Here is a 65,987-nt window from a genome sequence, read left to right on the forward strand (position 1 = left end):
TCCAATTAGATATTTTGCAAATGTTTCCCTTTTCATCTCATCTTAATTCATTTCTGAATGAGTTTGAATTTCATTTGATGCATTTCTTATAATTGACCAGATGCTGTTTGGGCACAGAGTTTCCAAACAGCCCAGGCTGTCTCACAGGCAGCTCTGTCCGTCTCTTTCTCTCCCCACCCCTCTGCTGTTCTTGATTATTATTCCAGCTATATGGCTGGCCATATGTATTCTTTCTGCTTCCTAATTACTCTGAAAATTTTCCAGAGGAAAACTGAACTAGCATGCTCCTGTTTGATTGAATTTTATTGATAGAAGATCTGAGGATTCTGAAGGGGAAAAAAAAGAAATCCATTCACCCAAGGACCAGACTGGGCTGCTTTACTGGGTAGAGTGACTCAGAGCTACTCCTCTCTCTTGTCTCCTCTTCTTGTCTTCTCTTCTTGTTCCTCTCCTCTTGATTTTCACATGCTCAGCCTTGTAAAAACCAGACCATCACCAGGCTCTGGAAAGCAGCAGATCCCTGGGTTCCCATGTGATTTTGGATTTGCAGGAGAGTTTGTGGGTGATGCTGGTGAGGAACGTGCGGCCCCTGCTGCCAGGCAGGGTCAGGCGAGGCGAGGCAGGGCTGGCAGCAGCTGCAGTGTCCTTGGTGCAAAGTTTCACCTTCCTAATAAACACCAGTAGTTCCATGGCCCAGCGCTGAGTGACGCTGGCTGGATCCCACCCGGGGCTCCTGCTGTAGGTATTCCGAGGCTTTGATGAGAATTTGCTATTAACCTACAGTGAGGGCACCTCTTCTGCTTGATGTTAATGATGCCAACGTTGCAGGCACTTGCTTGGGACTGGAGAACTTTTAGCTGCTGACTGTGTCTATTCTTAGTTTCCTCTTCCAGCAGTAGAAAATAATGATCCATCAGCTCCAGTGGAGCAGTGCTGATTTACACCTGCTAAGCACCCTGCCTGAGGTGTTTTGTTTATCCCACCATTAAAAAGAAAAAATCACAGAATCATTCATGTTTCGATTATGAAAATGTGGTTTTCTGATGGAGCATCTGGGCAGCACATTTAGCAGAATTTCTCCTCTCCTGCACAGTACCAAGTACTGGCATTATTTTGTATCATGTGATGATTTTTAAAAATGTATTCCACTTTTGCCTTCTATTATCTTGGATCGTTAGCCAGCATCCTGTTATGCAATGTGATCAGTGAAGCTTGGTGCAGTACCTCACAACGTGATATCATTTCTCAAACAGAGCATGCAGTGGGGAAGAAATTAATTTCTCAAAGCTGTGGCATCATTACTGACACAGGGAAATCAGATGGCTTCCCTGGTTGTTTTAAAGGGTTTAAATGCTCAGGCTGAACACTGAACTGAGAACACTGGAGAGTTATTTAATAGATCCATTTCCAGGACAAGAGGGCTATTTTCTTTTAGGAAATGATTACATTAGTGAATGAAACTTTGCTGTGCTCTCCTAGTTTCCTTTTTGTTTGGAGCTGTCAGAGTAAACTCCAGTTTGTGGACATACCCCAGAGACAAGGGAACAGGGAACAGCAGACCTCCACCCACAGGATCTCCGATAACCTCCTGCAAAACAGTAATTTAATGAATGCCTCCAAGGCAGCTCCACTGTTCCTGGGCAGGGTGGAGGCTGGGGATCTGATTAGCCATGGATTCATCAGACAATTCAGTGTGCTGCATTCATGGCACAGGGTCCCAGAGCATCCTTCTGCAAACACAGGCAAGAGGTGCAGCCCCCCCAGCCTGCCTGTTCTGCAGGGCACTACACTCTGCAGTCCAACACAGTCTTTGTCCCAGGGAGGATGAAAACTGTTGTGTAATTTTCTCCTGAACAGATGATAAACTGACCTTCCCCGGATAAGCCACTGGAAACAGAAGAAAATTGCCACAGTTTTTTGTTCAAATGCCTGGACCCCTTTTGTACATCCACGGTTTAGAAGTATGAATCACTCATGCAGAGGCATTCGTGCAGATAAAATGCTGTGCAACACTTTGAAAAATTACCTCCAGAAATATGGTTCAAATGATGCAAATCCAAGGGATGTGATATGGTGTTGAGAACTCATTAAAATTTTCGCTTCAAGAAGTTTCCTTAAAAATTGTTGCCTGTGCTGGAACCAGGTGCGCAGTCTGAGCCTGGAAGCAAAATTAGTTTGTTTCTTCCTTGGGAATGGAGTAGCCAAAGTTCATTTCAGATACTGCCTTTCACTTTTTCATCCCTAAATTGTTATGCACAAATAAATAAAGTAAATAAGATGTTTGTCCTTGCCCACCAGCCCAAAAGGTGTGAGAGGACATCAATGTTTCTGCTCAAGCTGTGACCTGCTGTGCATGCCAGCAGCTGGTGGAATTGTCTCTCAGGGGTGAAGAGGACACCTCCCCATCTGCTTTGCATTTATTAGCCTTGACTGAAAATAACAGACACATATTTTGCAGCAGTGCAGCTGAAAAACTCATTTTTTTGCTAGGAGACATGTCAAGCAGGTATCCAGATAAGTGTCCTGATGTCATTACAGCCTCAAAACCTGAGCTCAGAGCAAAGGCACTGACCCAGCCCAGGGGAGGGGTCCCTCAAACTCTGCATACCAAACAGATAAGAGTAGCTCCCATGGAGGTGACCACAGCAAATCCCTAAATCTTCTTCGCCAAACCAGGATCACAACAGCCTGCTCTGTCTGCTCTGGGGGCAGCAGAGCCACAGAATTTCTGAGGATTGCTCACAGGAGGAGATGAAAACGACCCCTAAGGCTCCCCATGTCACTGCTGGCCTGGTCCTGGTGGGATGGTTTCCTCAGACATCCTGGGCTCCAGGTCACACACAGCCAGCAGAGTGACCAGCAGGCAGCAAAGCCCTGCTGCTGGCCATAGCTCCGGCTCTGACATCCTCCAGAGGCACAAGGCAGCTGCTCTACAACAACCCCACCCTCCAACTCTGTTAGTCCCTGAAACTTTCTCCAAGGACATCTGAGATCTAGTTTTTTCCCCTTATTTGCTCCCTGCTCCTTCAGGAATACAGCATTGGTGAGCACGTGCCTGCTCTGGGCAGCCCTGCACACTCTGAACGCCAGCTTCTGCAATGAGTTCTGCCTTTCTAATGCACTTCTTAGGGATGCAAATTTTTGTAAATGAGAAATGTTCTCTAACATTATGGATACGGTTTATTTTTGTGGAGATCAGAGAATCTGGCAATGTTACACAGTGATGGCATTATTCCTACTCTGAAAATTCAAAAACTCATTGAAATACTGTCAGTTGTGTATTTAGTTTTGCTGCTGCCAGTTGGTGAGAGGAAGAGCACAGATTACAGACAAATTCCAAATGTTTGTCTTTCCTCTGCACTTTTTCAAAGGGAAGAAACACATATTAAAAGGAAGCAGGAGATTTCCCTTTTTCCCTCTAATATTCAAGGCCAACCAGACCTTCAGCTCCTATAAGAAGAATTTGCAATGAAAGCAGCAATATTTGCTGATATTGCAGATATTCCAAAATTTTGCCTTTTTTTCCCCTCTGTTTCCCTGCTAATATTGGGGGAACTTTAAAAATGGTGCAGTTACGAGGTGTCTAAGCAATATGACATTGCTACTTTATGCTCCTTGTTGCCCAAGGCTGGGCTCGATGGACACATAACTCAGTGCTAAAAGGAGAGTGGTACTGTCTGGGTCTTTAACTCATTTTTCTATAAAACTGAGCCCATTTCTATTATGCTGTATAAAACCCCTGGCAGCAGAGAGTGGCAGGGAAGGCAGGTATTCAGCCAGGATGGGAAGTTTAAATTATGTGCCCAAGGCTACATAGCACATGAGTGCCAAATTGTAGGTGGAAACCAGCAGCCCATGGTCCCCCCCTTTCACTTTATGCTGTTGAAGTGTCGAAAGAGGCATTGCTTCCCCAGGCCAAGAAAGCTGGCATTTCCTTGCCTGCAGCCCCTGCTAGAAATACTAATTTAAGTTTCAGCTATGCAGTTTATGAAGAGAAATACTAAAGGGAATGTTTGCAAGAGGTTTCCTGAAACAGGCATGCAAAGCAACAAAGACTTTACACTGGCATATTTCATGTCTGCATGAAGGACCCAGGGAGTGCCCTAATGAAGGATGGTAATTAATTTCCATTCCTTTTACTTATTTTTGCCTGTTTACCCATAAATCTGTTCTTTGTTTAACATAAAAAATAGAAACACTTAGGATGACATCTTCAGATGAGAGATTGATGAGCTGATGGGGAGGAGGCTGAACATTCACTCCTTCATTCCCAAGGAGTAGCTCACAGAGAAACCTGCATCTCTTCTGCTTCTAATGAAAAGGGTTTGAAGCTTGTTCAGGACTTTGGAGTGCAATGTTGTGCCTTGTTTGTCCTTACAGCAAGCCTGTGAGAACCCTGTGGGTAGCTCAGTCTGGTCTCGCAGTAGCTAGGAGGATTTTGGAAGGAACAAATGTTCTGGCTTAGAGTTGAGATGCACAGGTATGAGGATACATTATTGTCATCAAACTGTGGAGAAGGTTTTTCATATTCACCCTGCTGGTAAATCTCCAGTAGTTTGATTTACATGGGAGCATCCAGACTTCCTCTGCAGCTCTTGTGTTGTGTGTGGTGGGTATTTAACACAGCAGAGAAAGGAATGATGAAACCTGGCTTGGAAACATGTGAGAAGTTTCAGGGAATTTCTCCCTCAGCGAGTAGCCTTTATTCATGTCTGCTGTCTATGAAGGAAAGCAGCCTCAGAAGGAAGGACAGTCCCTTTTCTACTAAAACCAGCTTGGCTGATAGAAAATCTGCAGAACCCAGTTCAGAATCCTACTGATATCATCAGTAAAACTTCCATTGGTGTCAGCAGTCTTAGACTTCTTCACCAGGGCTGGAGTTCAACAATCCCATTGAAAGTATTTCTTTATTTGATGTTGTGCTGCATTTTGTTCATAAGCAGACTACACAAGTGAAATGCTTGTCAAGTCCCTGAAAATCATGACAAAATTCCTGTGACATGAAGTGATGTGGACTTTTACATCACCCACACCCAAGGTTACCTTTTTTTTCTCTAAAGACTTCCTTCTCTTCCTATGGAACAATGTTGCTCTAGGAAAGAGTGAAAGCAGTTTGACAAGAGCCTTATTTCTGTGCTTGACATTTACAGATGGTCAAAGAAATAACCTCTGCCAGAAGGCTGCACTAGAACAACTTTGAATACCAGGGCCTGGGTATCCCATCTTCTGAGTTTGTGAGCTTATTAAGTTTTAAAAACCAATTCTGTAATTCCCTTTAATTCCAATAACCTTTGCATGGATTGTTGACACGTCTATTGAAACCGCCAGACGCAGTTAACGGGAGGTGCCACTCAGTTTTACATGTGCAGGTGCTGCTGTTGTGAGTGGCTTTGTGCAATTAATTCAGCTGTCACAGGGACTTTGGAAGCCTGTTGTGGATAAGATTGTATCTGTCTATTTTAGGGCTAATCAAGAATCCTCCCCAGCCAAAGGACCACTGAGCCATTAAATCCCAGCCCACTTCCAAGCACAGGGACTGCTCCCTTTCTTCCCTAACACTGGCCAGAGCAACCAGGTTGAGGGAAGGACAACAGCTGCTCCAAGGGCTGGAGGAATTTCCTTTCCTACTCAGTGCCTGTGGTAAAACTGCCCCAGGGCAGAAAAATGCAGCCTGCTTGGGGGTTATCCAAAGTTTACAACACATAATTATTGAGCTCTGGATTCATCTCACCCAACATGAAACCTCTGCAGATCCCACTTGAAGAGAGACAACCAGGTGTGCAAAAATGCCTCTGGGTGCACCTGCTTGGGCAGTCAGACTACTATAGGGCAGGCATCTACCCTGGGCCAAGTACCCAGAGCCTCTCTGCAGTAAATCTTTAGAGCCAGTTTGACTCGCCTGAAGTTTCTGCTGCTTTGTGTCCCTCTGTTTCAGAAGCAGATTGTGAGCCCAGACCCCGTTTAACTCTGCTAAACCTTCGTGATCCAACTGCCCGCACCCAAGTAATGTGGTAGTTTTAAGTGGAGATTATTGACCAAATACTTTTGCACCCTGATAAATTCCCAGACTGATAGATGAGAGTAACGAGTATCAATAAGCACTAAGGATCAGCCCAGTGCTTCCCACCGTGGGACAATACCGGATAAAAGCCAAGTTATTATTATCATCATCACTGCCTCTGGAGTTAAGCCTTGCTCCACTTTTGAAAGCCTTCGGTAATTAGGTGGGAAGATAAAAATATGTAATGGGAAAGAGATACTGTGGGTCTTAAGCAAACACCTAGCTGGAACAGGAAAGGTGGAACCAAAACTCTGTCACTGACCTTGAATTGCTCTCTGCTGTTCAATGTGGGGGTGACTCATCCTCTCCATGGGCTCCCTCAGGAACATCCTAGGGAGCTTAGGCTGCTCCCTTGCAGCCCATCAGGGGTCGAGGTTCCACTGAGACCCTTGGATGTGATGGCACTGGCTGTCACCAGGGCTGAAAGCTTGGAGGGCTGACCACCTTAAACTCCTCACTTTTATTAATCTCCTGTCATAATTTTCAAGGGAATTTCTTCTGCTGTAATACACTTATCCAATACCATTAACTCTCCAGACATGAACTGTTTCAGAGCAAAGAAGACTCAAGGGTCTCATGGCCATCATGAGAATGCTGTTCTAAAGTGAATTAATACTTTAACCCTTCTACAGCCCATCTTTTAAATATGTGTCACTTGGAATTTTGCACTGATGGAGGGCACTGCTATTTTAGCTCTGCAGTGCAGCATGAATGAGAAAAAACATTTCAGGGAACAAGTCATCATGAGTGGGGCAGCCCTGTAAGATGATGGACTCCTTATATATTTGAGAAATTAGGAAGTATTCTTGCTTTGTCTTAACAAACCATGCTCAGACCTGGGCTCCAAGTTTGCTTTCAGTCCCAGCCTACTCTGTGACCTTGGGTTACAAACTTCCCTGTGCCTCCACTTCTTCCATTGGAGGATCATGGTAGGGGTGATACAGATCTCCTTCATTATGTCCCCCATAAATGTCAAGCATCTTTACATGATTTTCTGAAACTCAGCTCTTCCTGGATTCTGACCTGGTTGTGACCCAGTTCTCAGTGGTCCCACACCAGTTCTGACCAGCAGGATCCAGTCCTCCTGGTACCTCCATCAAGATCCCCCCTCAAGGTGATGCTGAGCAGAACAGACAGGTGGGTGGAAGAGGCTGCTCCTAGGCTGCAGCCAGGGGTGGTTTGTGTATCTCTCTCCTCCTCTTAATAACTGAAGCATATTGTGAAAACAAGTAAGATTTCTCACCTAATGTCTGTACTTCATTAAAGCATTGTTTAGACAGACAGTTGATAAAAGAGGGGTGAGTCCTCCTGCCCTGCAACCTGAGATTCACCAGCATAACTTAAACAATTACTCTTATTCCTCAGTGAAACACTGGAATACCATGAACAATGAAACCCTGGAATAACATTTAGTCAGGCACAGCACGAGTAAGGCAGCAAAGCAGCAGAATCAGCATATTTTCCTTTGTTTCTCTTACAAACTCTCATGTCAACAGTCTCAGCAGATGTTCTTCGGAGGGCATTTATACTGTTGCACATTGCATTACACTGTTATTTATTCTTTCCTGGCTTTGTGAGAAGAAAGCAGAACAGCAAAGGCTGCTGGAATTAAGACATCCAAGAGAGCAATTCAGGGAGTGAATATTAAAGCAGGTGAGCTGTGCAACACATCATCTCCCTGAAGCTGTAGATTTTTGTGCTGTAGTAACAGTGCTGCTGCCTGCATGGAACTCATTCACTGACAATAGCGTGGCGCTGGGGGCAGGTTAATTTGAGGATGGTCTGCCTGTCTGTCTACACTGTGAAATTAAGAACAGGCTTTATGAACACTGATCACTGGCTGTGTTGGCACAGGCATGCCACTCACAGCCACAGTGAAAGCTTTCAGCTTGCATTCCCATCACTTATCCTATCAAGTGTGGCATCCACCTTCATCACTAATTATGTTTACATGTTTGGCCTCCAGCATTAGCTTTCACATGAGCACAGCAAAGTTTGGAGGCTCCTCCTCTTAAAATTTTTGTTCTATTTTCCATACCCAAACAATACAGACCATACTGGTTTTGTCAGCTGCTGGCCCAGTACTCCATCTGGCCCAGTACTTCCCACCTTGACCCTGTTTGGCTGACAAATTGGACAATTTCTTTCCCTCTCCCAGCAAGGATCCATTGGCTGCCACCACACAGCCAAGCACTGCTACTGCTGGTCACAAAAGCATGAGAAGCATGGAGGAAGCTCCCTGGATCCCATCTCCTACACCAGTTACTCCCCGTGCTGTGGGATGTTGGGAATCCCTGAGTTCACTCTGTATCTGTGATTTTGTACAAGTCACTTTTCTTCCTTCATGATCTCTCCTAATGGGGAAATCCAATCCCTTCTCATAAAGCAGAAGCTCATTACCCTAAATTATTTTGCACTACTCCTTTTCCCCCTGTGATGGACTCTCTGTACACAGGTACACAGTCAGCCCAAGGCCAGAAGGCTGCCATTATTTCAGTCCCAAATCAGCATCCCTGCAGGCTGGCACCCAACCTGACAGGACACATTAATGACCTGCAGCAATGACAACATCCACATGAGTGGGCTGTCAGTTTAAACAAAAATTTGCAAATCTTTACAGCTTTCCAACACCCTGCTGACCTCCAAGTGCCCCTTGCCTCTCCTCAGACCTGTAAATAACATAGATTTACCCACAGAGTGCCATTCTCCAGGTGAAATAAGATCTGGATGAGAGGCAGTTGGCTCCAAATCAACTGAGAGAAGAGCAACAGCCGTTGGTGAGCAGCTGGGACTGTGGCAAAATAATGGAAAAAACCCAGTTACCTCATCCTGTGCTCACAGCATCTCTGCTGTTCAAGAAGATAGATGGTCTTGGGGTCATAGAAGCCTCATCTGCTATGGTAACAGCCATTGCCAAAAACAAGTGCTGATTGCTGAGTGAATTTCCACAGGCTCCTCTTGTGCCAACTCCCTGAAAATAAACCACCTCATGTATTCATGGATGGGAGTGCTCAGGGAGTATGGAATTGGGGCTCTCTGTACTGGGGGGTGCATCCTTATCCTGCCACCCACACCTCAGATTCAAGGTTGTGGAATGAAAATAACCATGTTCCCCTACCTGGTAAATATTCTCCCTGCAAGAAGCAGAGGTTTAGCTCCTTCCCTCACTGACTGCAGATGGTCCAGATGCCCCAGAGAGATGGGGGAATGTGTACTGGAGCAGCTGCTGGCTCTGCCCTCCCAGGACAGGGAGGCAGGTTGAGATGTCAAGGGTACATCTCTGGTTGTTCCTGAGGCAGCCCAAAGGGTTTCCCTCTTTTTTTTTTGTCCACCCAGCAGCCATTTCTACATAGTAATGGCTTTTGGAAACATGAAAGGTGTTTTATAGCTTTGACACCATTCTCATCTCAGGTTTTTTCGCCAGGCAAAGCACATGAACTGCCCATGCAAAATACAAAATGGGGCTACTGTGACAAGTACAGTGTGAGCAGACCAAGGGGGTGCATATAAGACTTATAATAACCAAAGCAGGAAGCTTTAAATGCAAAGAGAAGCAAAAGGTTAATTCAGCAAATAATTCTCAACTGTGTTTCCTAAGGATGGCTTTAATGATCCCAGAAAGTTAAGGTAACATCAGAAAAAGGTATGAGCCCATGAAGACAGTATCAGAAGTTCTGCTCCCTTTTAGTGCCCTATGGCTGGGTTTAGGACAGTAAAGACAACCAGAAAGTGCAGCTGGCCCACTGTGTAACATCACAACTGCTGACTTGTACTGGCTGGGAAAGCAGATTCTGTCCTGCTCTGTTCTGCTCAGCTCACACTTCCTGGCACAGGTAATTCATATCCTGATTCTGTGCCCTACAGCAGCAGCATGAGCAGCAGAACTGGACGAATTTATTTATTTATTTACATGAAAATTTTCTTGCCTGCTTCAAAAGGCAAAAGGCTGGAAAGAACCTCAGCATCTCAGTAATTTACTCTCTCTAGTCCTTTCCCTCCACTAAAGCTCAACCATGGCTATGGCACTTTTGATAAATATTTATCCAGCCTCTGCTTGGAGGCCTCCAGCTGTGGAATCCCCACAGCCTCCCCAGGAAACCCTCATCCTTGCCATTAGAAGTTTTTACTTAGTCTGAATTTTCCTTGCTGAAGTTTAAGCCATTACTTTATCTGGAGAGAAGAAAAGATTATTTTTTTCCTCTTCACAGCAACCTTTATAAGTCTCTCACATTATGTAGAAGATCAGGGAGACACAGTAAAGGCTGAAGCAAAGGCTGAAGCTGGACCTGCCCCTTTTGGCAGTTCTCCTCATTGAAGGTGATTAAGTGTAAAGAGGTACTTTCTGCTAGTGCAAGAGGCATGTTGTTAACATGCAACTAGGCTTTGTGCCATCTCAGCAGATATATATGCATGTAGGCAAGAAAAGGCCATGTCTGAGCATCAGGCTTGAAAAAGGAATAAATTGAGACAGAAACAATCAGGCTATTTCTAGTACCATAGTTTTACCAGAGATGAACAGAAATTTATGTGGGCACAACATCTTATCAAACCATGATGTTTCATTTTGTTCCCCTTCTCCATCATTCATCTCTTTGAAATCAGAACTCTGTAAGTTGCTACCAGCCCTAAAACACCAGAGGTGGAGATGCAGCATTGAGTGGCACCAATATTCCTGCAGCAGGTGGGAGATGCCCATCTCCAGGACTACCAGGCAGTGGCAAATCACCCAAAGTCTAAGTTCCAGCTGGCAAGAGCCCTTTTCAGAGCACCCAAGTGCATGTCTCTGGCTGCCATCCTCAGGAACATGGCAGTAGTCTCCAACTACAATCCAGTGTGTCCAGCCTTCCCTGCTCCCAGGAGCAACAGCCCAGTCTAGGTCCAAGAGCTGTGTGCAGATAACAAGAACCAAAGAGGCAGCAGGTGGTTCCAGCTGACTTCATCACATCTTTCCCCAGAATAATCTGCTGGACAGCTGTGAGGAGGAGAATCTCATCTGGCTGCAAACCAACATAAGCAGGGGAGATGGGATGTGGAGTCAGGCAGAGAGGCTGTCGTGGATTATTTATGGTTCTCAGTGGATGGACAACTTTCCTAAGTTAATAACCCTGCAGCCAGAGCTTTTTTTTTTGCTATTTCAAGAGCAACAAAGCACATCTGCTTTTGCTTCCCAGGATGGTAAGTACTGAATTGCCAGGGAGATAGTGTCCTTGATGCTGAGAGGACTTTTTATCTTATTTTGGAGTATATACCAATATAATCAAGAGGCAACACTGGGGAAAGAGAGTTTGTCTCTACCAGACACTGCTATATTTTGAGGCTTTGTGGATGCTCTTCTCTGCAGGGCTTTGCAAGAAGGGGATTTCTGTCTGTCTTAGCCTGAGAACTGCAGGTGTGTGTCAGACCAGGACTACAGAGAGCAGAGGGCAATTGTAATTGAAAACTCCATGTGCTGTCACACACAACAGTTTTTCCTTTTGTCATCCCATATTTCTGAGGTGGTCACCCACCTTTGGTGTTTTCCTTGCAAAGTCTCTTCACAGAGTGGATATTTAGCCTCATGGACTCCTGAAAATAATTCTTATTCCTAATTGCAGGAAGAGATAAAGTAGATTTTGAGATTTAAAATCACTCTCAAGGGCCACAGCCAAAGTACTGAGGCTTCCAGAGTTTGGTTGGTGGGTTGGATGGAGCAGCCAGCAATTATCTGCTGTGTAGAAGAAGCTGTTCCTATCACGTTAACATTTCTGTGCATTAAGCTGATCTATGTTGACATAAGTGGGATATTGGGGAGTGCACATTGGGACTCCTGATACTTTGCACAAAGTATCAGGATAGTAACTGGATAATTGAAAAATTTGTTCCCTTCCACAAAGCACTGCAGGCCACCTCATAATCCCTCTCTTTCCGTTCCTCCTGCATGGCTAATCTGAAAGCGAGTGCACTGCTTGCCTCCTGCTGCTCTTCCCACTCTTCCCACTGTCTCTTTCATGCCACTGGCAACAAAGCTCAGTGCTGATGGATGGTCAAGTGGGACATGAGCATTTTTTCTCTGCCATCAAACCATGTCACAGTGGCTGGGACCTGGCTGGTCAAACAAGGAAAACCTGTCCTCTGATAAAACCCAAGTGAAGACTACCAGGAATCGCATCTTGTTCCTGAAGGCAGCTTCCCTTCCTTCCGGCTTCTAAATGTTTTTGCATTTGCATTTAGATAAAACTCTTCTCATTGCACACCAGGCCAGCTAAGAAAACAATCCCAAAAACTCCGGGCGGGGGTCAGGGACTCAAGACAAGGGCTAGGACCCCCGTGGGGTGGACTCTAGTCCACTGGGCCATCACACACAGGCACTTATTCCCATTCTCTGCTCAGTGACCAGAGTAACTGTGTTCAAAGAAAATAAGAGGAATGCAGAAACACAGAGTCCAACACCAAGCTGCTCCCACCAGGCACAGGGATAACCAGGGGAGAAGCTGTGCTGCTTGCCACCAGGGTTTCCCAGATAAGTGCCATAATCTACCTCAGCCCAGCCCTATTGATCCCCAGTCTGGGCTCAGGGGAGCTGCAGCTCTCTTCCAAGGTGGTTCTGTGCTGCGTATTTTGACTGGAAGGTATGATTAACTCTGAATGTCAAAATGTACTTAGGGGTTGAGGAATAAACTCGGGAGATGAATGTAGTGAGACATGCTATTATTTAAAAATTCCAGAATGATTTATGCACCTTCTGCAGCCCTCATGCACCCCCTCACTAATGCTTATGCATTTATGGACTTCAGTTTTCAGCTGGCAGTGAGGTGTTTCTGCCTTAAGGAGCAGGAAAAAATGTTCCTGACACTGAACTGGAGCTCATAACCCACCATAAACCCAGCACTGCATGTTCCTGGCCTTCTTCCACACCTGAAGAACTCGGAAGCACCCAGTAAAATGATCAGGCCACAGGTTTACAACAGTCAGGAGGAAATATTTTCCCCCTGCTGTACATATTGAGTGACTTTCTGCCTTGGAATTATGGAGACTGAAAGATAAATAAAATCATGGGTAGATTAGACAAATTTATAGAAGGCAGGACCAAGTAATGGCTACTAAACGAGATGATCAAAATGCAATTGCTGCTCAGAAAATCACCAAATTCTGGTTGCAAGAAGGAGCAGAGGAGCTGGATGCTTATGGAAGTGTTGCTCTGCATGTTCCCCAGATCATACTCTTGTTTAAGCACCTTGTTTAAGGCATGAGCTGGAGATGGAAGGATAACTGTTCTGACTCCGAATGGGTATTGTTTAAGTTCCTCCCCCAGCCTGGTCACCTCCCAACAGGCACCATGAAGTCCTGGCTCTGACACAGCCCAAACCTGGGGCTGGAACTGCAGTGGAGTCACCTGGCATGAGAGCCAGGGTGTGCATCACTACCAGCAAGAGTCTCTTCAGCAGCAGTGAGCCTTAATTCTGTGAGGAAAATAAATTATAGCATTCATTTTGGGGGGTTATAAAACCAGTTCATTCTGCAGATATAAACATTATAAAATGAAGTGTAAAATAAATCATTAAAAATGGGAACACGGCAGGAGAAGAAAAGAAGTGAGGAGAAAGGAAAGGAGAGGTAATGAATCTGGAAGGACAGATAAGGAGCTGAAAGATGAAAGAGGAAAATAAAATCAGAAAACAGACCTGCAGTGAAAGGAGAGTGTCACAGAAGTAGACATTTGAGGGCCAAGTTCATTTGGTGACTAAAGTCAGTGGATTTAATGTTACCTGCAGATTTACAGCTTAAACTTTCAAGGAAGTAAACTTCTGAGAGGTTACAATGTCATCTAACCTTCCAGAAACATCACCAAGTGGTTAATGTTACATTATATGTAATTTTACTGAGGTATTTATTGAAGTGTTTACTGTATTTATGTATTTACTGAGGTATATATATATACATACTGTTTTAATACACACACACACACATAATTTTTTAGCACTCCAGAAGGAAAAAAGAAGCTTTTTTTGAAAAGTATCAATGTTTGCTGTTGTCAAAGAGGGAAAGCTACATGCATTTCATCTGCTGTTATTTCCCAGCCATGCTGGAGGTATATCACCAACAAAATGTTACCCAACAAAGCCTGGGAATGTGACAACTGAGTGAAAGCTCTGCGAAAACAGACTGAACAATTTACAGATTAATCTGAAATGAGACAAGTATGTCAAACATACCCACCCAAAAGCACAACAAATTTTAAAATTCAATGCTATGTCACCAGTGATGGCAGTTTCTTGAGAGGCACAGCCATGGGGGGAATGTTCCAAAGCTCCACACGCAGCTCCTGCCTGCACCTGGGCTGGAGCTTGGGGTAGAGAGAGTAAATTCTTGTGCTCACTCACACACTCTGTAAGAGCATAAGCCATTGCTTTATAGCAGCAAGGCTTTCTCTGACCTTTAGATACTGCACATCAGAAAATGGCACCTCATTATGCAGCTGCAAGAAGTTGGAGTAAATGGGCTTTTGCCACTGTAAAAAAAAAAAAATGAAGAAGAAGAAGAAGAAAAATAAAACCCACAAAACAAACAAACAAATCCAAACCTGTCCTACAGCCAAGATGCATTTGGGTCCTTTCCTTGGTACAAATCCTTCTCTGTGGAGTAATAGAGCTCAGTGAATAAAACCTGCCCCTCCTTCCTAATTCACTCCAAAGTGGAGATGATTAAAATGAACCATTTATCTTGGTCCCCTCTGCACAGGGCCGACCGCTCTGAGCTGTGAGGAGAAGATGCAGTATTGCTTAGCAAGGAAATTCCAACAAGGACATGGCACAGTTTCTTAGGACCAAATCCAATTAAAACATTTCCATTTTCATCTCCTGACCACCCAAAGTAAAGCAGAGAGCATCTAGCTCTGGAGCACTTCAAAGCGCTGCTTAATTGTATGAATATTTTAAATGTAACACAAGAGAGACAGATCCTCTCTGCAGCTTTCAATTAGCACAGCTTCACAAAGTCAGAGCGATGCACACCAGTGAGGAGACCAGCCCCAAAAGGGGTTTAAGAAAAAAAAAAAAAACAAAAAATACTGAGAAGCACAATAGCACAGTACTAAAATTCAACTTTTGCAGAGCATTTAAATATTTCTGGTGTTCCTCCTCTGAGTGATGACCTATATAGTACTAAAATTTACAGATAGCTGATTTTAGCCATCATCCTTACCTGGCAGGGGCTAACCTTGCTTGTAGCTGGTGAGGGTGCAGCCTAAACATCTCCTGAGTCCTGCAGAGCTGAACATCACTGTGTCCTGCCTTAGAACCCCTGGCTGTAGGGGAAGGTGCATCCCCACCCATACGAGAGCAACCATTTTTTAAAGTCTTAATTCTCCAGGCTTTAGCAGGGAAAAAGAATTCAAATACCATTTGAAACGTGGTACAGAGTACTGGGTGTTGGAAGGCAGCCTTGTCTGCAGCGTGCCCTGTCCTGCTCTGGGGTTCTGCACAGTGTTTCTGGTACTGCAGCTCTTGGAGTCGTCTCATTCAGGGGAAAAAATACACCCTGCAAAGAGCCTTCTGCTGCAGAGTCCAGTTCAGAGCCCCTGAGTCTGAAAGGACCAAGGAGATTATGAATAAAATACTTGTGTTTCCTTTTATGTGGAACAGGGCAGTATTTCAGGATCTCAACAAGAAAAGCTACAATTTGCAGGAAAATACTCGGTAAAGTTTGAGATTTACAGTCCCACAAGAGACCCATTTTAGATGGTTAAACCCCCCACAGACAGAGACCAATTATCTGGTGTTTTCCAAACCATTTCTATGGAACCCTGTTAAATTTTTATAGAATCCTCAAAATTCCCACTCTGGCGGATCCTCCGAGATTTTGTCATTAAGGCAATTCCTGGAAGATCCCTCTGTGGTAGAGGGAGGAAGAAATAAAGGACGAGTTGCATCCCCAAAGAGCCAAGATACACACAGAGCATATTCACAGGGGCTACAACAAGCAACCCAAAACTGAAAAAGCTGATGGCACATCCCTAAGTTGCTCTTTAGAGAACTTTGCAAAGTCTTGTTCTTGTATCAGTGATAATGAAAGCCATTAACACAGTACCATTAAACTCCCCCTAGGACATTTTTTTTATTTTAAATTAAAGGTTGGAAGTTAGATTTATCCTCTTCTATAATGACTTTTGGATTATACCATCTGAACTTACAGTTTTAACTTGTATAAAAATACTAAGCCATGAGAGAAATCACAGAGGTCAAAGGTGTTATCAAGTCACAAAATCCCATCTAAAAACTTCCTTTCACCACCTTTTTCTTTCCCCCCATAGGTCTTCAAAGTAATTAATAAATCCTCATTTTATGTGTTTCTTGTCCTTAAGATATTCGAAGCAGTATCAAGTGCAAGTGGTCCCTGCAAGTTTCAGCTCCCCCAGCCTCAGAAAAATGCTGTGAAGTTAATCTGAGAACAGAAGGAAGAGAACCTTGTGTTTTAAACAAACAAAAAATTAAAACCATGAAACCAAAACCCACATAAAACCACCTCAACTCTGAGTAGCAGCTCTGTCAAGGTGAAAATGAAAATCATCCCCCTGGGACTGGTTCACTTCCCTGCAGGGGAAAGAGCTGGAGCTGGACAGGGATTCTGAGCTCCCCAGAGTGTGGATGGGGCTCTTGGGTTGGGTTTGGCAGCTCCAAACCCTCATCCTGCCAGCCTGAAACTCTCACAGCTAAGAGCTCCAGGACAAATCCTGATCCGGGATGCTCACAGCCCCTGAAAGTCTGCAGGACCCCCACAGGGCACTTTGCTCCCATGGAAAAGGGTTTTCCACACCCACAGCCTTGCTGCTTTCTCAAAGAGCTCCTAGACAAGAGCTACAGTGTGTGGATGCTGCAGGGATTTGCCACATCCATCTTTCTAACAGTTTCACATGTCACTGACAGAGTAGCCTATTTAGTTTCAAGGCCTTTGAAGAATTAGCGTGTGCCAGACCCACAGTGCTAAACAGACTCTCTGAAAGTTAATGGCTGACAAACTGCATATATTAAATGCTCAGAAAATTGATCTGATGTCAGGTGAAGGAAATTTTTCCACAGATCCTCTCTTTGGGCAAACAGCTAGAAGAAAGGACTTCAGACATCTCCCATTTTATGTGTGGGGGATCTTGTCAATCCCCTTATTAGCTGAGCTCCCCTGCAGCAGTGTGCCAAGGATTCCTGCTTCCATCAGGCCAAAACTAGAGCCCCAGAATGAGGCTGGAGAGCCCAGCAACTGCATCCCCCAGATACACACCCAATAAGACCATGTTTCTTCCCATCCCAGACTAATTTTCTATGTATTATCCTTCCAAGAAAAATACATTTGCTGGTTTTGTACCCAGATCTGAACTTTAAAATTGTATCAAATTTCTGCCAAATTTCAGGATCCAGTGGACTTTTAAAAGTAAAATAAACCAAAATTCAACTGGCCAAACCTTCTCCCCTCTCTTTAATATTAAGATCTGATCTACTTACCTGCCCATTGAATTCTAAAGTACAGAGATAAGGTCCAATATTTGCTACTCAGGGAAGTGAGAAGTCTGTGTCTCTTGCTGAATAAATTCTGTCTCTGAGTTTGAAAGCAAATTACTTATTCCTTAAATATTTGTGTAACATTTCACCAGTATAAAAAGTCTTTAGATGTCATACTTTTTTTTAGAGTTCAGCTTTTCTTACTGTTGCTCATCAAATCTGACGTTTTCTACTCTCTTGACTTCCACTGCACAATGCCTCTCCTAGGATGCAATTATATATGCTTTTTTAGTATTCTTAAATGTTATCATATACCTCTGTCAGATCTCTCACAAAAATCTGAGGGATTGTTGTTTTGCTTAGAGTGCCTTTGCTTACAATAAATCAGATTAACAAGACTAACTAAGTGCAGTTTAACTCTTCCCACTGTGACTTGAGACTTGTCCGAACTACACGTGCTGCACTTTTCAAGCTGTGCCAGCTATTTTTACCCATTAGCTGAAAATGAGTTAGGGAAGAAGCACTCCATAATGTACATTTTTTCCCCTCAAATCAGCATGAGGCATGAGCAGGGTGCCTGGCAGTTGTCTCAGCACATACCTCTTCCCTTGTTAGACCAACAAAAGGGATGCACAGCCCAAAGCAGCGAGTGAGGACAGTTTGGATGCTTGAATTCAAAGTGCTGCTCTCAGAGTTGCCCTCAATAAACACACCAAGCTCCTTTGTGTCCTGTGTTTTGCCCCTGCAGGCTGCTGGAGTCCTGGCAGGAGGCTCAGAGCCTTCTTCTCATCTGGGAGGGACCTCCTGGGCAGTGTCCCCGTGTCCCCCCAGCCCTGTGCCATGGAGGGCAATCCCAAGACATCTTCAGCTGAGCGCACCACAGTTACTAAAGTTCACACCAGAGATCTCTGTGTCACGCAGAAAGGGTGCTGGGAGAGGGGATTTGGTCCCCTCAGGCACACAGGGACTTGTCCCCTGGTCTACGCCATCCCCAGCTAAGGCTCAGATCACAGCAGCGAGCAAAACCAAGAGGAGAACCTCTGCCTCCTCCCTCAGCACCAGCCAGGTCCATCCTTCAGGATCTGGGGCTGGAAGGAGAACCCAAACAGAGAAAGATAAGCACCCTAGATTAGGATCTTAAGGCACCAGCAAGCAAAGAGGGTGCAGAAACCTCTCTCCAGCATTTCCTACTGGATCACCCAGCCAAGTCTCTGGCATCCTACACACAATCCTCCAGGGAATCCTTCCTCATCCATCCTCATTCAGGGATAACAGGAGCTTCACAGAGCACCAAGGATCCCTGCTTGTCGACAAGAGCCTTATTAACCCAGCAATTAAGGCTAAATTCGACCAGCTCTTTACCAAGAAACCACTTTCACGCAATGCTTGGGGTATTTAACATTCCCTGATCACTGTATAGCTCAATTAACCTGTACCACTCATTTCCCGAGTTTATAAAAAACAATAAATAAATCAATATACAGCTATCACTTCTCATCTGAGAAAATGAGCAGCATCATCTCTGTGTTTAGTGTCCTGAGATGGAAAGGAGCAGAGAATCAGATCACAGAGAAGGTGCCATAAACCTGTTACCATCAAAACAGAGAAAAGCCAGTGGAAACAAGGTAGAAATACTTAAGAGCAGGATTCTCATCACTTGAAAGGGACCTGGATTCCATCCTGTCCCTTTCAGAGCACAGAGCTCAGACAGAGGGTACATGAACACCTTTCCAGAGAAGCATTACCTTTTCACACACATAAGAACGTGCATTTGTAAGGACACAGATGCACAAAACTTCGAGCTATTGCTTTCCAAACAAGCCACTCTCATTGAAATTCCTGATGGATTTGTGTTCCCAGGTATTCTCCCAGAAAAGCCTGTCACTGTCAGCAGGGGAGTGACTGGGAGGAGAATGCACTATCTATATCCTAAATCAGAAGGATCTCAGCAAACAAGCTGGTCAAGGAACAGCACAAGAGAAATGGGGCATGTGATGCAAACACATAAATCTGTCCTCCAGCAACCTTGATGCCACAATTTCCAGAGACCCTCTCAGAGTGCTGGACCTCTTGTTTCCAATTCTTTTTCATGAGTAATTCAAATTCCTGAAGTGGACTGAAAGCTCCAGCCAAACTCCTATCAGCACATACAGTCTCAAATACTTGTAGGAATTCTGCATTGTGAATGCCTGTGCGAACTGGGGTGTCCATGGGCAGCTGGGCCATCTCTGGCCCTGCAGCTCAGCTCAGAGGTGCTTAGGCGATTCAAAAATCAGTAAATCACCACACAGAAAAATCTCCCTAAGTCTATTAACCCCTCTGACCAATGACACCTGGAGCAGTAATTTTAGGACTGAGCAATCCAAATGGCAGACACGGTTACAGCAGATCTGAGCCACCAGCAGATCTCTCCTCAACCTTCCAAGGTCACAGCCCTGTGACACCTCCTGTGCTCAGCTGGGAGGTGCTGCAGACCCCCAGGGCACTGCTCTGAGCTGATGTCTGCGGGCACCCAGCCCCACATCCCACTCCCAAGGTGGCACACAGCACTTCCATCTCCTCCCGTGAGGCACCAGCGTGGATAGGAGCCATCACTCACCTCCTAAACTGCCTGGCCCCGAGCATGAAAAACAAGGATGAGAACAGAGCAACAGCAATTTCTTAATGCACTCTTCCAGCGTGAAACTCGCCAGCTCGTTCCAAACCATCAGAGAAACTTGCACCAGCTGCGAAGTCTGTTCCTTCAGGAACCCACTGAAAAGGTTAACTCAGAAAAACTCACTCTACTAAATAAGCTTGCAAGGCTTTTCCTATGATCTTGTCTCTCACCTGGGCTATTTCCTACTAATTGCTTCATAACAGCTCAGCCACCAGTGCTGTAATGGGTGCCCTGTTTCCATAAATGCTCTGAGCTGAGCCTGGCCGCAGAGAAGCTCACTGAGAACAGGAGTTGGACCAGCTGTTCATTTGACCTATGTATTTTTTTTTAAATCTGCAATTGTAAATCTTATCTCTTCTACACATATGGCTCCTCTACAGAAAATTCTTTTTCTGCTAAGAGACCCTCTGGGGGCATAGCATTAGCTGCAAGCAAGCAATGCAAATACTGAAATGCTTTATCACCATACAGAATAGAAATAAAAAAGTAATATTTGATACAGAGCTATTTTTCAAATTATTTATTAAACAAAAAAGAAAAGAAAAAAAGAAAATAAAATAAAAACAAGCCCAAAAAAATCACACAAAAACCCCAAAGTTTTTTGACCAAAGTTTTCTGTAAGTACATCCAAATAACAAACAGTAAATTTAAAATTACAATTTAAAAAGCAAAATGCTTACTGCTTCCAGCAAGACACAGTATTAAAAAACTTAATTCCCTTTACTGTGACTCTTCAGATGACCTGCACCCATAAGTAAGCCAGAAAGAAACCAAGGACAGGGGAGAACTAAGGAATGTTTGGTATGGAAAACTGCAGGCAGGAGGCTTCTGGGGAATAAACATCCTGCTGTGTCACTTGCACACATCAGAGCAGAGAAATGAGTTTTCAAGGAAAAGTTGAATTTTTACCTGAACTCAAGACTACTCATGCAGTCTTTCCCCAGGAGACTGAATCATTGCACTGCTTGGCAAAAAAATAGATCAAGCTTAGTGCAAGCTGAGGAACTCCATGGAGCAGTTTGGAGCAGGAAGCAATTCCTGCTGCTGTGGGGACTGCTGGAAGCCAGAGCAGGGACAGGGCATGCAAGAGCTGGGTCATGTCAAAAGCACCACAGATTTTTAACACTTTCCTCTGGGCTGCCATGTGAATTCCCAGTAGGTTTTTCATGGTTAGTTTCCAAGTTCATATATATGATGATTTTACTGAACCCATAAACTCAGCTGAAACTGCTGAGCTTCATCCAGTTATGAGGTAAACCAAGGTAAAACCCAAGCAACATCTGGGCAGCTGAGTCAAAGGACAAAATTTATAAGAGAGCAAACCTGAGGTAGTTTCCTGCCTTTTCAGGTTTCTGACACTGCAGAGGTAAGTTTTGATCTATTTGTACAGATTGACATTTTTTAAAACAAATTTTTTAATATCATTTCAAATGTCTTGGCATCCTGAATGCTTTAGCAACTTTTTGGCACCTGCCATTAGCCATCTAGTTTTGCAGGAGACACTTATGGATTTATCTGGAGTCTGGGTCCAGTTGGGTTTGTGTGAATCCAGCCTCACACCTGGAGAAGTCAGCCAGCTCTGTGGTTATCACCAGCACTGCTGCCTTGTCATTCTTGGCTGCTTCTGCCCCAGCTGGAATTCCCTGTGTGTGGTGACTGAGAATGAACCTTGGACCATGACATTTACAGAGTCAAGACTAATCAGAGAAAGGAGAGTTATCTGTTTGCAGGTGAGCAAGCCTTTACAGAGTGAAACATTCTCCTTCTACCGCATGTGCTTATTATTTTCCCTCTTAATTTATTCCTCCTCACACCCTTCCTCATCTGAAATATAACTGTGGTTTTGCCAAGACTCACTTTGTGAGATGAACCTGATTTATTGGAGCACCTTTGCCAGGCACTGGGTTGTTACTGGTCTCTTCCCAGTCCTCTCCTTTTCCTGCAGCCATCATTATGTGCACAGGAGAAGTCCATAAACCTCCAAAAGAATCATCTTGTGCAGAGGCTCCAAGCAGCATAAGATGGTGCCTAAGCAAACCTCTTCTCTTCAGTACATCTGTATTTATTTTTCTAAACCGCTGAGGATACTCCAACAAAATGCAAAACCCTCACAAGTGATTTTCTAAGATAAGAGAGTTGTCAGCTTTGCTGTTCACATCAGGTTTGACAATTTCAGGTACAGGCTGAGCTTTTGCTCTGCTTTTAGATTGTTTCTGAAATCCACGAGCAGCCTGCCAGGGAGCTTGACTTTGATAGGTAGCGAGCCTGGGTCATCTCACTGGCAAGCTTCCACTTGGGTATCCTTTCTAGGATGAAGCATCCCTATTTATCATGCAAGAAATGACATTTTCATGTTATTGCAGTAGTTGGCTGATTTGGTACCATCAGAGGAACAACTGAGGTACAAGCTACCTCTCCTTTTAACTAGGAGGAAGAACAACAGAGAGATTCATGCTCTTGTCAGCTTTCTTCTGATCTGCAGAGACAATTCTTCAGCATTCACCAAGGTGGGAAAGGCAGAAATTCTTTTCCTCGGGGTAAAGACTGCACCATCACGAACGATCACTGAGGCTCTGGTTTTATCATCAGCCAAACTCAGTTCCCTGATCAGAAAATGGTCTCATTCCTGGAAGGGCAGCAAGATTACTGCACTCCTGGGTGGGTCTGCATAAACAGGAATGAGGGATCTGCTCATATCTTTATATTTCTGTAGAAGAAAAGAAAAACACTTAAAGCCTGGCCAGAGCAGGGACTTACCCAGCTCTTGGTCTCCCTCATCCTGGTCTAATCACTGGAAAAACTCAGCTGACCACATTAAGGTAGTAGAAAGCACTTTGAAGTTGATATCTTAAATAAAACTGTAGTTAAATGAGTGATTTCTTGCTTAAATACCACATGGGAGCAGGGGGTGAGAACATTAGGGCCTGCCCCACATAGAAAAGAAAAAATCCTGGCTCATCTATGTGTGCCTGCTCAGACATGAGTGCATCGGGGAGAGAATATCAGCCAAAAATAATGATGCTAATCCTTCTATTAATATTTTAAAACTGGAAAAGCTGTGTACATCTTCAGGGAATACTTGGAGCAAGATCTTGGAGCATGGCACATCTGGAGTGCAGCTGTAAAACATATATAATGGTGTAAGATGCCAAAGGAAAAAGCGTCAGGTTGGAGCTGGGAGTCCTGAGCACAGCCCCAGCTCTGCAGAGCCTGCAGTGCCTCACTAGGGGCAGGCAGCAGATCCAAACAAGAGCCTGCACTCTGGATATTATTTATACTTTGCAAACGGAGGGTGCCCCTGCTCCCCAGATTTCCACAGCCACAGGGAGATGGAGGAGGAACCTCTGCAGCAGCGATGTTCTCCCCCTTCCATGGGAGAGATGTGCCTGCTCCTCTTCTGTGTTACAAAACACGTAGGCACTATCTGCTGGCCTAAGGCTTTCCAGGAAATCTTAAGGACAGACTAAAGCTGAATCTAAAGACACATGATTGATCACAAGCCTGAAGGTGCTGAGCAAAGCACCAGGACAGCAGGACCCCATCTCTCACTGATGGAGAGGGTTGGGGGGTGATAGCCTGAGTCTGCTGAAGCTATTGGTAAAACGTCCTGGGTGACCAGGATTTCACTTCCCAGGCTTTCCTGGGAGTTTCATGCAAGCCAGGCTGTTGGTCCTGCTGCTGTGCTGCACAGCAAATTCTGGCTGAGGGAAAATCCATACCCTGTATCAGATACTGGCTTCTTCCTGGCTTTGTGCAGGACTTCAGGTAATGGGATACCTCTTAGAAGAGCAGGGATGAAGCTGTTCAGAGATGTTTCCAGCAGCCACTGACAGCACTGAGCAGTCAACAGCATTCAGGGATGACAGAAATAAAAATTATCAGTGGAAGGAATCAGAAAGAGTTTCTCTGTTTTCTGGCTTAAGAAAAGCAAACTATGTCAGTGTTTAAAAAAGACATTTCCTCTCTGTAATCACATGAGTCAGAGGTCCATAAGCTTTTATTAAGGGCTCAGACAAGAAATCTGAAGTATGTGGTTAGTGAATGCTACAAAGCCAAATGGGAAATGTCCTCTCTTTCCAATAACAGGTGAGCATGCAAAGCTGAATCAACTGTTTTGTGGTTTTGAATGTACAGTGGGACACAGTGGGATATTTCAAAGGAATTAACATGGCCAAACTAATGCATCAGAATGTGTCAGGTGAATGAATTGTATGTAGGGCTGGAAAGCAAAAACTGGGGGTTTACTTTAAAGGGAACCAATGCCTCACTTTTTCCTACTGTGTTCCATAAATCCTCTCATTTAAAACACGGGGGTAGTGAAGATTAGTACTTCTGTTTTCTAGCTCTTTGGACTGGGGCACTTTCCCCCTCATAGTGAAGCACACAAATCACTCTGAATAAAAAAATCCACTGCTGTAAAGAGCAAAAAAAGTAGTTATTCAGTGATTTAGTCACAACCGTTGGAGAAAAAAAGTTTGCTCTCTTCTCTTTCCTTCCTTTTAGCTTCCAGATGTGGGTAGAGGGAAAATTCACTTGAAAAAGGCTGCAGCTCTTTGTGTGATGATCTGATTGAAATAAACCTTACCTGCCTTTGCATATATTTGCAGTTTAAAATGGATCTGTATTTACACTAGATGAAATATTTACCAAAATGATTATGAACATTTTTCATTTGCATAAGTCAATGAATTATATCTCTAATGCTGTTTGAAGGATTGGAGCATTTTTTGCAATGAGAAGCAATGCTTTGGTAATACTATTTTTTCATATAGTTAAAGAATTGGCTATTTTTTTGGCAGAACATTTACCATCAAACAAATATTTGAAGCAGTTCTGAAGGTTTCTCATTATTAATAAATATTAGAGTCCCAGCTTTTAAATCCTTTGCCTCTTATTAAGAAACTCAAGCAAACAGGTCTGCACATTAAAACTCAGGCCCACTTATTAAGTGGGAAAAATAAATTCTGAGACAAACCTGTTGCTGTCAGCAGAGACACCAGAGGAGAGGCAAAAGGGAAGGAGAACAAACGTTTGTTAACTGAAATGCCCACAGCAAAGCCAGGCTCCCAACAGTTATAATTGCTGTATGTCTCCAAAGGCCGTGGAACATCACAGTGTCCCAGCAGCCAAGGCTTTGCCCACACTGCCATGCTCATGCAACTCAGAAACACTATTTCTTCTCTGGCAGAGCCTCCATCTGTTGTGCTGTTACAGCATCTGAGTTTTCTGGGGTACTGCCAGAAAGGATGTTTTCTTCTCTCTTTGGAGAAACAGCCATCTTCCAGATGATCCTTGCTCTACTGAGCATTAGGAAGCCACACTGAGGTGTCCTCTGAAGAGAAAGAACCCCTGGGAAAGTGCTTTGCCAGCCTTTATCTGAAAACGTGGCTCCAACTCTCCAGCCCAGTTTTGGTTGGTCCCAACTCTTCTGTTCTTTTGTCATTTGAATGGGAGATTTGCAGAGTCCTTATATACTTACACTGTCCAAGTGTTGTCCTTTGCTGTAGAAACTTATGGTGGCAATAGCATCATAAATGCTTTATTTCACATTATTGTCAAATTCCTCACCTTTGTCTTCCAAAGAGAAGAGGAGCTTAACAGTACAACAGCAGCGTGGCAGCATTAGGGATGCAGGAATAATCTTTCTAATTGATCTTGGAAGGGGTGAGCAGTGATTTCCTTTGAGTGATTTTCATTAACTGAACTCCTTATTGCTTGGGTGTGGGTTATGAATATAACAGTTTTCACATGAGTGTACCTTCAGTTCAAACACAGTTCAAACACAATATAATCTGCTTCAGTAAACAGGTGAAAGAATGCAGCTTTCAGCAGCATTTTTATTAAGTACTGGCAAACCCTTATGCATGTTAATGCTTGATAAAGATCCAGACAGCCTAGATGCAAAACACTGTGATGAATTAAGGCATATGACAGGTTAAGCAAAATATACCCAGTACCAAATGATAGCCATCATCCCTGCAAACTCAGGTCACAAGCACTGGGAAGTGGTAGGGGTACCTGTGTTCCTCAACATGTTAAATTTCAACCACCCACTTTCTACAAAGCTGTAATCTACCCCAGGAAGACTGTCTAAATAACCTCCACTGAAAAATCTGGTTAGCCATTTGCAAGTGGATTTCATCTTGTACTGTTGTTGAACTCATTCTGTGGGAGAGCACTGACAACGTGTCACTTCATATTCACATTTACAAACACAGTGAGAAGAATGGGAAATTAGATGTTCCTATAGCCTCTATGTACTAAACCCTACAATTTCCTACAATTGCCATTAGTTTTCATTATTCACTTTTAGTTATATATGTATCCTACACAAAAATGAGCTGGGGAAATCACTTGGTTAAGCAACCAGACAATGGTCTGTCCATGACCACAAGCAGTTGTGAACATGAGCTGTCACCTATTTTATATGTGGGCTCTGTGATCACTTTAAATCACTGTAAGATGGCTCCGCCACCAAAACAGCTGTTCCTGTCCTGCCTTGCTCCATCCTGTCCCATCTCTGCATTTCAGTCAAACATCTCTACAGCTGCATGGCAAAACAAAGCAGGGATCTGAGCCAAATTAAATCACTCTGATGAAAACCAACAACTGTGTCTTATGGTGGCCCTAAGGCATTAAGAAAGGCATTATTCCATCTTGGAACAAAATATTACAGGATGTTTCCAAGTATATTGTAGTACAGCATTTTCCATGCCTGTAAGAAAAGATTTCTATTTAAGCAGTAAATACCAATCCTTCTGCAAAACCAGTTCTGGCTCCCAATTGTCGCTGTTCCAAATTTTGCACCACCGTGCTGATTTCAGAGCTCTGGAGCAGATCTGATTTAGTGTGACCACGTGCAGTGCCCTGGGTCCTCAGGGCTGGTGCTGATTTCATTGGGGATCCACAGTTGTGCAGCAAATGTGAGGCTGTGCCCATCATCCACGGCATTCACTGGAACGACTGCAGCTACCCTGGGATAAAATCCATGGATTTCAGGGGGTTACACCAAGAAATGCCCTTAGCCCTGGAGCTGACAATATGAGTAGCCTGAGCTGTAAGAGAATGAGAATTGGTGAGCAGTTCAGAGATGCTTTTTCAGACAGTTGTTTTTGCCACATTATCTCATTGCCGTTTTTCTTCTCCGTTAGACTGTGCTGTTATGATCTCTCATTTAGGGTCATCTCAGGTTTGCAGGACATAGCATTAAAATGGAGAGAGGGGGATATTTTTAGGTCTACTGTAGAAAAACATGAGTAAGCATGGATGTTTACAGAAAGGCTAGAGAATGGTGCAAGGAAGAAGCATGAAAAGGAAAAGATTTTGCTACACATCTCCCTTCCCTGAGCAGTAATCACAAATAAAGATCATTTAGGTAGGAATATCTGAGAGCTAGGGTAGAGTTGAATCCAACTACACCATGCATAACCCACTCTGGGAATGACTTGTAGGGCAGGACTGACTCTTCAGTCAACTATCCAGTTGAGGCTAATGTGGATCTGTGCCCTGGCTACATCCAAGCTTCCTTCCCAGCATAGGGAATCACAGAAAAACCACTACCAGGTCTGTATCTATCATAGTTCTGCTATAAACACATGCCCAGCCCATGGTACAGCAGTGTTGGGGAGCACAGGGGTTTGGTTTCTCGGGGCAGTGAACAAGCCAGTGATTGTTGTTTCTTGCTCCTGTGTCAAGTTTTCACAGAGCTGCTTAATCAGTACTGCTGCAAGCAGGGAATGTGGGTTGTGCTAGTGCTTTTGCTGCATTGCTGCTGCAGGGAAATTGTACTCTTTATACATGGAATTCTTCACCACAATGATGGCAAGAAACAAGGAATTTAATGCTTGATGGTATTTGCACTGTGTCACTGAGAGAATGTGCAAGAGAAAAATCAGCTCAGTTCAACTTGGGTTATTTAGAAACTGCTTAAAACACTGCTAAAGGACTATGTAATGCAATGAGGCACCGGGTCAGAAGAGCACCCAATCCAATAAATAACTTAGTTTTGGAAACATCTTTTCCTGTTCATTAGGAATAGCAAGTGTTAAGCAAGTAATCAGTCTCTTCAGTGCAATTTCAACACAATATATGTCATGACTTGTCTTACAAAATGAATTACAGGGCTCTCTGATAAGGCTTCATTTTACTAATAGTAAAGTGGCTCCATACACCCAACAGGGCTTTGTTAAGATGGAAGCATATTGTAGCACTAATGAAGCATGAGTTCAGCCCAATTAACAGGATGGCAACTGCAATCATACATCCTTTCTATTCACTTTTATACACTCTGTCAGAGTAACAAAGTTGTGTTTCGACACTGCTGGAGCCCTCTAGCTTTGTTCCCTCTTTGCACGCCCTCTATTCCAGCTCCTTTGTTCCAGTGGGCTGGATCCAGCCCAATGCTAAGCCCATATAATCGGGGATAATAAGGCGGGGCCCCTGGGCAATGGCCCTGCTCATCACCCACCTGCAGCTCCCACTCCTCACATTTAACTTCAGGCATGAGAGCTGATCCTTTGCAATCAGTGGGGCTGCTCACAAACTTCCAGTTAAGCACAAACTAAAGTGCTTTACTGGATTAGAGCCATGGTTTGTATTGTTAGAGGAAGAGTCACAGGCAGAATTTATTTTCATGAGTAACCTATTCTGGCCAGGTTGGAAAACAGTAGCATTTTCATTACCCACTTCACAACTCACCTGAATGAACAGGAAAGGCTCCTTGCCTCCAGCTGCTCTTTCATTTGGGCTTGTAAGATGAGCCTTTGAAGGGCAGTCCAGGGCAGGTGAGTTATTTGTGTCTGATGTGGGTATGATGGAGGAGATATCCAGAGAGAAATTAACTTTATTTCATTAATTTCAACATGTTCCACTGAAATCCCTCATTTGAAGTGGTGGAAATAAGCCTGCAGATGGGGAGACACAGATCCCCTGCCTTGGCCCAGCTCCAGCTAGGGTAATTACATGCTGTCTGGATGAATGCCCTCATATGGCTTCACGTGGAAAACTCATCCTCCACTTCTCCTCCTGAAACACTGCAATGTAGGGCAGCAGTCACAGAGTGGCAACTGAGCAGTATCTGCAATTCAGGAACAGTCTCTTACAGATGAAATACAGGCTGAATTCCTTCAGTAACCACTACAGCTCCCCCGGAGAAGATTTTTGTGTTTCAGGGTATGGCTCCTGGCCCATGAGAGCTGCCAGACGGCTCAAAATGTGCACAGATAGGGTTGGTGGAAGGGTCAGCACAGAGACACCCCCTATACCACATGTTTTGGGGAAAATTCATCTCCAACTCTGCAATAATGAAACCCGACTGCAGAAGGGCACCTTTCCACTACACTGTAGTGAATGGTGTGGCACTGCTGTCAGTCACTTGGGACATCCTCTCCAGAGCACCTTCTCCAAAGTCATTCAAGGTCTACGCACAAACTCAAGCTCAGTGACTGACCATCTCTTGCCTTCAGAATGAATTTGTCTTTCCTTGGTTGAAGTAAACCACACACTACATTTTTACATAGAGTAACTTTGTAAGCAGCATGAAAAGAGATGAAGGAAGCTGTGATCAAAGCCTCCAGTAAGACAACAGTCATTGAGGGCATCTAACAAGATGCCAGATTTTGCTCTTGTTCTAAAGTGCTCTTCAGAAGCTGCATTTTCATTTGATCGCATATTTAAGAAAATCAGATCACTGCAGCAGAACTGGAAGAATTCTATTTTCTTCTACCAGTTGCAATGGCAAACTGATAGGAGTAGGAAAGATAACCCACTGTTACTGGGGGAGACTTGAATAAAACAAAAATCAGATGGAAAGTTTTCATAGGCTGACAACGTGTGGGGAAATCTCTCTTTTGGTTAATGCATTTTGGGTCTCACAGTCACTTCTATTTTTCACTACAAGGAAGCAGGACAAGAGAGGTGGGACAGTTTGGACATCAAGTGACGTCTCTCATGTCCCGTCCTTTGCTGGATTGTTTCTTGCTCTCCATTGCCATATTGTTCCAGAACACAAAAATGGCTGCATGTTCCATCTTTGCAGTGTTTCTGAATGGTTATATTTTATCTGCACCTTTTCTGAAACATAGAGTTCTTGTAACCTTGGTATTTTACATCCCTGAAGAGTTTTAGCAATATCACCTCAGCTTCCTGCAAACATCAACATGTTTGAATAATGAACATATGAACACATAATGTTCACACAATTAACACATAATGAACACATCTCTTCCCACTGACCTCATCAGACAAGCCAAATACTGAATACACCCAGGAACAAGATTATCCTCTTATTCCTAAAAGTTTGTAGAGGAGTTCTTCCAAATTAGAGGTACATGATGATAAAATCATGAATGCAATGCTGTCCTTTACTTGACCTGAATATAGCTCCTCAGTCCCCAAGAGGTTCTTCCCCTTCAAGGAATCTAGTTTACCTAAAAAAGATACAGTTCATTTGTACACAGTGAAAAATAACTCATGTGTACTAGTTTATCATTGAATAAGATTAAAATCTTGTTCTATGGCTATTTTTTTTGTTATCTTTATTGAACAGCAGAAATGCCTGCAGTGAAAGTAAGATGAAAAGCTCCAAAAGTATTCCTCCCTTAAAGGCTCAAAAACATGCAAAGAACAATTTCTTTCCAAGTGTTTCAGTTAATACTAATTTTGCAGGAAAGGAGCCTGACAAGCTTTTTCTAAGTATGGCATCAAAACAGAGCTCAGGAATGCTCAGGACATTTTCAGTAGCAGGCTCTGAACACACACGTTGGTTTTCAGGTACCTTCTCCCACATCTGGCTGATAAAGCATTACTGGGGAACTCCTGAGAGCTGAAGAAAGTAGTTTGGGAACAGAATGTAATAATACATTACAATGAAGCATTTTACAAGTGAGTGTCAAACCATTTTTGTTGATCTTAGAAAAATATTAGAATAGGAAATGAAACTATAGAATTATTAGGAATTAAAAACTTTGAGACAAAATGTCTGCAAGCTCAAGACACAGACAAATAGTTACAAAATGGCTTTATTCTCCCAGGGAACATAGCACCATCAGCAACAAATATGTTGCTTGTCTGTATTTTTATTCCAAACAGTCTTGTTTCCCATAAATCATTTGTTCAACATTTGCCTGGGTTTTGTTCTTCTAGTTTTTTGTTGTTTTGTGGTTTTTTTTTCCCCAAAATAAATAATATCCATTTACAGATAATGGCATGGGACATATTCCCATGGATAGGCAGAAGTGTTTCGCTCAAATCTGTCTGGATACCCCAACTCCTGGGACATTTTGATTTGTGTGACATTTTCACAACACAGTCATCAACTTAGATGCAAAATAGCTGATTTTCCCAACAAATGCTGCCTCTGCAGATGGAGCTGGCAGGTCCATGGCTGAGGGAAGAAGACTATGAGCCATCATGGGTGCCCTGGGAGCAGCAGGGTGTCAAGCAGAGGGGGATGAAACTACAAGAAAAGGAGGATGCCCAGCAGCTGGATCTGAGGAAAGTCTCTGCTCATGGAATGCTGACCCTCACAGCACTGAGTGAGGTTAAACTGCAGGGCCTGGTGGGTGAGATGCTGCCTCTTCAGAAAACCTGGGAAGTGGGAAGTAGGACTTCAGTAACTCCAGGATCTCACCCTCGCCATTGAAAGGCTTTGATTTTTCCTGCTATAATCTATTTCTTCCAGAAAATAAGACACTTTGGACTCTCTCTTACTTGAAAATAAAATTTTAAAAAACTCTCCCCCCCTCCCTTATTTGAAAAGATTAAGGGGGAAAAATAAGTACTGCTGAAAATACTACTAGAAAAAATATTGCAAGTAGGAAAGGGAAAGGTTACTCAAGTCATGCTTTGATAAGAGGAGCTCCAGCTCTAGACATCCATACACAGCTCAGCAGATGGCAAAACACTGCAATTCACCAAACTTTCTTTTGTCTAAGCTGGGACAGAAGCTCAAGTGCTGTGAGCTGAGGTTTCCCATCTCTCCACCCAAACCTGCAAGTCCTCTGCTGAACTCTGCTCCTGCTTTACGCTGACCCAGCCCCTCCAGAGCCAGGAGGCCACCGATAGCAGCAAGTGGACAGACAACCTCCAAAACCACTGCTTGCTCCCTCAGCTCTCTTGCTTTGAACCCAAATTTCAGGTGGGCAGCAGTCTGGGAAGAGAGGAACAGGGACTGGTTGCTGCAGTGTGTAGGACAGAGCAAGCTGACCCATCCCATCTCACCAGCACGAACATGAGCTCCTGCAAGGAAAATGACAGGGAGAAAAGCACTCAAGGTCTTTGTTTAAAATGTTCTTTCCGTTTTTTGAATTCTGTTCTCTATTTCAGGTAGCTGACTGAGGGGTTTTCCCCTTTACCCACAGCTGGAAATAAGAACCCCATGAGGAAAACCCTCATTGCCAATAAACGGCTCAAAAAAACTTCCCCAGCTGGAGACCTGCCAGGGCAGGCGGATTACAGTAACCAGCATCAACAGATTTGCATATTCAAAGACCGTAATTGAGGAAAAAGCAGTAATTCCATTATGCAAATCCCTGGGATCTCAGTGGCTGAAGCCAGAGCTCATCTTACACATCCTTACCAAAATAAACCCAAAGAGGCAGCGCGGGGCAGGCAGAGCCAGGGATTGCTGCACGGCAGAGAAAGGCACCGTAACTCATTGGTGACTGTGCTCAGTCAGCCCTGAGCTCCGGCAGCTGAGCCACCTCCTTCCCCCCTCAATATTAGATATATTTGAACTCACAGTGCTCTTCTGGGTCCATGGTGAGTTAGAGGGCAAAATTATTGCCTGCAACAGGAGAAAGGCCATAGAAGTGTATCAATAAAACAACATCCTTTCATGTGCTACCGGTGAGCTAAGCAGACAGTATCATGGTTCCTTTCTTATTTTTTTCTTAACCCTTTTCCACCTCCTCATCAGCAGAACTGGATCTGAGGAGATGTATTTCATCTGAAGGATAATTATTCATCAACTCCACTTGTGAACTTGTGCTTCAAGGTCAGCAAAGGTTATAGAGAAATGAGTAGTTCAATAGGCACATTTAAAAGCAATCAGTAATTACAGGAACTTTTTTATTTGAAACATCTGAAATACAGCTACGCTTTCAGAAGGATTCTGTTCAAGTCTGTCACATGTTATTTTCCACAATACATAGCTGACTCTGCACCAGCAATTCACCTTGATTCATAACTATCCCTCACTTCCTACTGTAAATACAATTCTAAACATATGGGAGAGAATTTATAGTGAATTAGCGTTGTACATTATCACTGTGATTAGCTGCATTTCTTACCCAGCAGATGTCTGGGTAGTAAAAATCCCCATGAGCACAATATCCTGGAATTTCCCAATTCCTTGATAACTGGTCCAAGAATTTCTCAGTCCTGCTGCGCTCTGATCCTGGTGGCCCAGAGCAGATGCTCACTGTCTGCCCATCTTCTACAGCACTAATCCCATTCTCCCCATGCTCCCAGCAGGGCATCATGCTTCCCCTGCCTTTCTCGCTCATGTTATCTTCCCCAAAAAGCTTTCCTAGGGACATTCATCATTCTCACAATACCAAAACACTTTGACAGACTGAGCCAAACACCTCCCTGGTGTTGTATCGCTGATTACCACCAGAGTTACAGATCTGATGACTGATCTGGCTGTAACTATTTATGATACTGGCAATGCCATCATAGGCATCGAGGTGGTGCTTGTAAGATTTCTCAGTCCTTGTTTGGCCCCTCTTTTCCTGGGCATCTCATGACCCCACAGCAATGGATGAACTCTATTCCAAGCAAATGCCTGAAGAGAGACACAGTGAGTAACTGGCACAAAACAAAAGCCCACAGAGACCAAGCAACTAGTCCCAAAACATGGAAGACATACGGTACTGCCTTGAGAACTTTCACATGAAATTATCTTTTCCACTGCACTGCTTTTTCCATCCCACAGATGCCTTACTTTTGGCAGCTCACCTCTTCCAGCAGAGAAAAAAGTGTCACTACCCCTCATCCCTCCCCAATGGCTCTTGTTCCTAGAGGCTAGGACAACATAAATGGATATTTTTGTCCTCCATCAGATATTTTCAGGCTGTTGTAACTGATCACTTTGCCAAGCGATTGTTGGACACAAGCCCAGGGTCTGTGATGGTTGGAGCTGCCTTGGGGATCAGTGGGCTCATGCATAGTGTGACTTGGACATGTCCAGGCATTTGCTTGCCCTGGAGGTCCAGTCCATGTCAGTTCCTCAACACTTCATACTTTTGAGTCCCAGGGAATGAGCATTTTACCTCTAACAGCAGTGATCTTGCACATACCACATCCCAAACATCAGGCTATTGCTCCAGATCACGAGCACTGAGTTTTCTTCTGGCTGTCAGACCAAGCTTTGAAGAAGTAAACAAGTGCTGTCAGATACTGTCTCAATTCCTGCCTCAGCATCCTGAAAATGTTTTTCCAACCTCTTCTCTCCAATTATCACATGAGCTAGCCCTCATCATCAGTCATTTGTCTTACATTATGTCCCCAACCTTGAATACCAGATTAGCAACTATCTTTTTACTATTAGTAAAAAAGGCTACAAACACTAATTCATCCTTCTAGCAGAAAGTGACTTTTTTACACAGTAAGAAAATGAAAGTTTAAATCTAAGTAATATAAATTAATTTATCATTTACTGAACAGTTATTGCTCACTGAGTCCAAAACAGCAGGAGGTGTAACCCTCAGGGTAACACTAACATCCACTTCAGTCTCTCCAGAGCAGACATGGTTAAAAGGCCCATTTTTAATGCACTGCATTCATAGACATCTGCTTTTGAAACCTGGAACTAAAAGGCATGCAAAGCAGCAGAAACCCAACTGAACCAACTCACAGGGCCAAAATTTTCAAGTCTTAATTGCATAAACAAAAATGTATAAAAAAATACATATTTGTGTGTTGTGCATGTACCACTTTTAAGGCATGGCTGTTCAAGGAATTAAGAGCTGTAAGGTGAGCAAAACATGAGCCCTGCTTTATTGAACAACCATTAGTCATGCTTAGAAACTGCACCATAACATTAATTTTGCAGCTACAAGATATTGGCCTTGAACAAAATTAATGCATATGCACATATTTGCTACACAGTCATAAATTTTACTAATGCAATTTTGTGAGCCTCTTAAATGGTAATCATTGCAAAAAAAAAAAATAGTAACAGGAAAAGCAGGGTAAAGTTCAACAGCAATATTTCATTACCAAGACGAGCAAAGAAGATAAATGACTCAGCTTCCTTGTTTCTCTCCTCTCCCTCCCAACACTACTTGAGGAAAAGCATGCTGCACAACACGAATCTCTGTTATTGTTGGAGGTGTGGCAGTCTGGCAGGACAGCAGATCACGAGGATTTTTCAAAGCAGAGATATATCTGTCACTAAAGCAGAGTTTACAGCAAAGGTTTTCAAAAACGAGCAGATTCCACATGATTTCCAGGGACAGACAAAATAATTAGCATTTCTTTAGTCCCTCTTTTTACTGTACATAATTAATTCCCTCTTTCCCCCTTCTTCCAGGGGGACACCTGCTGTTGTGGACACAGGCTGGAGCCCCACCACGTGCTGGGGAACCACATACAGACAGCACACTGCATACAGGCTCAAGAGGAGCAGGGAAAATAGAGCAATTCTGCTGTGAATAGCAGGATTTTCCATTTTTCTGAAATGTGAAAATCAGAACTGCGTGTTCCTACCAAAGGAGTTCACCCATTTATTTCCATCCTTAATAAATGGAATCAGTTTTCAGCTCTCTAGTTGCAGAGACTGGCAGGAAATGTGGCTTCCACAAAGCCCAACATGAAAGCAAATGGGACTTGTTTTGTAGCCTTGCCATTTCCAGGGCTGTTTCATGATTTTTGGGGGTGATGAGAGGAGGGGCCAGGCCACATTCCCTTAGTGCTGTCAGCCTCTCCAGTGGGACAGGGAGATCACAAATCTTGGGATTTTTTTCTTTAGCTGAGGCCAAAGCATCAAAGCCTGGCAGAAAATTCCCCCTTTTTACTGTGGAAATCTGGTTAACTTTGAGATAAGGCAAGATCTGAGCCTTCACTGTATGCCCAGAAACTTGCTTAGTGCTTCAGAGGAATATCCCAATATCCACAGGTCCAGGGTGCAGGAGAGCAGGGAGGAGCAGGACTGGGGATGGGTAATTGCTGCCACAATGCTCTTAATCTCTAAAAACCTCCAGCCTCAGCAGCAGCCATGTCTCCAGACACCCACCATTTCCTCAACCCTGTACTGTGTTATGCCTTGTAGAAAACTTCCCTGGTCCAGAAAGTGCTTTGCACATCTCCCCACCATCCACTGCTGCCCCACCAGGACCAGCAGAGCCTTGTGGTGCCATGCACACACCAAGCACAGCTGCTTTCTTGTGCTGGTCTCCCTTGAAAAACTCAATCTGGTGCTGTTGGGAAGGTATGGATGTATTGTTGCTGCTGGAAGAGCTTCATGCCCCTCCTGCACATAGTTTGTACTGTATTGCAGAACATAAATAAAACCATAGGGAACTTACTCATGGGAGGAGTTTGGCTGCTGACCCAACTTCTGAGCCCACTTCTTCATTGTTTGAAGATTTTGCTCCAGTGTCTAAGTGAACATTGTAGATTCAGGTAACAGCCTGCAAGATATCAAGAGATCCAGTGTCTCAGAAGTCATCCAAAGTACCCAAGTTTGCTGGAGAACCACTAGCAGGGCAGCAGCACTTTACAAGATAGAGTGTTATTTCCTGAAAAGATAGAAAGGAAAAAATGACATTACAAAAATTACCTTGTCTCCACAGTTACTTCTCCAGGTGCTTGTCTTTTCCCAAATTGCACCAACATAACTCACCTTACCTTTCAATAGGAGACACTGCTTTGGACGGGGCACTGCCTACTTTCCCTTCTTCAGTTTGCAGATGCAATTGGGTGGAGACACAGGAGTTCCTTAAAATGAAGCATATGGCCCTGAGATCCAGTGTTCTGCTTGTGACTTGTTTGTGCAATGGGCAGAGCCATTCACCAGAGCTCGATCTGAAATCAAGGATTTACTCAAGCAGGACAATTGATGGATGCGATACATTCAAAGCAGCAGCGAGCTCATGGGGCTGGGTTTTGGTTGCCAATACAATATTGTGTGTAGGAGTTTTCTTCTACCTTGAGACTCAGTGACTCCATCCAGCAGATATAAACCTGGCAGCTGCTCCATCTTCCAGCACAGCGCTGACCCAGATGAGATCTATATATCCAATATACACAGCTTCATGACTGGGGAATGCTGTGCCAGAGTGCTTAGGATTTTTTGGCATGAGCCTGGTCCCACTTATCATTTTCATGAATGTTCCTGCTCCTGGATTCATGCTGTAATGTAAAAATCAAACAGGCACTCCTACATGTAAGCTTCTGACTTGATGGGTACAAGAGAAAAACCTGAAATTGATGCAAACCCATGATAAACCATTGGTGCAAATTAATGCAAAACTATTTGTGACTGACAGTCCCTCCATGGCGACCTGTGGTGGTTTGCAGCCTGATTCACAATGTGTCAGCACCCAAAGTTGGAGCTGGTGGCTCTGGCCCCAGAGCACCCAGCATTCCCCATCCTGACCAAAACTACTAAGCAACACATTGAAGATGTTTGTGCAGCAGAGAGGAAGAAATCAGGATCTCACATTACTGTGTTTTCATGTCATTGCTCATTGTTTATATGTCCTCTTCCACAGCTGCTCTCTGTAACCTCTGACAGTGGTAGGCTCAGCTCTACCTGTTTCAACACCTGGAATTTTAAAACAACCTGATTTTGCAATTATTGACTCACAAGCAGCAAATTAAATTCATAGAGGCACCTTAAATAAACTGACTGCCTGTTCACAGGTGATTATAAACGTTTATCTATAGTACTGACATAAAAGGGCCAATAGTTGCATAAGCATGTAAGTTAAACAGGTACCAAAATATTACTCATGACCTTGTTAAAACAGTTGATATGGCAAAACTTAGTCATTAAACAACCTATGAAATGAAATATGATTAGTGTCAAGAGCTAATCTTCCACAATGTGATGCAAAGGAGCTTTTAAAAGAAACCAAACAAACTCATCTTTCATTATCTTCTGCCATCTTATTATTTCACAAGTTAGAAATCCATTAACAAGAACTAGATAGGCTGCTTAGTTATCCAACACTGAGACACTCACATCCCATGGCTATTTTGATGTCCCTGGGAAAAAAAACAACAGGAAAAGCAAATGGAGTAATAAATTATTATAACTGTTTCATTAAAACTTAGGACACTGTAATTTTCAAGTTTATTTGGTGTTATATTTAAATGAACCAAAAGGCAACATTGTACAGTAACATTATAAAATAAAATTATTACATAGTACATTAACCAAAGCCCCATTTAAAAAAAAATCCTAAAAAGTCATTTGGGGACATATCCTACTCTTGCTCTTCTGCACACATGATTTATTAAGCTCATTTAAAGCAGCACTCTTTTTTTAGGAAAAGCAAAATGGAATTTGCCCCCAAAATTGAGTATCTTTTATTATAGTTCTTGCAGTTTCACTTTATCATGTGTAATATATCAAGTTTATAAGGCATAAATACGAAAAACAGTTCAATATGCTCATCATAATTTTAATTAAGTAATATAATCTAGGACACTTTTTCAATCACACCAAGGATTACAATGTACCTATAGCTTTAGTTTCTTTTTTTTTTATACAAAAATCTATCATATAGTATACAGTGTACTGTAGTTGGTAATTGGTTCACAAGGTGGATCACGATATTCTTGCAGGTTCATATGTCAGGATTTCACAGAGTTTGTACACTCTGTGCAGGCTTCCTCCTTCCCTGGCTGCTGTCCTCCAGCAGCAACATCCCATTGCTCCATCTCCTTGCCTATTTTAAGAAGGGCTCTGTGCCAGATGCAAATCCCACCGGGAATGGCTTGGGATGCACATCCCAGTGATGCCAAGGAGCTGCCAGAGGCAGCCAGGGAGTGGAGGAGATGTCAAGGCAGCAGCTCACACAGGAGCAGGGAGTCAGGCTCTGCTCTCCCAGCTCCCCTCAGGCTCCTGGCACCATGGAAATGCTTCCAGAGACTGTAGGAGCTGCTTGGAGCCCCAGGAGGGAATCCATGACAAACCACAGTCTGGTGTGTAAGGAAACCACTGACCAATGGAGTGGGTGCCACTGGCTGCCCGTGCAAAGTAGGGATGGGCAAAAGCACCTCAATAAATTAGGAAGCAGCATGGATGTTTGGGATGCTGAGTGCTTGGGTTGGGCCAGCTTCACATCACACACAGCTCCATAATCTGCACAGGTTTCCCAGAATTTTGGGCATCTCTAATACAAAGACTCATCTGGTGCCAGCTGGATGACTTGCACAGACAAACCTTGTGATCAGTAACACCCCCCACACCCATCTCCTACCTCCCATTAAGTTGATACTTTCTAAAATCAGATTACTGAGATGCCCTGCTGCTGATTTGGGGCTGGGAGCAGCAGGGCCAGACCATTCATGGTAGTGCAAGAGGGGCTGGAGAAGGCAGGGGGTCTGTCCCCACTCATCCTGCCCCTCCAAGGGTCTTGCCACTGCTGGTGTGGGCAGCTGGGGGATTGACACTGTGACCCCACAGGGCCACACCACTCCCTCCATCAGCCAAGGAGGAGTGTCAGAGGGCTTTCTAGCATCACCTGAAACCAGGAACAGGTTTTTCTACATATACAATCAACCTATATTGTGCATGAGGTAAACTGCAGAGCAGTGTCCTCCAGAGCATTTTCCACATGTCTAATATTAGATATTTTGCTGGCAGCTCTTAATTGTCCCCAGAGGTTTCTCTACCTGTCTATATTTACTACGCATGGATCCTGAGCTCCTGTACTCAGGTGTTCTGAATCACACCATAGCCAAAGGCAGCCTAAAATAGACAGTGTGAATTGCTCCCTCCCTGCTGTGACTCCATCCTGCAGCATCTGGGAGAAAAGAGAAATTATCTTAGTATAAAGAATGGGCCAAAGCCACAGAATTTGGGTCAGGATTCAGGCCAGATTTTGTCTGTAGGCCTATTCTTGTTCTCTATCTGCTGATGGGACATCCAACCCTGTGCTTACACTTATTTTTCTGATAGATCAACAGTCTCAGGAATCACCTATCCCTAAATAAAGTACAGCACGTGAGCAGCACATAAACAGCTCTCCAGCTGCAGGGAAGAGCTGACACACATCTAAAGTCACAACAAAGCCTTCACCTCCCACACACCCTTCCCTCAATACTTTTTTTAAACCAGTCAGAAACAAAGAGTGAGTGCAGCACATCCCAGAGAGCCAGAGGAAGGAGCATCCAGTGCTTTCTCAGCTGCTGTGTCATTGTGTAGGGAGGCTGCTTCTGAAGAAACCAAATTACCCTACCTAAAGAGCATTCACTAAAAGAATCTCCTTTCCCTTGGAGGACAAGCAAGATCACTTTATTTCCTGAAAATACTTTTTTCTTTTTTTTTTCTATACTTGACAGAAGAGTAATACTGTCTGGGTTTCTGCTTTCACAAACTGTGACAGGCAATTTCTGTCCCAGTTTGAGAATTCCATTGAACCTTCTATTTGCATTTGGGATTAAGCATCAAATGGACATCTCCCATGGGATACAGACTGCTTGCTGTCTGATAGACTCAATCATCATTCTTAAGTGCATTAGCAAGAGGGAAGCAAAAGATCTCCCTGTGCTGAATTCATTGCATCAGCAGCAAGTTTCTACCATTGCTGAGAAATTGTGCCCTTAATAGAAGTGCTCAGTAACCACCAACCCTGTTGCTTGAGGAGCACTTGGAACTGTATAGAAGGCTTGTGGGAAAAGGACCTCCATTAGAATCCATTATGCTGTGATTTATGTTATGGGCTTAAAGTAGAAAAAAATTGAAGAGTCCTATTTAACCTACCATCTAAAAAAAGGCACAACGACTTTGTGAGAAAAAAAAATTGTAACTGTTCAGATTACATTTCCAAGAACTTTTAACAGAGTGTTGCTTTGATTTGCCAGTTTTGCTTGCTGGCAGGAGTGAAATTAAGACGATTTCACTGTCTGCAGAGATAAAGAACACCCTTTTGGCAAGGCAAGTTTGCCAACTCTATGCAAATGTTATTCAACAGAAGTAACTAAAACCTCTTGTGATTGTTTTAAAACATAATCTTTTTGGTCTGCAGCACATTGCACTTAACTAAGTACTCACTGATGATAGAGTGGGTCTTAGGGCAAGACCAAATACAAAGAGCCCTTTTTAATCTGAACATAGGAATGAACTCTGTTCACAGCTACACAGTCTGCTTTCGAACGAATGATCATGACATACATAAATACTATAAAATAAATACAATACATTCAGACTTTTCTACATTGTAGAGAGCTGTTAAGACTTCCCTAGCTCCCCGATGCAATGCATATAGAACATTCCCTTCTATACAGTGCTACCTCCATGTACCCATATCTCCTTTAAATGCAACATAGCTCAGACAACCTTCCTCTTTTGCCTGGATTCTCATCAGTCTCTGATTCTGTAAAACATTATATCATTTCTTTAGGAAAAAAAAATATTGCACTTTTAAAAATGCATAAAAATTGAACCGTGCTCCCATTAACTCTACCACACAGTCTATTATTTAAAATAGGACTTTTCCAAAAAATGTATCTCTAGTCGTTCTGCATTCTGCCTTCATTTACAGCATTGTCCACCAGGATATCCTCAGAACATTGTTCCTTAGCGAATTCCTTACAGTTTTGCCAGCAGCCACTTGAAACACAGCGTGAGCTATGCGAGACACACGCGGCTGGGAGTCACAGGTGTGTGCCCAGGCTCAGGATTTCATCGTGCAGATGGGAACCACAATGACCAGGATAACCGTACAAGCGGCCGCTGCGATCAGGGCAGCGATCTTGCAAACCTTTGCTCTCCTGAACTCGGCCTCTTTCCGTTTCAACAAGGAATCGTAGCCAGGAGTATAAATGTCTTCCATCCAGTACTCTAAGTTGTTTGGGTTTAAAGATTCTTGAGTCTAAAAATGAAAGGAAACAGTGGTTAATTGTCTGGGGTCTGCTGTTAATAAAATAAGTGAACAAAGCAGATGTGCCTGGAGGTCTCCCAACTGCCCCTGGATCTGCTGTCAGGATAAAGTGGGTTATTGCCATTTCTCACACCCCTTCATCTCCTGGTCCCAATTCCATAAAGCTGACAAAAGTGGTAGCAAAATACTGCAAAAAATAGATTCATGCCACAGTAAGATTCTGCTCCAAAATCCCTCACATACCTCTGATTTACCGGAAACTTCGTCATCTCAGATGACATTTAAATAAGATCTCTTTAATCTGCTCGACAGCAGAGGTGTCAGCAAGTGCTGGTCTATTACTGTTAGTAATTTTTAAATTATTAAAGCTCAACTGATGGGAAAGGTTCTTAATATACACTCCTCATGCACTACATTTTATAAAGCTAACCCTAATTTTGGCACTATGACTTGTTTGCAGGGCACGATTACCCAGCCCTGCTTCGGGGAGCTATTTACAGACCCCTTCTCTGGAATGGCATTGCCTGGAGACACACACAACCTGCAGAACTTTATCAGTACTTCCATCTGAATTACTTATTTTTTTATGTCTTACATCTTTTTATCCCTAAGTATTTAGGAGCTCTTGAAGCTTTCCCTTTCAACCTTGGTTTTTTTTTCCCTTTGAATCTCTGTGTTAGAGGAAAATAATGGGAAAACTGGGGAAACCCAAACACTATGCATTATATTGAACTTAGCAGAAAGGAATGAAGCAAAAAGAACATTTTGAAAAATGACAGCATTTTCTCAAAGCTGTCTCCTTTATCTGAGGCTCCAAAATCCTATTTCTTAAAAAAAAAAAAAAAAAAAGAAAAAAGAAAAAATATTCCATATAAAAATATTACAGTGAGAACACCCTAACACACACCATTTCTGTGCTTGTAACAGTCCTGATCCAAAGCTTGTTGGACCCTGCAAAGAAACTCCAGCTGACTTGAGAAGGATTTGAGTAAGCCTTTAATTGACTAATTCAGATTTTGTGGCCATGAGCTGGCTGAAACTTTGCTTTGCCTGATAACAGCATTTGTTTTATGTAAAGAACTGCTAAAAGAAATAGTTTTGTAGCTATCTCAGAAAAAAGCAATGAAAATTGAGCAATGGTTTTATGATCATTTAATGGACACCTCTATGATAGTGTTAGGATGCTGAAACAGAGGCCATCAGCCACATCTCTGATTCTATCTTTAGGGCTTTGAATGACCTGTTTCAGCCTTGTGAAAAAAGGCAGCAATCTCACCTCTAAAGGCATCAGAAAACAGCCTGATACTGTTTCATCCCAGGGGATCATCATACACAGAGCAAAGCAATGAATTTCACACAGAGCCCACACCTGGGACAAGCTTTGGGCCTGACCAGTTTTGCAATTTCTCTTTTTGGAGGAAAACCCAGTGGACTTGTCAGGCTCCAGGAGAAATTTTAAGTAAACAAAGGTAGAAAAACCCCAAAGATAGCCATACTATGCTTCAAGGAAATTGCAGTTTTGGACCCGTCTGCCTTGGCATTGACCTTTTAACTGCTTCAGAAGGAAGATGCATTATTAAAAAGGCCCATTACTGTTAATCAGCTTCCTTTCCCATTTCATTGCCAGACGTAGGAATGTTCATTAAGACATAATGTATTTACTTTCAGTTCTAATAAACTTAATCACTGGGGAAAAAAGCCCACTCATCAGTCTGTGTCTATTTTTTACGTTTGTCAGTAAGCTCCATTACAAAGTCTAGACGTGGGCTTTGCAGGGCAGATGCAGTTCAGAGTGTCTTTTTGGAGGGAGAGAATCAAACCAGCAAACTTCTATCACCTTTATCCAAAAGATAAATGATGGCAATAAGCCGATTTCTCTGGTTTGCTCATAGTCATGCAGAGCTGCTTACAGAGAACAAAACAGCCCAATGAGGAGCAGATGGAGAACACTTCTCCCAGAGGGGCTTTGCTTCCAAATATCACCTCCCTTATTGCCTCACACCACAGGTAAGTGATGCTTTGTGACTGTCTGCTGCAGAGAAACTTCTTCCAGCCTATTCCTACTCTAGCATACAGCCTGCAATGCCAGGGTTAGGAATTCAGTAAGCCCTCTAAAGCTTTTAAGACCCAAAAAGCAGCAGGGAGCTGAGGCAAGATGCAGCCAGCTCCCTGTGCTGCTTGGTTTCTCTCCGAGTGCACTTTAGCCACAGCAAGGAGCAGGGGCTGGTGAGGACAGGGAAGTTTGCATGAGCCAAGCAAGGAGGTGAATTTGTTGTGCACAAATTCCTGCACTAACACTCATGGGAATTGCACTACAGCACTGTGTGGGTGATGGTTTCAAATCCAAATCAGCCAGCTCGGGGTCCTGAGGCACAGCATCCTGATGGGTTTGGAGGTGGCTTAGGTACCTCAGCACTGAGCCACTGAGGGCTGGCGTGGAGCAGCAAAGTCTCAGACTCTTCCACACTACTTTCCCTGGCAGACAAGGTATGGAGACAAGCAGACTTCCTCCTTGAGCACGGCTGCAGCCCACAGACTGCTGCCCACAGAACCCAAAATGCCTGAGGTCAGCACCAGCCCCCCCCCCCCCCCCCCCCAACTGGTCCTACATTCTCCTGTCAAACTGCATTTAAATGATACACAGTTATTTTCACATCAATGTGGATTTGATTGTGTGACACATTTTAGGTCTCGAAACCAAGAAATGCTACATTTCTTTGGTCTTGATGCATTTTGGATGTCATTCTTCAGGTTTCCTCTTTAAACCTCTGCTCAGATATCTTCCTTCCTAAAAGATGTGTTGTGGTTGATCAGGCTACACAGGGAATCCAGTGGGGAATGATGGGGAATGCTCATTTTATGTCAGGTTTGTGATTTCATTTTGGGAAAATGTAAATGCAAAATTTGAATTTGTCTCCTCTGCTTGTTGCACAAGAGCCTGCACACTTATGAGCTGAACCAAAATGCAAACTAAACACACCACTAGTTGCCTGGCTGGTTTCCAACAGCCACTTCAAAGCTTCAACAGTGTTTCAAAACCAGTCATGATATTGAACATCTTCTACAAGCATTTGATGTCTCCTGTTCCTAGTAAAATGGGAAAAAAAAACAACCCTAACACTGCAATACCTTGTGAATAATTCACAGACAACAAAAACAGAAGACAGCAGACCCAGCTCCTGCACCACTCTGCCTTGCTGCAGTTATTCCCCAACTCTTCTTTAGAGCTACTAAACCCACAATGGCTTGGAAGACATCACTCCATTGCAGATTAAGCTGGGAGCATCAACCTGTCAAGGATCACCATTCAGCAATGAAACATTCACATTCTTCATTGTTCCTGGCCAGGATGGATAGGGATCAGCAAGATTAGAGGCTCACAAATCCACAGCTCTTTCCTGAGCTATCCAAATCCCTTCTTACATGCATATTCTGGCAACATCCATTTGCAATCAAGCCATTCAAATTAAACAAATGAGACTCACTTGTAGATCCAAGGCTGCAATCTTGCCTTTATCCCCCGAATTCCTCGTGTATTCCTCTATGGTCCATGATGGCTGGGCACGTTTCACTTCAGCCAGCTCTGTCAACCTCATGTCTGTGTAGAGAGGGTTGCTTTTCATGTGTGACTTGAGTGATGCAGGGTAGGGATGAGGACTAAAGACTTGTTCAATCAAGAAAGCGTCTTTTGGCTGTTTAGAGAGTCTATGTGGCTGTGGGATTTCATATTGCCTGTCTGCCTGCAATAGGGTTCAAAAGAATTTGAGAGAAAAAACAAGACTATGAGGGAGTTAAACACAAAAGACAGAGAAATTCCTTTCAGAAGCACCATGTGATAAAAAAATGGACCAGTGAGGTTTTGGATGGCCTTCATCCATTTGCCCACCTTCTTCTCACAAACAAACCAAAGAGGTATTGAGGTATTTTAGAGACACAACTCCATGTTCACTATAACATGAACACAATGCTGATGCAGTAGAAGAAATTTTAGATTTGTGCTCTCTAGAGATAAAAAAATATTTTGAAAATGGCCCTGACATCCAGAGAAGCCAAGCTGATCTGCAAAAGCTGAGAGACACAAGCAGGCTTCCAGGTTTCTATTTCCAGATCAAATCCTAACATGAACTATTGTTGAGGGATGCCCCCAGCCTGACACTGCAGCATCCATGGTACCACCCAGCGTCAGCCACAGGCCACTGAAGAAGTCTGGAGGGGACTCTCAAAATCAGCATGTCATCCTAAGCAAAGCAATGTACAAAGCAAAGAAAAGCCAAGGTTTGGGCTGACTAAGGATGGCCTTCTTCCCCCTCTGCAGTCTAGCAATAACCCATGGTTTGTGCTTTCTTGTTCACCCAACCCCATTTATTTCCATCTAACCTCTTCCTCTCTTTTCTCAACCCTTCTCTGCCCTCACACCCTGTTGTGAGGAGGCACAGCGTGCCTGTCTTGTGGTCACAATTGACAAGGGGCTGCAGGACCCCCTCCCCTCACAAACAGAAGCAAGCACCCAGCCGTGCAGTTTGAACAGAGCAGCACCCAGAGCCCTGCACAAGGGCAGCCAGGACATCCATGGGGTCAGTGAAGGGGGCACAGGGAACCTGCTGGGAGGATGGGCAGAGCTTTTCTGCCCAGCCAAACCAAGAGCACAGCTATGCTGTAGTTCCACAAGAGGAGGCTTAAGACTCATTTAAAAGACCATGAAAGTCAGAGAGAACATAACTACAATGAGCATCTTCCTGTACACATACGAGGTCTTTTTTTCCTTGAGGGATTTGAATCTATCAATCTATTTTGCTGGCTTTTAAATATGTACATGCTTCTCTGATAAAAGCTATCACAATTCAATTTCAAAATATCCCTTCTAAAACAACCACTAAAAAATTTCAATCTTCTCCACACCCTTTTTACCAAGGTAATTAGCAGGCCTCCTTAAATTGCGACAGATGATGAAGAGTAACATCACCTTCCCAAGACCTCACCCACATTACCACCCTCCCTTTGCAAAAAGCAAAGCTTTTAAGAGGCAACTTGGCCACTTTGCTGCTCATAAGCAAGAGCCTACAGGTACAAAATCACTCAATTATGATAACAATAAAGGCAGGCATAATATGGCAGGGCAAAGCATTGTCATACCCCGAGGCTTGTGATGACTATGGAAGACATTCATAACTGCATTATTTTTAAGCATTTATTATATGAGTTAAAGTTGAAATTACCTCTTTAGACTTCCTGTGCCAGTCCTTATTTTCTCCTCCATCTCTCTCTTTCATCTCCTCCTCTGTAATGCCAACTTGGTTGGTGTAAGTAATAGCTCTCCAGTCTCGGGGAGAGTTTGAAATACTTGCTATTTTGGATTCAGTTGCACTGTTTTCCTCTGTTAATGATCTTGATGATCTCCTAGTAAACAAACTTTTTTTTAAGGCCTTTACTCGAAGACTCTCGCTATTACTTCCACTGGCATCTGAACAGCACCATTCTGGATTATTCTCCAGTTTGCCTCCATGAGGAGTATTGTGGCACTGAAATATCTGCGGGGAGTTGCTCTCATCTGAAGCAGCATCGCTTGTCAAAGAGTTGAGATCTATTTGTACACTGACCTTCTCTGGCTGGTGGATCTTTTGATCCAGCTTGCTTAATTTTCCCAGGACTTGAGATATTTCTTCTCGGACACCTGAGAGAGATTCCAGTTTCTTCTCTATTTCACCAATCCTCAAGACTAATTTGCAGACACTTGTCTTCAGTTCATCATCTGTGTTATTGACATCTGCCCTGACCACTTTATCCAGTTTGTTACAGGCACTCCCATTGGAGATCTTAGTCAAATTGTGCTCAGGTGAGCTCTCACAGTCTGATTTATGCACCTGAGACAAGGAACCAGTGCTGTTGTAGCACGAGGATTGCATCACTCCGGTGGACCCGCTGATACTCATGTCATCCAAAAACCGGAAAATGTCACTGATGTCATCGCTCACGATTTCAGAGTCATCGTCTGAGTGCTTCAGAGAGTGCCGCTCACCGTACTTGGCTTGGCCTGCTGCACACAAATCCTTGCACTTCTTGTGGTCCAGAATCTGCTGCTCTGTTTGTGTCCCAACACTCATGGTCCTGTCAATGCTTACAATCTGGACAGAAGTACAGTTGATGCTTTTATCCTTAAACTTTTTGACTGGCTCGTGTTTCTCCACATCTAGAATGGAAGGAATTTCCTTAGGTTTATGTCCATTGGGCTTCACAGCATAGTTTTTCTGCATAATTGGTTGCTGATCCTTTGCATTTAGGTAGGACTGATGTCTGTCAACTGAAGGAAAGTTCGGAGATGGGTTGTTCGAACTCTGGTACCGTGGTTTCTCTTCAGACTGCTTCCTATTAAAAAATGAGCGTTCAAAGTCAGGGACCTCCTCAGTATTTAAGCTCCAGCTTTTAGCTGGCCAGGCAGTTTGTTTGGTTGGCTTTCCAGTCCACTTTTTGGTTTCCTGTGGTCCAAGAACAGTAGTTGGGCCAAAATATGTTGAAGCTTGAAGATCATCTAAGCTTTCATGTTTCGCTCGCCTTTTGTCCAGTATAGGAGAATAAATTGGATTCAAGTACTGGCTGCTGTATGGCATTTCAAAGCTGTGGTTGAAGAACGTTTGCTTAGAGCTTTCTTTCCTGTTCTGAGGCTCTCTGTGTCCATCTTCTGGCGTTTTGTTGGATGGTATTAAGTTGGGAGATATTGTAATCAGATTATGAAAATCTTCTTTGAATATATTTCTTTTCTGGACACACGACTGCATCATGAACGGCTCGTCATTTGAAATGAAAGTTTCTTTTATGCCTGCACTTATAGGCAAGGAATCCTGATCTGAAATAGATTCATTTTCAATGTTCATGGGGAAGTACGTACTCTGCATCTCACATGGTGGAGACGTGGCAATGGAGTAGGACGCCAGGGCCTGCAGCCTGTCCAGAGAGGCAGCCCGGCCCTTCATGTCCTTATTAACACCGAGCAAGAAGTTGGGTTCTGATGAGGGGACAAACTGCTGGCAGTCTTTGCAGTCCATCTTTCTGCATTTCGAAGACCTTCTGACTGGAAAGCCCCGGTTAAAGTCCTGGTCGTTGAGCTCACAGTTGGGCACACAGTCGGGCACACAGTCTACCATATTGCAGATCTCTGTGTCAGACCTGCAGGACTCGAAGGACTCCTTCTTCTTCACTTTGTGCCTTGCAACTGGAAGCTTCTCCTTGGCCACTCCCCCGTTCATTTGTATGAGGTTGAATATTGTTACTATATCTGCTGCGACCATGATTTTCTTTGATTGCTGATTGTTTACAGTGCATCTCATTTTGTCTTTGAACAAAGTCGCTGGGAAATTAGGATCCAGGCAAGCAGTGTAAAACAGCACGCTTCTGAGCTTGGCCAACTGGGATAAATCAAACCTTGCACACAGGGACTTGCAGAGATCCTGGTAAGAAACAGTATTCTGCTTTGTGTCCAGCTCCTCCAATATCTTCACCAGGAAGAGTGAGGATTCCTGGCTGGACTCCATGGCTTAAGCGTATTTTGCTGTTTAGTCTGGAAACCGTGTTCCACTTCTACAGGAACACAAAAAAGATTGCAAGTCACTGACAGATAATACCCAGGGCCTTGCACCTCAGACAGAGGTGGGGCCTGGCTCCCTAACCATGCCATCCAGGGCTTGCTTTTATAACCCATCCTCATGTTCCAAACTTCAGGCTGCACTCCTAGCATCCAATAAATCAATACTTAAATGGAATCAGGGTTTTATCTGAAAAGGCTCCTTTATGCCAATGTCAGCTAAAGCAACCAAACGAATAAACAGCAGAAGCCTTTGGAGAGGCAGATAGACAATCCCAGCCTGCTTTCTATGGGACTGGCACAGAATTTCCTACCAACTTATGAGAGGTTCAAAGCACAGTTTGAGCATCAAATTGTCTGCAATAATTCCAGTCCTAGCCTAAACAGGGCTGATCTACTGCACCATGACATGTGGTTTTCATATCTGAATGCAAATGGCTCTAAGGAAGATTTTCTGACAATAAACCTCTGATACTTTTTTAGAAGTTATCAGAGAACATAATTACCATCTTGCTTACTTTAAACCATTATTTTCTCCTCTACTCTGAATTATCTCCTTTGGATACCTCAACATATTTTTTCCAGAAATACCTTTTCTTAAGTCTAAGACTCAGGAATGGAAAAGTTTCCAGGTCCCACATGAAAAGTCTGTGTGGGCCCCGTTACAGCTCTTAAGTCCAAAATTTAGCAAAGAACAGAAGGAGTTAAAAAGAAAATCCTACTGAACCTTGAAACCAATCCAGCAGATGCTAGAGGGCTGGCTGCCAATCAGGATGGATTTGAAGACAGAGAAATATCAAGGACAGAGAACATCCTCTTCAGTGATGTGCTCCCAGTAAAGCCTAGGAGTGCATTTCCATTCACCATCCCGAAATGACGGGGCAGAGGTGAAGAGCAAAAGCTTCACATTTATGTGGATAACAGGAACAGCTTGAACAAGCACAGCTAACACTAGCAAACATCCTGGGGAGAATATAAACCCCTGCACTTTCAGAATTGAAACCAACATTTAGCTACTATGGATTAGGGAAGGATGTTGATGATTTTTCATCTGTCTATTGTGAATATCCTTGTCGGTGTCTCTGCTGTTGGCTACTAGGAAAGACAGAGCACAGGATGATACAGTCTGCCAATTGCTATGTTTGGTCGCTCTGTCTTTGTTATTCTTACTGATGGGAAATGGAGACTTCTGTAATTCCTATAAAGGTATGTTATCTTCCCCCATTCACTCCTACCCTCAGATGGCCCCTGGAACTGGCCTTTCCTCCATCAAGTGCAGAATATCCACCCAAATGGCAAAGCACTGAAGTCAACATTGCAAGGTTTGTTATTACTCATTCTAAAAGGCACCTTCTAGTCAAAAACCTCAGGACTCCTGAGTACCACTCCAGAATCCAGGGCTGTTTCACCTCCTGCCCTGACATCACACATCAGCATTTGCTATCAGTATCAGAAGCCAGAGTACTTCAGTTTTCATAACAAATTGTTACCCAAAAAAGTCTCCATATGAACTTGGTTGTTTATTTAAACAACATCTTTCTATTGTGCGTGATCAGGAGCTGAGCAGCAGCAATGTGAATGTATTTCTGTGACTGTAAACACAACTCTCAGAAAGCAGCGGCTACAGGGATTTTCCAACACCTCAGCTGCATGCATGTTTGCTTTTAAAGCTCCTGTATTATGCATAGCAGCACAACTCTTCTGCCAGCTGACAAAAGACAAAACATGTTTCACTGTTCTGTGCTCAGCTCCAAGAAGTAATGCAAAAGGCTGGAGGAGGGTGCTTGTATCCTTTTTCTCTCAGCAGTGTGTGCTTGGAGGCACAGCCTGCCCTTGTATTTCTCTGACATGTCACTATTAATGATGCTCCCACGCTAGGTCCAAACTCTGCTAGTTACCACCAAGGCTACCAAGTCCCCAGAACAAACTTTACATGTGGAGCTCAGAGACACTCCCAAATGCCAGGGGACTAGCACTGCAAGTCAATTTTCTGCATGTTATAAATCTGCCACTTGGGACAGGAGTGAAAATATGTCTTTTTGTCACCTGCAGGCTGAATACCAGCAAAAGCAACTATCTCCTCCTATTTGTAAATTCACAGCTTCTTGAAAACCCCTCACCTGGATATACATTTTCACAGCCTGATACACACCTTGTGCTGGCCTGCCAGCAGCCTGCCTTCTCCCCACTCACACTCCTGCTAAAACACCCAAGTAGCCAGTTTGTACTAAGGTACTTTTGAAAAGTGTCAACCCATTCTATTCCTCACTTTTCTGTCTTTACTCTCTCATCCCAGTGAGGATATCCTAGGTACAGTTTCTTGAAAATTTTTGCTTCGTACCAAGCCATTCTTAGCATCATCATAGGTTTTAACTTCAATTAGGGTTTCTAAACACTATTAATCTGGTAAAATTCAGGTGTAGCCTGATTTACAAGGCTGTTGAGTGATGACAAGCTCAGTAATTTCAGTGGAAACCCTGCTACATACCCCTAATCTCAGTTTGCTTCTACTTAGCACCAACAAGGACCCTTGTTTTGGGGTCCCTAATCCATATACAGTAAGCAGTAAGGCAAGGCACTGAAGCACAGACCCAAAGCAGGAGAGCTCAGCTAAGCCAGGTTAGCTCAGTCCTGCCCCTGTGCACCCAGATCCAAGCCTGGCAGGTGACAGTCAGCTATATAAAGCAGTGAGAGGTCAGGGAGGTGACAGAGGTTTTGAGACAAGGGTGACCAGGATAGAGCTGAACCTGCTCAGGTGGGAATTCAGCTAGTTCGTTCAACTGAAACTCAGCTATGGGAGGTGGAAATTGAAAAAGTAGGTTGCAAACTCAGATAGGGGCCTTGAGGAAAAGAAAGCTAGCTAGGAGCTGGAATAATTTCCTCTTCACCCCTTGGCTGTTCATGAACAGCTTTTTTGGTGTGAGAGCATTTTAGATGTGAAAGGTATCTTTGGGCTTCTGCCTGAGCATGGAAATTGGTGCTCCCTTGTGCCAGAGCATCCACTGCTGCTAGTGGAGCATCAACAGATTTGGGCTATGAAGAACAGGATGCACTACCCCATAAGGATAATATATAAGGGCCTTGGAATCTTGTTTCCTGGTTCAGGGCTGTAAAAACCTGGTGCCAAAATTTTTAGTGGCACATTAAGCTCCTCTGTCTCTTGTCAAGCCTCCTAACAGCCTGCGACAAAGACAGGTGCTTCTTGGCAGGCCAGCCCAGGAGCTGCCACATCCCGGGTGCCAAGCACTTGGCCATGCACCATCTCAGCCATTATGTCCACGTTCATTCAGTATCTCTCAAAGCAGGACCAGAATAGACCTAGACGTGGCACATAAATGCAGAGCTCTAAAATCAGCACAGGAAGGCCTTTTAAAGAGGGTACAGGGTCACGAATCAGTCAAAAGCAGCAAAGAGAATGGAAGCACCCAGAGCAAGAGCAGCAGCACAGGGTCTCCTCAGATGGCCTCAATTCCACCAAGGTCCTCGTGCCTTACCCTCACTGCCAGCAGCCATACACACCCTCCAAACCCCCCCCTCAAGCTGACTTTGATCCCAGACACATGGAGCTCCCCAGACAAAGGGATGGGATCTGGCTTATTTATCTTCACCAAGACCATCTCTCACCAAAGGAGCCACTTAACATTTCATCCTTAATTATTTTGTTATATTAACACTGGAAGGGTCGCTTTGACTCAGCTTCCCGAGATCTGACATTTGCTGTTCTAATAGCACAATTATATCCCAGCATGGACTTGCAGAGCATCATATTGCACAGCCAGTCGATGGGGGCTGGCTCTCCTTGCACGCAGATGAGCTCCAGACTTACCACAAATCGATGTCTTCTTGCCCTGCACCAGGAGCAATGAACTGAGCTCTCATCTTACCACTAACCCACTGGCTCAGCCTCTGGAGGAGAAGTCCAAGAATATTATAATTGCAACCTCCATCCCCAGTGGAGCTTTCTGCCGCACAAAGGGAATATACTGTTCTATTTTCTGGTGTCTTTAGGAGCCAAGCCTCCATGAAACTTCTCCCCTGTGGTTCTCCAGCCCAGGGGAACTTGCAGACTCTTTCATGCATCTTGCTTCCTAGCAGAAAAGCCAGAATTCACTTCCCATCCTCACCACCTCCCAAGTCAGCAGTGGGGTGGGGTGGTCCCCTCATCTCCTGACTACCCTATAAATTTGCCATCCACATGAATTCATCAAATTAGTACCGCTTTCCAGTTGAACTGGTTGCTTTCCTGTGACTCCTTCAGTCCAAACCCTGCCCTGCCAAATGGTCTAAGGGCAGCACACACTGGGGCAGATAAACCCCAGCACAGGATTCAAGAGACAGTCCCAACCTCTACTTCCCTCGGCAGCTGCAGGGTAGCAAGGTGTCCTGCACGAGTCTGAATCATGGCCACTGGCAGCCAGACCAGTCTTTCTCTCTTATTTCCTCCTCCATTTCCTTCCCTGTTCTTTGTGCCACTGACATTTGCTCTCCTCATTTCCCAGTATCCACAGCAGGTGCAGCTAACACACAGATGTGACGGCTGGAGTCATCATTTCCCTTCTCCCTTTGAATTGCCAGCCAAGAGGGAAACAGCATTCTTGTTTTGTTCCCCCCATGGTGACTAACGGGCCACCCTGGAACGCCACTACGGCAACGGCAGACAGCAAGTGATCCCTGCATAAATTCCCTCAGAAAGAGCCAGCTACTTCAGCACAGCAGAGCATTAATACAGAGCCAGTGATATGCTGTTTTACTATTAACTTCAGCTCATAAATCATTCAGCCTGTCTCCCCAACACCAGATACTATAAAACAAGGCAGGCAACACTTGCCTCACATGAAATGCAACCCATCCAGACGGAATTCAGTTTTTGTTTTCTCCCACACTCATAAATCCATTTCTCCGCCAAAACATTAAGAAATTTCTGATGAAGGAATGGGGACCTCGAGCCCCATCTGGCTTCTACTGCATACAGGCACTGGAGCTGGCACTCGGGGAAACAATGCCTGTTTCTGCACACCTTTTTTCCTCCTCCTCCCTCCAGCCTTCTGCTGCTCATTAAAAAGAAAACTAAAACACGCACTTTGGAGCCCTGCCCGCGCAATTCTCCTGCTCTTCTCCACCTTTCATTGAAGAGAAAAGTCCTCCTGCCCAGTCTGACACAGGCTGTCTCCTCCACACTGTCTCCTGGGCTGCGCAGGAGCAGGGTGGGCTCACCTGGGGCAGGTGGGAGGTGGGTGCTGGCTCCCTGCCTCGCCGGTATGGTTTTTATTGACCCCTTCAGAGCCGAAGGGAACAAACACCGGCATGCCGGGAGCTCACGGTGCCTGTGCACCCGCTCTCGCTGCTGCTGTGCACGGGAGCGATGCACACTCTGCTCCCTCCCGAGCATCCCACTGCCAACCTCCTCCGACGGTCACCGGGGGTCGCTGGGAATAGCACTGGAAGAAGTTGCTGTTTTCTGGCTCTTATCTTGTGTGAATGAGCCCTGAAAAACCGCGCTTTACAAACCCAGCTCATTAACAGAGGCAGGCTCTGCTGTAAAAGGACTCTGCACAACACTTCAGCTTCCCAACACCTCAGAATTCAGCTGTTTTAAAAGGATCTGAGTGCATAAATTAATAGGGAACTTGTGGATGAAAGCAGTGGACCCTCACGGCTGTGCCAGAGCTCAAGTCGAATAGGGTTTGCCATTGATTTTTCTTGCACAGTAACATTAGGCTGATTATTTGCATGTTTCAGTTATGCAATCCAGATTAAGGTACCTCTACGATCTGGGAAAGTGCAAACAATCATTCTAAAACTGTGAAAAAAATTACTTGAATTATTACTGCATCACATACTCTTGGTTATTCTTTGCCAACTCTTGGCCCATACAGGCACACACAAATATTGTCCTCCCAACACAATATTAGAGCACATTTTACTGGAATTTTTTGTATTAAGGAGACACCATTAAAAACACTGACAGACGGACACAAAAAAAGTCTAATTGAATTAAATGTGAGCCATTTATACCATCTGTGGGCAACCTGGATTTTTGCACAGCAAACCTATAACAATCTCACTGCCACCCCAGACCTGACCGCTCCCTTGCCCTGGTGGGTGCAGCTTCCCTGATCCCCATCCCTTCAGACTGTGTTTGGGTTTGGGGTCCGTGGGGCTCAGCCCAACGATCACCCACTTGCTCCTCTCGGGCAGATCCAGATGTGCGGGACTGAAGTGGAGCTGCCAAAGTCCCAGACGGAGTTTCACGATTTTGGAGAACCCTCTTTCCTAGAGAGCTTAACAAGGAGGCAGGACCCCGGGACACCGGTGGGGACCACAGGGGCTGAGGGGTCTCTTACCTGCACTTATTCCTCCTTCTCCCAGCCCGGCGGGGGAAGCCGGTGCTGAACCTGCTCCCCGGCACCCCCGGGTGCCCAGCGCATCCCCGGGGCTGGAGAGCGAGGGGGGCTTCTCCTCGGCACCCCTCTCCTCCAGCTCCCCCCTCTCCTCCAGCCCACCCCTCCGCACCCCCTCCCGCACCTGGGGCTCACCTGCGGGCTCCGCCTGCCTCTGGCGCGGGGAGCGCGGCCGTCACGGCTCGATCTGCCGCTGCAGCAGCCGCTTCCCGGCCAGGAGGAAGAGGAGGAGGAAGAGCCCGAGCCTGAAGCCCCAGCAGGATGCCATAGCGCCGGGCTGCGCTGACAAAGGCGGCAGCAGGTTGGCATGGGAGGAGGGAGAGAGGGGAGGAGAGAGGGAAGAGAAGGAGGGGAGACGAGAGGGAGGGGGCTACACAAGCCGAGCCTCCCCGCACCGCCCCCGGTCCCGCAGCGGCGGCAGGGCAGCCCCGGCCGGCCCCGGGCGCTGCGGCAGCGCCGGACCCGACCCCGACTCCGGCTCCGCAGGGATGGGGAGCGGCGGGAGCCGGGGGACCGAGACTCCGCTCCCCTAAACCATTATCCCTATTATTTTTATTATTAGTGTGAGTGCCGGCGCTCCTCGGGGCGGGGGACAGCGCTCGGCTCCCCCCGCACCGCCAGCCCCGCTGTCCGGGCAGGGGACAGCGCCTGGTGCAAAGGCGGGCAGGAAAGGAGGCGCCCGGCGGGAAAGGAGCCCCAGGCTTCCCAGTCGGGGACGTGGGGAGCAGCAGTCTGAGGAGGAGCGGCTGATGGAGCTGGGGCTGTTCAGCCTGCAGAAAAGGCGAGGCAAGGGTGACTTTATCGCTCTTCACAACTCCCTGAAAGGAGCTGGTAGCCAGGTAGGGTCGGTCTCTTCTCTCGGGTAACAAGCGATAAGGCAAGAGGAAACGGCCCCAAGTTGCACCAGGGGAGGTTGAGGTTGGAATTAGGAAATAATTCTTCACTGAGAGGTGAAGGCTGGAACAGACTGCACAGGGAAGTGGTGGAGTCACCATCCCTGGAGGTACTTGAAAGACGTGTAGATGTGGCACTTAGGAGCACGGTTTCGAGGTGGACTTGGCTGGGATGAGTTAACAGCTGGACTTGATCTTAGAGGTCTTTCCCAACCTAAACAATTCTATGATTCTATGACATGCAGTGCCCACCCTCCACACCAGTGCCCTCCCAGTATGTCCACCTTCCCCGAGGCACCAATGCCACCAATGCATATCCCTGTTCTGCATAGCTGCCCACACCCCCCTCAGGCAGGTGGTCCTTGCAGGGCTGGGCTCTGGTGGTGTGGGAAGGGGCTGCACGGTGTGGGATCCCCACCCAGGTGTGCCGTGGCGCACGTGTAGCACCAGCACACGCACGCTCTCCGTCTGGGCAGGCAAGGTCTTACCTCAATCAGAGCACTGCCTCTTCCCCTGCTGCTGGCTGGCTCGCCACACCACACACAAATACTGCAGAGAGTTTTTAATAGAGGTGTTGCTGGGTGAAATAAAGCAGGAAGATGTCAAAGGCTCGACTTCTCTCACTAGCACTGTTTGGGGAGTGGACTATCGGCTTTCCTTTCCTAGATGAACTAATTTGAAGGGTTTGTATGCACAAGCACACCACAGCCATCAGACCACTATGGACAAACTGGCCTAAAACTACGTGGTTTACTTACTCTGACAACCTTGGGATCAGAGCTCTCTGCTTTGCTGAGAGAAACAAGGGGTCAGGAGGAGGTTTTTGTTTGAAACCCACTGGTGTGCAAGTTCTTCCACTGACTTTGAAGAATATTGTGTGTGATTCAGTGTATACATAGCATCAGTAAGGACACTTAACACACACAACAGCTAATACAAGAGGAGAAGGTAAACATACATCCTTGCAAATGAAAGAAAACATGTTTATACTACATTATTCTTACCACTACTTAACAGCATTAAAAGAGTGTCCTTGGGCCCCATTTTCCATGCTTTTGTCAGATTTTTTTTTTTAGTATATAAGTATGCATTTACTTACAAATTTCATGGCTGGATGATTTCAGCCCTACACCTCTTCCTAGAGCATGTGCCTTCAAATCTTCAGAATAATCAGAAGGGCTCTCTGTACCCTTCAGAACTGCACACACCACAGAGAATAAACAGAAAACATTTCTTACCCCTAGTTCAGGTCTAGCTGATCTTTCTTAGTTTTGCCCAGGTTCTGAGAGGTTTCCAGAGCTGTCTCCCATAGCTGCCACCAGAGAAAAATTTGGCGACTTTGTCTTTTGCCTTTCTTGCTTCCACCTCAGCGTGCAGAAATTACATTTAATTGATGGCAAGGGTTTCATTATCTTTTTGTGGGCTGTGACTAGCAGCATATAATTAGGAATTACCTGCAAAAATTGGTTTGAAACAGTTAAACACGGTGCAGACTCACAAACACAAGATGATGATTTTACACTGGCTGGTGTGTCCTAAGGGCAGCTGGGCTGGCTCCCCTTGGGCCCAGGGAAATCCTCTCTGAGCAGCTGGGGTGCTGCAGGTCTGCAGGGGCACCTGCCCCCTCCCTTTTCCTTTGTTTTCCAGTCTGGACTCCAGTTCTTCTCTTTCTCCAAGCCAGATTTGACAGCAGCTTCAGTGGGAATTTCATCCAAGAGGAGAGCACTGGATCAGCTCTCCCTGTCCCCATTCTCCATCTAATTTAAGCACCAACAACTCCTGTCTCCCCTCTCCACCTTTCCTTGACATTTCTGCTTTATTCTTCACTCTTCTTTTCCCTTTTATCTTCTCTTTCCTTCAGCAGCTGACACATTTACCTTGTCTGGCTCCCCCATGGCTTCCATCTCCCCTCCAGGCCTCCCATCTTCCTTTCCCTCTGCTTCAGCAACCCCTTCCAAACTAAACAGGTCACCCACAGGATGCCTCCTCAAGCCAGGAGTGTCCAGGACTGAGCGCACACACCTTTCCCAGTGCTGCAGAAATAGTGCCCAATTCCTCACAATCTCTTCCCTATGTAGCACAGCCCTAATATAAAGATATTTCAACCCAATTTGGTTGTCAGGGCCAGAGCATATCCCTCATTCATACAAGATGCCAATTCCAGCAACAAAAAAATGAACACTTTGCCACTGTCCTCTCTCACAGAAGCAATGGTGCTGTTTATTTGTGCACAGGAATAGCTCCACAGGGCTGGAAACACTGAAGCTGATGGATGCAGAATGGGAAACTGATGTTGAGGGTAAGGTCTAGGAAAGAAAACCTGATTTTCGTCACTGCAACACTCACTAGATATTTCTCTGAAACTTCTTGGCTCCCTCTCCGTGTGAACAACTCCCTGTGGAGGGGCAGGTTTCTTCCACTCATGTCTTACCCAGAGTCTTCTGCAAAAATTCCTCTCTTTTGCAACCCCTCTAGAGCAGTGTGCATCCAAGGAGCCAGCATAAGCATCAGCAAGCCTGGGCTCAGGGCTCTCACTTTGCCTTTTCTCATGCCAGTGGCTGCAGCACCACACAGCTGCTGTATGCTCCTCCTTGCAGAGACCCACACAAACCTTTATAACTTCAAACCAAGCTGCTTGTCCCAGTGACAGCAAAAGGACTGCCTCAAGGGCTCATTTAAAAGCACTAACAAGTCTTCATGCAGCAAGTATTTTTTTCACCTCCTTTATTGTGTCCTCTGGGCAAATTTGTGCCTTTTGAAAAGCAAGACCAAAAACCTGTCAGTCAGCTTGGTGTGTTACCTGCTTTCAGGAACTCCCAAACCATTTCCTGGCGAATCTCTTTTACCAAGAGGCAAAGGAAAAAAAAATCATTTTAAATGGAACACAGCTTTACCTAGCACATTCTTCAGCACAGACATTTCTTAAACAGCTATCAGCATTCTAATGGTATTAATGGTATTAAACTTTAATGGTATTAAATGGTATTCTAATGGTAGAAAAAAACAGTCCTTTGCCAATATTACCTTTAGTGCAGAGACTGGTTTATATTTTTCAGTGCTCCAGTAGCAAGTCCTTAATCTCTTCTGGGTTTGCTTGTAAGAGAAAAAGAATATCTAAAGCCCAAAGCATAGTCTGTGCTGGGAGTACAGTTACTTACACTCCAAACAGACAAGTCTCTTTGAGCCTGCTGTGCTCCCTGAAGTCTTTAGCCAGGATTTGGGAGAGCAAGGAAACCCAGGGCACTGCTTTCCTCCCCACTGTCACAGTCTGGGTGAAACATTGAATCCTCTCCTAGCTTAAAGACAAATACTAAAACTTTCTGCATCGTTAAATAGCACTTAGCAATACGGAGCCTGCAGATTGCTATTTTTATCAAGTACTCCGTATTTGCACTTCCTCTGAAATCTCAGCAGGGTCTCAATATTGCTGAAGCTGACTCCTGCAGCCAGCATGCACACAGGCTGTGCCTGGAAAGATGCATCTTGGAGTTGGCAGCAGTTATCAGTGAGTGATTGATAATGGGAAAACTTCTTGTTCAGCTAAACGGGCTTTGGCACAGGATCACTTGAAATATAACAACAACCATAAAAAAAAAAAAAAATCAGCCTGTTGAAGAGCATCCACCCATACCAGATGTGCTGACTGGAGAATATGCCAAATTCTTAAAAGCAGTATAACTTGACAGCAGTTCTAGGCAGAAGTAATATTTTTTTTCCCAAAAAGTATTTACAAACAAAAAGATCAATAACTGCAGAGTAGGATGGATAAGATATTTTTGTGAATATTGGTCTAAATTTTTAAATTAGTTTCCCCTCTGCTAAATTGAATTTCTTTTCAATGGGCGTGGAAGCAACTGGCTTTTGCTGGCACAAACACCTATGAAAAAATATACAACCCCCCCATACTGCATGTTTGAGCATTTGAAAAGTGCACTTTTAAAACCATGTAGAAAAATGATGATGATTAAAGTGGCCATGGGCTAATCCATCAGAGAGAAGAAATGTTGCATTTAGGTTTGTTTAACCGACTTAAACTCACAACCAGAACAATTTTATTATTTATATTCATGACCAATACCTTTCTAAATGAGCCTTCACTTCTCAGCTTTGGTCTTTGTGAATGCACTGGTAACCAAGGGTAAGATTCAGACATTTCTCAGGTCATGGCACAGACAAGCTCCCTTCTGGAGTGAACATGCACAAAAGCACGGGTGCAACAGATTTTGGGTCAAAAGTGAAAGGAAGGATAATCAAGGGGTTGTTTTTCAAGTGCAGCCCCCAGGAGGGAGCGAGTGCTGGAAGGCTGGGCAGATGGAGTCACTGTGGCTCACGTTCCTCTGTGCCCGGCCACCACTCTGGCTCTTTTTCCCCTTGATCTCACAGGTGAAGGCAGCAGCAAGTGTGACAGGAAACCACCTGCTACTTTGCAAGGTCCCCTGGAGCACAGCTCCACAGCAGGCTGTGTAGGATCTCAGGTCAGGGCTGGAAACACATTTGTTCCATGGGAGCCCTTGGGAAGGTGTTACCTTCCACAGTAAGTGCCAGAGAGGTGAAGATACTTCCAAGCTGTGCAAACTACATGCTAGTTTCTTGCACGTTCAGGTGAATTTTCTATGCAATCTGTCTCTCTGTTGGTTACTGGCTCATCCCCAAGTCCCCAAGCCCATCAAGGTTTTCTAAAGGAAAATCAAAATAACCTTCCCAAAAGAGTCAAAACCTGAAGGAAGATCTCTCTCATCCAGAGATGCTCTGTGATGGAGGGTGGCACAACTCTGCCTCCCTGCTGGCTTTATCCCTCACACAATTTCCACAACTGTGACCTGACCAAATGTCCACTGAAGCCAGAGGAGACTTTCCAGTCGTATCGATGGATATCTGATTGTGCTCGCTGGCACTTAGTGATACACTAAACAGTCTTCAGATTTCTTGTGGTCACCAAGGAATTCACAAATGCCCTAGCTTTTACTGCCCTGAGTAATTATTTATTGGGATGGCCTTTTTATAGAATCTCCTTAAAATGTCCATCCAGGTTTTAAGGCCAGTAGAAACTATTAGCTCATCGGTCTGCAAAATAACATATCCCATAGTATTTCACTCAATAACCACCACTGTGTTTAGCTCAGCAGTTAGCATTTGATTAAAAAGTATCTTCCAGAAAAGACTGCAATTTCCACTAAAGAAATAAAGAAATTAAGAAGCTACCATTGCCTTTGGTGGTTTATCTGCGCTTAATCTCTCCTTGGGTTTAAAAGTAAAATGTATTTAATACAGAATATCCCCCTGCCTTTGAACACCTCTGGACACTTGGCTGTGGAGCAGCAGCATCCTCACAGGTTTGTATCCCCCACAGCAGTGTGACACAGTGTGTATTGCAGAGAAATGCCTGGAATTGTTGTAGGGGATTGAGCTATTTATCCTAATTTCAGCCTTGTAGTCTGGAAAATGAAGGAAGAATCTTTGCAAATCATTGTTTGAGAGAAAGGACAAGTTCTCATTTCTGCCAGGTGGGTTGGAGGAAAGCAACCATCGCTGTGATGGAGTGGTTTAATTCTGACTCCTTCTCCAGCTGAATCAGAAGTTGCACTGCTTTGCCTTTTTCTCCCTGAGTATTTCTGTCTAAGCTCCAGTTTCCCATCTCCTCTGTCAGTTTTGCTCCATGAAGCAATATCACATTGTCCAGTTTGTTCATGTATGATGGTGGGTAAGAACCCACCTCCACTTAACCTTGGCTTCTTTGGCCCTGCTTTTATTTATAACCATTTCCTGGATCTTCACTGGGGGAATGAGCATCATGTATTAACCAGACGCTCCAAGGCTTTCAAGGGATGGAGCAATATGTTCTGGCTGAGCCCATGTGAAATGGAGAGTCAAAAATGAAATTTTCAACAACACCAACAGCTGCTGTGTGGGGTCCAAGGTCAGCTTCCCTGGGAGGGCATATGGGGAAGGCCTGTGGGAGAGAATTTGTAGAAGCTCTAAAGGAGCTTTTTCACATGTTTCAGCTCAAATCTCTAAATTGTTCCCTGTTCCTAGTATCCATACCTCTGAGCTGAGTTTGTCTGCCTTAAAATAATTTGAAATGATGTATGTTTTTGTGCTCCCAGAGTGAAGAATAGTTCAGAGTGTATCTATGTCATTCCCTGCTGGCTTCTCCGGGCCATTTTGTACCTCGATGTGGTGCAAAATTCACTGGCTGCAATCCAAAGATCCAGGCAGCAGCACTCATCAGGTTGTATCTTTGGGCTTGGTAGGGTTAAATAACTCCCTTCATTTGAAACTGTCAGCAAAAATCTTATGGAACTCAGCAGCCCTGGGATTTCTTCAGTAGCAGGTAAGGCTGGAGCAGGCAGTGTGACACCATTGGTCTGCCACTGGAGAGCAAGGGAACAGTGTCTTTATTTCTTTTTTCAGTATTCCCATTCTCTTGTATTCCTCCCCTGTGTCACTGGCTCACTCACAGGAGGCTTTGCATGATATAATAAAAATGCATCATAACAAGATGCCTTTATAAGCCAAAAAGTCATGATTCTCCATGCTGGGGAAAACAGCAGATGAATGACCCATATGGATCACAGTAACTTAAATTTCATTATGGAGACAGTGAACTGTTTGTGACACATCCTGTACAAGGATCTTGAACCACAACAAATATATTGAAACCTCTCTAGCATTTAATCTTTTCTCCCATTGACCATGGGCAGGTCCTACAGAAAAAGAATCTCTTCCTTCTGTGTCTGTATTGCATTTTATTAGGTTTGCAAGGTTTGCTTCCTGTGTGAGTTATTCTAAGTCCTTACTCTTCCCCTGTGATGTTCAGGGGATTATACATACACTGCAGCCCAGCTCTTCCATAATTGCTTTATCAGTGGGGACCATGTAAAACACATTTTACATGGCACTTTTGGCATAATTTGTTTTGCTTATGGGAGAAATAGAATACTTACGGGAATTGCTTTTCTGCTCTGCACCAGAGAGGATCCATGAGGTGTGTCATACCTGCTCGTGTGCATCAAATCCATGAGGACTCAGGAAAGTCTTGCCTGGAGGTACAGAGACAAGTCCAAGGAGCAGCAGCATCCCAGGGAATGCCTCATGCCAAGAAGCTGCATCCATTCACATCTGGGCTGGGGCTGAGCAGGTTTGCTCAGTGCAAGAAGGTACCAAGAACCAGTCAAACCTGTATCCTGGTGCCAGCTTCTGGGCAGTAAGAGCCAAGGTCAAAGATGTACGTGCCCTGTGAGCTACACCCACAGGTAGTGATGCCATGCCCCCTGTTTTCAGCTCTCAGCTGAAGCTGGGAAGGATGGAAATACAGCTGTTGCCTCTGACCTCCGTGCATAGGGAGGGAAGAGAGCTCACCCTGCTTTGCACTCTCACACCCCTGCTGACCTTGAAATGCTTTTTGAGGTGGTTTCTCCTTTTGCCACAACGGAACATTTGCAACATGCCCAGAAAGAACCTGCTCCTGAATTTGCAAGACAAAATTACTTTAAAATATCTTAATTTCATCCAACAACTGTGCAGAGAGCCAGAGAAGGTGGTATAGGAGACCTTTTCCTTTAAGTATCAGTACTGCAACACTTCACCACCATCAAGTAATACCAAAGATTAAGAGCTAAAAAAGCTTTTTAAAGTCTCTTATACCATCTAGACTTGGAGTGATAAGCATCAGAACTCTACATGAGTTTTGGGGGATGTCCAAAAATAGAGAGTGGGAAACAGATGTACAAAACCAGTGATGAGACAAATTTAATTTCTGCTAGTAACTGGTTTTGTTCTTTCATGGCTTACTCTGACTTCACTGTGAAGGCACTAATATATGTTGTTTTCTTAGATGAAAATTAATCCATGACTATGCATTTCTGCAGTGCTCCCCAAAATGCCTGCTGCTGGCCCTCCTGGTGACAAAGCCTTGCACTGGAGGGGCTCTTCTGATCCAAACTGTCACAGCAGTGGCCCGGCTTCTGTGCTCCAGCAGGGCATGCCAGACTGCATCCAAGGATAAAAAGGTAATTGATCCCACAGAGGAAAAGAAAGAGCCTGAGGCAAGAGACACACACACACAAACTGGAAGAATGCAACGTTTATACTTTTACCAAAATCAATAGTGACTATGAGAAAGCTGCTATAGCTGCAGGCTCGTTGGCTGTGGCTGAGCCTCAGACCTGCAGAGGGGTTTGGAGATTCTTGTGTGCAAGAAAGTACCTGAAAACTGCACGGAACTGGCAGTGCAGGAAGAAAACCAAAGCCACCAGGAATCAGCTACACTTACACCAGGAGTAGTGGGCAATCTTCCTGCACCAAGGCCATGCCATTTTGGAGGTGTCAAAATGCAGGCTGAGACCCATCAGTTCACTTCACATGACCCAGGGAACGAGTGTTTTTCCAGGTGTTTCCTGACCTAGGCTGCATTGGAAGAGGCAGATCAGACATCCATCAGTACCCCACGCACTCTGTCCACTGGAGATCATTTATTTTGGCTCCAGTGGCAAGCAGCAATATGTGAATTCATCACGGTCAGATAAACACTAATAAAATGTCCCAGGTTAGAGCAATAGTGATTTTTCTGTCAAGCCCAAACTGAGTAAAAAGCAGAAAAATTTCATTTTCTGCTCTGAAGCTGGAAGGACCATGGTGCAGAAACAGAACAAGAACAAACCACATGAATTCTTTGCAGATAGCTTCCTCTCTTCTAATTGCATTTCCCATCTAACTCCACTTTTGCTATGGCTTGTGGAGGTAACAGCTATTGATCTACAACTATTTTGACAAGGAGAGGCGCTGCAGAAACAGCAGAATTCTCCTCAGGTCGTTGTCAGCTAATCTGGCCACACAGTAAGGGAGAAAACAATTAACACCAAGCACTAGCTG

General features: G+C 44.5%; 1 protein-coding gene across 1 annotated transcript; it reads right to left on the reverse strand.

The window, feature by feature from the left end:
- Nucleotides 1-42,039: 42,039 nt before the first annotated feature.
- MINAR1 (membrane integral NOTCH2 associated receptor 1) lies at nucleotides 42,040-49,772 on the reverse strand. The gene is made up of 3 exons (XM_062501819.1): nucleotides 47,463-49,772; nucleotides 45,732-45,986; nucleotides 42,040-42,237 (listed from the first exon to the last, which is right to left on the reverse strand). The coding sequence occupies exons 1-3, from the start codon at nucleotides 49,770-49,772 to the stop codon at nucleotides 42,040-42,042; spliced, it is 2,763 nt and encodes a 920-aa protein (XP_062357803.1).
- Between the last annotated feature and the right edge of the window lie 16,215 nt (nucleotides 49,773-65,987).

The sequence above is a fragment of the Cinclus cinclus genome, chromosome 13 (genome assembly GCF_963662255.1).
Source record: "Cinclus cinclus chromosome 13, bCinCin1.1, whole genome shotgun sequence".
Taxonomy (NCBI): Eukaryota; Metazoa; Chordata; class Aves; order Passeriformes; family Cinclidae; genus Cinclus; species Cinclus cinclus.

Bases quoted from the DNA above. Each gene is read 5' to 3' on its own strand.
- MINAR1 (XM_062501819.1), bottom strand. From the start codon at position 49,772: ATGGAGTCCAGCCAGGAATCCTCACTCTTCCTGGTGAAGATATTGGAG. The intron at 45,987-47,462 runs GTAATTTCAACT...ACCCTATTGCAG, and splicing joins GGCACAGGAAGTCTAAAGAG to GCAGACAGGCAATATGAAAT. The intron at 42,238-45,731 runs GTGAGTCTCATT...TTTCATTTTTAG, and splicing joins TTGCAGCCTTGGATCTACAA to ACTCAAGAATCTTTAAACCC.